We start from the raw sequence: 70,602 nt of genomic DNA, 5'->3' as shown, positions 1-70,602 counted from the left end.
TTGTCAGCAAGGAATTTGCACTGTTACGTTTTTATATAACTTTAATGCACATAAAAAAAACAGCTGCTTGTTTAAGTGAAAATATATTGATGGGTTTTTTGCACTAATAAAGTTGTGGAGTTGTAAAGTATTTTGACTAGTGTCAATTATATCGTCAGTTATATTGTTATCGCAAATTTTCAAATGTATATCGTGATAAATATTTTTGGTCATATCACCCTGCTCTAGCTGCCACAAAGGATTATTTTGATAGTCGACTAGTCACCGATTATTTTTGCAATTAGTCGACTAATCAGATCATGCATTCATTGGACGTAAAACGTACAGCTTATTGCACCAGCATGCATCTGCTCTTATATATCTATCATTAGCTTACAGCTTTAAGTGTTTAAGGTATGTGCTAACTAAAAATAAAGACAAGATGATAGTTTATTAAATTTTAATGAAACTTGCTGATTGTTTCGGTGGAGTTTAATAAACTCAGACATTTGCTCCTTGCTATCTAAAATATAACAGGACACTGGAGTATATTCTCGAGCATCTCACACTTCTGATAATCAGTTGTCTGCTTGACGTTTGTTCAGCTGTGTAAAAACTATAACTTTAATCTCAGCCAAACCGATTTACTCAGGAACAAATAAAATACTGCAAAAAGCTGAACAATAACATTTTTAAGTTATCTAAGTGACTTATTTATCATGTTTAACCTGAGTAGCAAAAGCCGGCGGTGGGTTTGAAAATGATTTCCCCACCGGCTCTAGTGAGCCTTGAACCCCGGCTAGCTATCGAGCTGGTGAGTAACAGATGTCTCCGAAAATGTAGGAGCGCTTTTGAAAATATGTGGTGTCTTGATAAACTGAGCAGATATTTGAAGTTTACACAGTTACATTCTCGCCTGAAAATATGTTAAACATTTATTTTGTGACCCAGAAAGAATAATAAGAGTAATATTAAAACTAACTAGCTGCCACCATTGTTGGAAACTGAGCAGGGACACGCTATGAATTCTGGGATAGGTTGGGCCACGAAGTATACACCCGATCCATCCTTCAAATCTGGGGAAATGAAGGGCGCATTTGTCGGAGTCTTCAAATTTGGACAGTCTTCGTTGTGTTGCTGTAACATAATCGGCCTACAAATGCGGGCACAGGAGAATGTGGTTCCTAAATTTGGACACTGCTTCTTCTTCGGAGTTTAACGGCACCTGGCATCCTCGTACATGCAGTGCTGCCATCTTCTGTTTCAGTTCGTTATTACACTCTTAAATCCTACTACTTATTCCTGCGTCTTTTGGGATCTTACAAAGCTTCAAACGACGCGTCGACTATTAAATTAGTCGTTAACGATTTTTATAGTCGACATAATCGTGACTAGTCGACTAATCGTGGCAGCCCTAACCTGTAGACGAGCTAGCCCTTTCTTGTTTAGACAAGTAAACAGGCTGTTACAGTAGTCGAGTCTTGTAGAGACAAAAGCATGTATTATCATCTCGAGTTCACTTGTTGACACGGTGGATCTAAGTTTTGAAATGTTCCTCAAGTGAAAAAAAGCAGGTTCTTACTATTTGATTTAAATGTCCCTCCAAAGAAAAAGCTTCATCAAAAATAACACCCAGGTTTCTAAGGTTATGTTTCTGTGAGGAACCTAAGTCACCCAGTCGCTGTTAAATATCAGATATTGCACTGTCTGGTGCAATAATCAAAGTTTCTGTTTTGGCTGGGTTTAGCTATAAGCAGTTATTGTTCAACCATTGTTTAATGTTGGTTAAACAGTCAATCAGATCGGAGAGCTTATGAGCTTTAGCAGGCTTAAATGAGCAATATTGTCAGCAAAAAGATGAGATACTTCAGGAAACTGCTGTGTTATCTGGCTAAAAGGAAGAATGTATATTAAAAACAGAATAGGTCTTAGTACAGAGCCCTGAGGAGCTCCACACAACAACTCTGTAGATTCCAACATGATCTGGTTTGCAAACACACTAGATATTGGAAGTTTAAGAAGTTTTAGATCCTTCCATAGGTTCACCTACAGAAGCCTTACTCTGACTTTTACTTCTTCTAGATCAGGCGTCTGCAACCTTCAACATCAAAAGAGCCTTTTTAGCTCCTACCAAATAACAGGAGAAAAAAGAGCAGCACATGTGGGTGATGAGGGGGGCAGACAGACAGGTGATGGTTGTAATTGGGAGATGACAAATTAATATATATAGTATATTTATTAATAGTGTTACGGTTACCCCTAATTTTAACCCCTGACTCACGAACCACAGGTGGGTTGCTGACCTCTGCTATAGCTGCGTCTCTCACACCAAAGGCTCACTTTGCGACATCTTCGTTCGAGCTGAACTAAACTGCGTTTGACTTCTGGCACTGTTGTGCCACAGTTAATCTAAACAAACACATTGCAGAAATGAGTGCATCCAGCTGCAACCTGTTCATGTGTGCCATCCATCCCTGTGGCTTTGCCATCTGCACACACGTGCTGAAGCATTTCAGGGGTTTGTGCTAATCCCCTGAAACCATAACATGACCTCAATTTCCGACATTTGTTCTGATATTTAACCTCAGAACCTCCCCACTGTTACAGTGGAGGGCTTTTGGCACACAAGGTTGGCATCGTTCTGTGGTGTCGACAGGTTTCGGTGCTGTCCCCCACCTCTCTTTCACTCCCCAATAGGCTCACATGTGACTCTGGGGTTTGCCTGGTGTCCCGTTCTGGTGGCATGACTGCACAAATGCTGAGAATGGGCAGTTTGGCCTGTGTGGGCACCAATTTACGCTAACTCTGCGATTTAACTGAATAAATAGGTTTGTTCTGGGCTGGCTGACTGGTACATGAATAGGTTGGCTGTGTGGGGGGTTTTGCGTCCGTGCATGTGTATTTTTAGGCTGTGTTGTCCGGTTTTCATGAGCTTGTTTATGCAAGGTCTTTTTATATTGAGGCATGTGTGACAGCTGTTTCATCATCATCATAGCTTATTATTAGTAGGAATGAACGGATCCATACCTTCCAGTTCAGATGCTATGTCAATACACTGCCTTCAGGTATCTGATGATACAAAGTACTGATCCAAGCCAGTAGAATTTATAAGCCATCTAAAGACCTGTGAAATCAGTCTGTGTAAGGCAACATCAGGTTTGGCCCAACTTTGTAAAATAAAATTAAATATTTTCAAGAATGCAATTTATGTCTATTGAAATGGTACTTATGAATAAAATAATACAATTTTAACATCTGACATTTAACATCTCATTTCACCTCAGTGTGAGATTCTTTACTGCATGCTGTGATCATGAATGGTCACCTGGCGCCTTCTTTTCCTGCTCTTAGCGTCATAGACGTTCTCACACACACACAGAGGTCTCATGTGGAGCAGAGCTGGTGTTAGACAGGTGAAATGAAATAATAGTAGTCGTGTTGCTTTTTAAGGGCAATAAAAGGTTCCCAACAAGTGATACACCGAATGTGACAAGAGTCAGTGAGAAGGGAAAGCGTTCAGCTTTCTTGTTTCTGGTTAAACTAAAACATGTTGTAGACATATAACTAAAAGTTGTTGGTTTCTCAGGGATGGGAAAAAAAGAAAAAGCCTCTAAGTGCAAACGTTGGTTTTTGATTTAATCATGATGTGTCTTTGACCAACCAGAGCCGTCAGCCAGTCCGGCCAAGGATAACTACAGGATGAACCGATACAAGAACAAAGCACTCAATGCAGATGAGATGAGGCGCAGGAGAGAGGAGGAGGGCATCCAGCTCAGGAAACAGAAACGAGAACAACAGGTATGAGACCAAATGTGACAAACTCCCAGTTCATCAGGTTGTTTGTCTCCTGGATGAGATTATGTCACTGTGTAGTCTGTGTTCAGCATGTGAGTGTTTAGGTCTCTTAACAGCTTTTTATAATCCCAGCTTTTCAAACGGAGGAATGTGGACATTCTCAATGAAGAAGAGGTCATGTTAGAGAGCCCACTGGTGGACTCTTACCTCAGCTCTCCAGTAACTGTGAGTAAATGATCATTATTTTTTTAACAAGTCTTGCATAGACAAAAAGATGATCACAGACTAGATGCATTTTTACATCACGTTTGTGTAAAGCAGTTTTTAGCCTGTTGTCCAGCTTGTGGATTGTAAACAAGGGAATCTGTGGTGAGTGGGTGAAGTGTTTAAAGTGCTTGTACATGGCCTCTTGCAGGAAGGAGTTATTACCAGGGACATGGTAGAGATGCTTTTCTCAGAGGACCCAGAGCTTCAGCTTGCTACAACACAGAAGTTCAGAAAATTACTTTCCAAAGGTACCCAGTCATTGTAGTGTACTGAGAGTACTTCTACATAAGAGTGAAACCATTCGTGCTGTTCCCCATAGACCACAAAAAAGCCTACATATAGTTTTGCCTCTTTGTTATTCCAGAGCCTAACCCACCAATTGATGAAGTTATAAACACTCTTGGAGTAGTGGAGAGGTTTGTGGAGTTCCTAAAGAAGAGCAGCAACTGCACACTACAGGTCAGTTATTTATTTATTTGTTAAATATACAGTGTTAAACCTCCAGAACACGCAGAGACTTCTGAATTGAGTGCAAAAAATGTGATTTTTACCATGTCTTTGGTAGCAACCATGCTACTTTGCTTTTTAGGATGCCTTTAACAGAAAATAGTGCTTGTTATGCTTGACCTTACTGCAGAGGTAGCCATTGCAGTGTTCTCCTAAATGATAGGTGTCACCACTCAGACAATATCGCCTCATCAGTGCTGATATAGGAGGAGAAGAAGTCAAAACTTCCTTAGTCTTATCTTTTCAAACTGTGGAAATATTTCCCTCTGTATAATCTGTGAGTCTCTATCATTGGAATGACTGTAAAAACAGACACAATTGTATGCTCATGTCTTCAACCCAGCTGCAGCAGTACAACGTACCCGGTTCAAAATTTTCAAACAATATCAAGAGCAGTTCATCAGTCCTACATGACACTGTGTTAGATTATGTTGATGCAGCCAGCCAGCTGTAAGAAAGTAGAAACTTGAAAAGTGTTTTGAATTGCCATCATTCTTGCACATAGTAAGTGCTGTTATCTACAGTTCATGAGTCTCACTATGCTTGTTTCTCTGCTTTGTCGTGTTGCTGCAGTTTGAAGCCGCCTGGGCGCTGACCAACATTGCGTCAGGAACATCCTTGCAGACAAAGACGGTGATTGAGGCTGGAGCAGTGCCCATCTTCATAGAACTGCTGAACTCTGATTTTGAGGATGTTCAAGAACAAGTAATGCACCGGTTCATAGATTGTTCACTGTAATAAATATCTTTCCATACTCTGCGATACCCAAGATTTTTATGTCTCACTGTTTCTTCAGGCTGTGTGGGCCCTCGGTAATATTGCAGGGGACAGTGCAGTGTGCAGGGACTATGTGCTGAACTGCAACATCCTTCCACCACTATTAATGTAAGTTCTTTTATTTCTGCTTTTGAGTCAAACCTTCCTACAGCTTTTCTCCCTGCGACAAATTTCTAATATGACTTCCTGTAATGGGCTTTTGATTTTCTTTGGTATTTCAGGCTTCTGACAAAGTCCACTAGACTGACTATGACTAGGAATGCAGTATGGGCTCTGTCTAATCTGTGCAGAGGAAAAAACCCACCACCTGCTTTTGACAAGGTACCACTCATCGAGTCAACACAAAGGATGCTTTAGGGTCAAAGTTCTAGGAACCCCTCTGAGTGCCTATAGGGGTTTTCCCAGGAGACTCTCGTGGCCTTAGGGTCATTCATGTCAATATAGTTTCAATTAGCTGCTTTTTCTATGCAGACAAAGCTGAACATTCAAGTACGGATAAAGGCTCTTTGTTATATCAGCCGATCACTCTGTACTATTACGAGTTTTCTGGCTAAACCATAAAAAAACGTATCTACAAGAAGTTAATTTAATACCAGTGAAATGTATATCAGATTAAATCGAATGTTGAGTGGGAAGAGAATTTTCCATTATGCATTGTCTTCCTATGGTCACTATATGAAAGATGCATTTAACTTCTAATAAGTTCAAAAGTTTCAGAGATTTGGACTTCAGAAAAGCAACATTTCTGTTGAATATGACAGGAAGTTGCTGCTAATATTTACTTGTGATAAAAGTTAAACACATTCTAAAGTAAACAGAAGTCTGTAAAAGCCAGCCTGTGTGAGGAACACATGGCTGTGTCCCACAACCAGTCAGGTTGCCTGTATTTACCAATTCAGATCAACACTAGATGCTGGATTGTCCCAGGTCACAGCTGCAGGATGTGAATGGTTTTGCTCTTGAATCCTTCTACAATAACATTTCTCAGGTGGCACCATTGGTTTCTGCAGCTCTGTGTACTAGCTGACATTTTGTGGGAAAATTTTGACATGTTGTCTCTCGGTGATTTATGTTTGATGCTGAATTCACATTGTTTGTCATGATACATATGCATTATGTTTGTGTTGTCTAGGTGTCACCCTGCCTGCCAGTGTTGTCCAGGCTATTATTTAGCAGTGACCCAGACTTGCTGGCAGATGCCTGCTGGGCTCTGTCCTACCTCTCAGATGGCCCCAATGATAAGATCCAAGCCGTCATTGACTCTGGTGTCTGCAGGCGCCTTGTAGAACTACTCATGTAAGATCAGGCTTTACTGTGCGTCATTTCTGAACCTGTAAATTTGACCTGTACATTTATTAAAATATTTCCCAACCCCATCTTTCTGCAGGCACACTGACTATAAGGTGGCTTCACCCGCCTTGAGAGCTGTAGGAAACATTGTCACAGGAGATGATATCCAAACACAGGTGAGACTATAATAGACTGAAGTTGGTTTGATGACTCCAAAGCTTGTTGCATGTTGAAGAGGCGTTTGTGTCATCTTAATATTTCTCTCAGCTTACCAAATGTTTCAAATGCTATTTGCTTTGTTAATAATTGCTGCTACAGCTGCAAAGTGATGCAGTTCAAAGATCTGAGGTATGTTATAAAGAGCGTGTGAAGTTTTACCCTCTGCTTTGCTGTTTTTAGGTGGTGTTGAACTGCTCAGCCCTGCCCTGTCTGCTTCACCTCCTCAGCAGTGCTAAAGAGTCCATTCGCAAAGAGGCATGCTGGACCATCTCAAACATTACAGCAGGAAACAGAGCACAAATACAGGTATCACACCCTGAGTTCATTTCTCAGTTTACCTGAGGAAAACCTCTGTGGAAGCACTTTAGTGTTTGCCAAACTATCTGTGAAGTTTGTATTTTGAAACTTTTTATTTTTTTTTAGACACAAACTACAACTATTAATCCAAATTAAACAAATTAAACAACCTGCAAGAGTCAAAACTGAAACTGATTTTTAAAAAGCACTTGTTTACTGTCAGTAGTTCAGCTAATATTAGTCTACTTAAATCATATAAGTTGGTGTTGTTAGACTCAGACACTGTGATCATGACTGTCACATTATTCTGGTGCAAATTTAGTTCTCCTGCTGCTTGAATGTTGTAGGATTTAATTGTCAGCATTACACAGTGTTGATTAATTTTATGTAATCACAGCTGTAATACAGTGTCAACTGTGTTTTATATATTTAGTGGTTTCTTCTTTTGTGTGGGGCCAGAAAACAAGTGTCTTGTGTGTCACAGCTTTTCAGCTCCGTTTTAATCTGTGTGTTTGGCTGCACTGGGTGGCTGTTTAGTGGAGATGCTGTGCCTTATTTGTAATTCAAACGTATTTTAACTAAACTTGTACTGACTGCAACCTTAGCCAGTAACTGTATTCAAGGTGCAAAGATTGGATTAAATTTAAGAATTATTTTTATGTTGGTCAGTTTCTGTATTTTGGTCATATTGTAACATTCATATTAAAGATTCCTAAAACTCTAACGCCCTGTCAAATAACATTCGTTTTTGTTAGTTTTATCTAGTGTATCAAGTTGATGATTTCAAATCAGTTTTGAATGTCTTTTGCATTTCTCCTGTACTGATCTCTCATCCTCCTCCACAGACGGTAATCGATGCAAACATCTTTCCAGTACTGATTGACATTCTGCAGAAAGCTGAATTCAGGACCAGGAAAGAGGCAGCCTGGGCCATCACCAATGCCACGTCTGGAGGAACACCAGAGCAGATCAGGTTAGCTTCGCAAGATTCATTTAGTTGACAGTCCCTCCATTGTCATTTAATCACATCAGCAGATCAGATGAGTAGCTTAAGTCAATTGCTGGTTTTAATGATAAGACTTTTAGAGATGATTTAAAGTAGGATTTCAGTAGTACTGTATTGATTCAAAACGCATTCTGCAGCAAAATGTTTTCTCAAGGAACAAAAAAGGTTTCAGCTGGTTGAGTCTAATGGAGTTTTCTGTTTGAGGAGAAAATCAATTAACAGCTTGTTAGAAATGAAAATCCCCATGCAGAATTTGGGTGATTGGAAAAATAAGGAGGTATAATTGCATGAAAGTGAGGCGATAATGTGAAAGAGCTGTGAAGAATAACTCGGACTAAATTGTAAAGTAAATAAATGAATCACCTGCATTCATCTGCCTTATCCATGTCTGTTTGCATAAAGATATCTGGTGAACCTGGGCTGTATTAAGCCCCTGTGTGACCTGCTCACTGTGATGGACTCAAAGATTGTTCAGGTTGCTCTTAATGGACTAGAAAACATCTTGAGACTGGGCGAACAGGAAGCCAAACAGGAGAACAACGGCACCGGAGTTAATCCTTACTGCAGCCTCATCGAAGAAGCCTATGGTATGCTGCAGGAAATGCACACAAACATGCATGCTGAAAAAACATTTGATTTGGATTTGATGCAGTTTACATATAATACAGCATTATTGGAACCCTTTCAGTGTCACAGACAGAGATGATCAGTGCTGATAGGCTCGTAGCTTTATCACTTTGGCAGACACTGAGGCCATATTTCCCTAAATGAACCTCATAGGCATAAAAGACATAAAGGCATAAAACTAATGATTGAGGCCATAAAGTTAACAGGAAAGTTTCTTGAGGTCACAAAGTACGAAAGCTACCAGTCTTTTTGACGCCATACTAGTTGCCCTCTGCTGGCCATTTGAAAGAATGCATGTTTAAGGCCTGGATTAGCTGCAGCCACGGACGCTACATCTGTCTTCTGTATATGATCTGTAGCTGGTAGTAGTACTCATTCTTTTGTTCTGGAGATCGCCTGTGAGCTGGAGGGCAACAAACCACACAACCTGAAATTGGTTCACATGCAAGACCGAGTACTGATTACTGTGGTGAGCTGCAGTCCAGCCCAGAGTTTGATTTTTACCACAGGATTAGACTCTCTGGAGAGGCAGCTACTTAAATTCCTCCATTAGGGCAAATAAAATGTCAAGCTTCTGCTTTTTTCTAAGGCTGCCATACATACTACACCACCAGAGGCAGAACGTAGGACAGCTGAATTTAAAAAAATCAGTTTGGGTTTTTTTGTTTGTTTGTTTGTTTGTTTGTTTTTTAGTTTAACAGCCATTCTGATATTCCATTCCTTGTTTCTCCAGGTCTTGACAAAATAGAGTTCCTCCAGAGTCACGACAACCAGGAGATCTACCAGAAGGCCTTTGACCTAATTGAGCACTACTTTGGTGTGGAGGACGAGGACAGCAGTCTTGCCCCTCAGGTGGACCAGGCCAACCAGCAGTTTCTCTTCCCTCAGCAGGAGGCCCCCATGGAAGGTTTTCAGCTATAAGTCAGCCACCCTTTCCTCTTCATACCTCCTCTCATAGATGGCTCCTTTTTACCACCGTGCCATCCTCCCTGAACCTCCACTAAATCACCATGAGGCCACGCCCCCTACCCTTTGGAGGAATGCTAAAATTGTTCCGCTCTCCAGCCTGAAAATGCCTCGCCCCCTTTCATCGTTTCCAACCAGTGTACTGACCTCCTGCAGGGCAGACTCTCATGTTTCCTGGCTGAGGGGAGGGTGCCACACAAACTCCCATTACAGCTAGAAGAGGAAGTAATCACCAGTAATCATCAAAACGCACACCCAGACATCTTCCTGTCATTTGACAGCGCTTAGATTCTCTCATTGGCAGCAGTAGTGATTTGTTAGTGTCTTTAATATACACTTTCATTTCTTTTCCAAACGGAAATCTTTTGTTTTCAGGATTATCCATACAGAGCGTGCAAACTGGGGTGCATGAGCAGAATCTGCCCAACTCTTCGTGTCACTATGACTCAGTGCAATTCAAAAAATACTTAACATGATCCCCTTTTTTTTTTTTTTTTTTTTTTTTCCTCCTCACCCTTTATCTGCCCCCGCCCCTTTTTATTTTTAAATTATTTAATTTTTTTGTTTTATTTTTAGTGCTTGTGATATTTTCTTTTGCTTTGCCTGCTCCCAGTCAGTAGGCTTAGGCCTGCTCTCTGCATATCTACTCAAGGTGAGAAGAAAAAATAGTCTTTATGGGGTTTAGAGCCACAGATGTCAACCCCAAAGTTTGTCGCCCTGAGTTGGATGCCCAAGCTAGGAAGCATGATTTGTTTTGGGGGGTTTTTTGTTTGTTTTTTTAAGCGGGTGGCAAGAAGGGTGAAACTTTATCAAACAGAAGGGCTGTGAATGTTTTTTTTTGTTTTGTTTTGTTTTCGAAAAGGTTATGTTAAAACGTCTAGAAAAAATATCCAGGTTTTGAGGGTTAAATAGTTAGAGACCCAATGTTCGTAGTGTGCCGTGTTATTAATAACATTTGAATTATGAAGTGATCTAACTATTAAAAAAGGCATAGTTGGGGATTTAGGAGGAGAAGAGCTGTTGGCAGCAAAAGCAGCAAGAATTAAGAGCCTGGGGACGATGTCTTGAAACCCATTGTTAACTGGTTGCTGCTGGCCTGCAAGCCCCCTCCACTTCCCCTGGTGTATGTGGTAGGGTTTTTGCATGGTGTTATATTACCCTGCCTACAGCCCTGAGCATCCCTGGCCAAACACTACGAGGAGTCGTTGCTTCTTTGTAAACAGCATTTGGAGTCGAAAGCAGGAACCGGGCCGGATTCGGTGATGTTAACAGTGATTGTGTATTGACGGTGGTGGTGTCGTGTATAGTGGTAGAGTTTATCTATAATATATGGCATTCTATATCACTATATATTTTTGAGGAATGGCAGTGACATAATGATTTTGCATGGGTTCATTGTAATATGTGTCGATGTAAATTGCCTGTTCTCTGCCTGGCAGGGACGGTCTGCACCGCTTCCTCGTGTGTCTAACGACAAATGGTGTTTAGCCGGGGATGGAGCTCAGAGAAATAACAAGCCTAACTGCAACAGAAATTCAAGTATAAGTGTATATTTGAATTTTGGTGTATTTTCATTATATAAATATATATATATAAATATATTTGCGCACACTTCATGCACACTTGCATACACCAGCAGACACACTGTACACACACCTCACACAGATGAGTGGCTAGTAGTAACTAAAAAGGTTTCCATAATCTTTGGATTTAAAAAGAACTAAATTTAAAAGGGTTTGTTTTGAATTCTCCTCAATGTGAACATATTGGATGTTTTTTGTTTTTTACTTATTATTTTATATTTAAAAAAATCCTGCTTTCTGGAGCAGATGGATTATTTCCCAAAATCCTAAGGATTGCTTTGAAACTGTTTTAGTTGTTTCTAGCCTCGTGACTTTTGATGGTTAAAGTGAGTCCTGTAAACTCTGACCTGAGGGCAGTTTGACCTCTAACAGAAGCTGTTCTCAGGTCAGCGCTCAGGTTTTGTGGATGGAGCTGAACTGTGGTTGTGTGATGTTCGACTTACGGGGGCACTCTGTGAGGGAGGGATCGATTGACTCAGTGACTAGGTCCTAATCAGAGTCTGGGAGCCCTCTGTTCTGTGGATTACTGAAGCATCTCCAACTTAAGACCATGAACCTCTACATTAAGTCTTTATCACCGAGATTAGGAATGGATCAGTCTGCTTAATAGCAAATATTTTTTGACAAAGGCAGTTCTTTCTTATTTGGTAAAAAACACTAAATTCACAGGCATATTTTTCCATTTTGACGTGCGTGTTAATCTTCTGTCTCAGTGGATGACACCGTCATGGGAGACTTCTATTGGTTCATAGCTTGGGATGGGGTGTTAGGCACTGTTGGGTGTTGTGAAGTGCAGTGAGAGTTAAAACCTGTCCTCCTATGAGACAGACATTTGCAGTCGGTCATTACTTTTAGGGGAATTAATCCTTGTTGGAAAATTTTTGTTGCAGGCTGACGAGCTGTAATCGACTCCACCTGCACTGTTATCTTTCTTGCTACTGTGCTACATTTTGTACTCCAGACCTTCACCCTCACGCACGACTACAGACTGAACTCTGGTAACAGAGAAAATCATGAGAGAGTTTTTCAAGGCAAAAAATGCCACACACACAAAAAATTCTTCATGACTTATCATGATTGGATTCTGAACAAATAAAATCTGTTGTTGTGATGCACAACCTTTCACCAGACCAGCACATTTTAACTGGGTGTTGCTGCAGAGGTAGATCGGCGATTTCACGTTCAGGATTGTTCCACTCTTACTTCCAGCGTAGATCAGCAGTAGAGCACGTGATGGTGACAAGATTTTTGTGTTTTCACGTTGGGTTTGCGATGTTGTCCACTGAACGCGTGTCCTCCCAGTAGATGTAAAAGGCTGAATCAAGAGTTATATGAGGATCAAGAACTTGCCTCTACACTCCTCATGTGTAGGGGCAGCATTTATGACTGAAGTCTCTGATTTGATGGCCAAGTCTGTGCTTGGCCAACAGATGATAACAGAATTTGCAGTTTTTAAAAATATTCATAAATAAATCAGTGAATCAACCAGGGGGGGAATAAAGTGTAAAATAAAAATGCACTCCTATTCACAAAAGTGCCAATCCGACCAACAAAGACTTGAGGTTCTTATGTATCTGTCTTTGACTTAAAGATTTGTTTTTCTTTATATCTTTTATTTACTTGAATGTTGCACACGTTTTTTTTGTGCAAAAACATTGCTGCTCTATTTTTCTTATCTTTAAAGTTACACGATTTGCCATGGTTTCTGTGGATAAGTGGCATTCTTTACTGTGGGCGCCTATAAAAAGGGAGGGGGAAAAAGGAATTTAATTAAAGAAAGCCAATTGTCCTGTGTCGGGCGGGGGGGCGTAAAGGACTCAACAAACGAATCAAACTGGTCTTTTCCAGCTGCTGTCCATTGGTGTGATGGTCCCCTCTGTAACAGTCTTCTAATAGTTTTCACTGTGCATAGATGAGCAGTGGGTTCATGTTCATGATGTCACGACCTGCAGCCAACCCTCTGCAAAAAAACAACAAAAAAAAAAAACGTCTGCACTGATACAAACTTTGTAATGATGTGGCACATAATGCAAATAATGGAAACCTAAGCAGCTGTCAGGGCAGACAGATGCAGGTACTGACCTAACTGTCCACGTTAGTTTACCAAAGTTTTGTCCTCTTGAAGGCTGAAAAATTTCCTTGATGGTTAGTTTGTATGACTTTTATGTGATTGGCTTGTGTCGACCCGGTCAGAATGACTGACAGATCCCTTCAGGCTGTTTAAACCTTGCTTCTCTTCATTAGAAGCCGCACTAGATGGCACGCTCACTCCTGAGTTTTCTTTTCTCTTAAATTCAGGCGCTGTTTAAGGAGTTGGAAAAATGTGCAGATGAATCCAGAAGACTGCAATAAAACATTGTCCAAAAGAAAGAAATAAAATCAGCCACACCCCGAGAGGCAAAGGCCCACCTACAGGAAGAGCAGCTCTCACAGGTGACACTCCTTCCACTGGGTGGAGCGAACACAGGCTACTACTTGACATTTTTCTAAGATAAAAACAAAAGAAGTTTAAATAAATCTGGGATTCAGAAATAGTACAATGATTTACATTAAAAGTATTATAATTTAAACTATATGTATGTTCTGATACATTGACAGGGATTCAGATGTAATTCTAATCACTTCTAAGAAGTGGAGAAAAAGCCTCATTAGAACATGTCACACGAAAAAAAACAAAAAAAAAATAGGTGGTGAGGATGCAAGCTTCTCTTTTTTGTTTTTGCTTTTCTTGATCTTTTTCCTGATCAGGATATTCTGGGCTATATTTTTGGATAAATGTGTTTAAAGTTTCTCGTCAGGCTGCATGATCAGGAATCTTGTAATCTATCGGGGATTGAACAGAAATCACTAAAAATCACAAATCCGACGTGTCTTCCGTCCTAGGAGCTATTGGTGTCTTTATCCAAATCTAAAGTAACGTCTACGCAACAAATGTTTACAATGCTACGTGTTTGTAAAAATACTTTTCATATGCCATCACTGACCAGTCGTGACGTATCTTCTGCTCTGGTCCTCTCATTTCTTTTACACGTATTTATTTTCTCTATTCTTGTTTATGGTTTTTCATTTGCTCCAAACGACCCATCTTTAAACTGTGACTCGACTTGACTTTTACCGACGGTATGAATGAGCGATGAAAAACTAGTACACTTCAAAACTGAACATGACACACAAACATGAACATGAAGAAAAAGATGCATACAGGAAACGGCAACAATATAAGTGTAAAGAAAGCATATTGAGATTTAAGAAAAAAACTGTTCAGTGGAAATATTGTGCAAATCAAATAAAGTTATGTTGCAACCCCTTTAATGAGTTTTTCTTCCTCAATGTTCTTTCATGTTGGGGTGTTGATGGTGATATTTAATGTGAAAGAAGACAACAAACAGTACTGTTTAAAAGTCTTGAGCCAACATCATTTGTTTAGATTTATAACGATTTATTGAAATGTGGAAACATTAATGTAAATATGTTGTAGAAGGCAAAAACAGTTGGTATAATTCTTACAAGCCTGATATTCAGTATTTGGTATGACCAGTTTTATTAAACACAGTCTGAACTCTCGTAGGCAAACTTTCTTTTAATGTCTCTAAGGAAATTTTTTTTTTTTTTTAAGTTCTCCAGACTTACTGATGGACATTCAAAGCTATTGTTCTATTACCTGTAAAGCTGATCGCACAATGACAGGCCAGTCATGACTGTTCGTGTTCAAAGTGTTTTGACTCTTTTCCTCTCTGCTATGCTCGTATGCCTTTACTGCATTGGTGGTGTGTTTGGCATTATTCTCATGCTGAGAAATAAAGCTGTTGCCAGTCAGACACTTTCCAGATGGAGACTGCACGGTGGATAAATCATATTTTCGGCATTTAGAATTTCACTAGTTTTTCCTCCTCAACCATGTTTTATAAATGGCTGTAGGCACTTACTGTTGTGCTCTCTTAATATGACATAAATTAAAATTTGGATTAATCGCACCAGCACACCTGTTGCCACTGACTTTACAGTCTAGTTCTTGTGTAATTTGGCATATCTCAGCCTCCTTAAGACTGGCCTTTTGGAAGCCATCCAGCAGATGGATTCCTCCGATCCTGTGTAAGGTATACATGACTTTCAGACACTCTTCACTTATTGTAGGTGGTTTTTTTTAGGCCTTAAGATGCTACAACCCATGGGTTGACAGTTTATCAAATACTAAATATTTTAAGTCTTCAGGAAAGACTCACTCCGAGGCTGTTCTTTATTAACATTTGGTCCATTTTCATCATCCCTTTCCTGCCGTTACATTTGTCTGCCCATCAGGGACTCTCAACCATTAAATGTGCTGTTTATATTGCTCTGTTAACCATGGCAGTGGGACTAGAGCTCTGTAGTAGCCACCAGGTAGTCCAGCTTTCATGCAAACATTGCAGCTGTTTAGTTTTTCATCTAAAGTGAAAGCAGAGCTGTATGTTTTAGGTTTTTAGAAATCCTAAAGTCAGAGCATGGTACAACATCTTTAGATGGAAAGTAGCGAGCTAACTTCAAACTCTGTTGAACTCGGTTTGGACACAAAAGTGGCTAACAAGATCATATACTAAGGATCCAAATATGAATTTTTATTTATAGATATATATATATGTGTGTATATGTGTATGTGTATATATGAATATGTATATATGTGTATATATGTGAATATGTGTATATATGTGAATATGTATGAGAGAGAGAGATCTCTAGATAGATCTCTAGATATGCGCATGCAGTCTTTTTATTTGAATAAAAAAATATTTGGAATCCTGTAGATCCCAACAACTCATGAAGTAGGAATTTCAGGAAGAAGCTACTGTATCAACGCCACACATGCTGATGGAGGAAGGAGAAAAGAGAATGAAAATGAACAAGATTGATAGGGCAGTGTAACAGAAAGCAGCAGAAATGGAAACAGATCAAACGCATCATTAGCATTAAAAGGATTTGAACACAGCATGGGCATTAACATACTTTTACCGCAGTTATATATCACCTTTGGGCTTTTGGAGCCTTGACCTTCAAGTGGGGAAAAAAAGCACTATGCTTCTTAAAAAACAAAAATAGATATTTGCAAAATTCTGCCTAAATATGTATTTTACCTGGTTAATGCGTGCGGCGGGGCGTGGTCTGCAGCGCCGCTGCAGGGGAGGCGGACGCACCTGAGCGGCACCCGCAATCACGCCTCGCGGCCTTAACGTCTGTGCTGTCTATGGCTGTATCCCAATTCAGGGTCTGCAGCCTTAAAGTACGCAGCCTCAACGATCCTCAAGGGCCGCGTACTCAAAGACCGCTAAGGCCGGAAGTGCGAGGCTTGTGTAATGGGACGGTCTAGCCTCCGTTGCGCTGATACTGTTGTTTGTCAATAAAGTTTAAAAAATAAAAAGCCTCCGTTGCACTGCCCAGGTTGCCTAGCAACCATGATACTAACCACTGGACAGGTGTCATACAGCTTTGTTTGATAGAAATGAAGGAGAAAATCTTTTGTTCATTTGTTTGTTTGTTTCTACATGAGCTTTGATCATTCTCTGTAAGATTAAGCTCAGCTATTGAACGGCGTATATTTTAAAGTAAAGGCTTTAAAACCAAGTTAGTACAAACGTCACTAATGTCACATAACTTTGCCGACATGTGGCCAACAGGAATGTTTAACGTTCTTCGTTATTAAACATTTGCACATAAATACGTGACATAATATTCAGTACTTACTTTTCACAGTTTACTCTTCGGCCGCTCCGCTTCTGCCGTCTGCGGCAGAATTCTCCACACCGACTGCCGCGCTATGAATTGTGGGATATATGGGACCACGAAGTCTACACTGCCACCGCCTTAAAATTCAGGATAATGAAGGACGCATTTCAGGGCCGCATTTCGAGCAGCCTTTGAATTGGGACAGCCTTCGGCGCGCCGCTGTGACGTAATCGGCCTTGAAATGCGTACTTTAAGGCTGCAGACCCTGAATTGGGATACAGCCTATGCTGTTGTTGGTATGTGTCGGGCTGTGAGCTGAAAAGCTACAGCCAACTGTATGCATACAGCAACTGTGTGTAAAAAGTGGTCAATAAAGAGATGCTAAAAAGCAGTGGGTCTGCCATGGTATGTTTACAATGGGACTTCTGCTCCTGAACCTCAGCGCACAGCGTCTGCAAATCGGGGTTGTACGAAGTCACTTTCATCTTTAGGCAGGACTGTAAGCTGTCATCTGTGAGCAGTGGCGGCCCTAGCCTGTTTGGCGCCCTGGGCGAACACTCCCTCTGGCAAACATCGGTGCAAATTATAAGTCTGTATTATAATGTCTGGTGTTTTCGTGTTTGTTGGTTTGTTTTTATTTTGTTTTATTTTGCGAGTTGGTTTTTAGATGCCGCTCCAGCCGGTCAGAGAATCCCCCGCCGCCCCGCCCTCTCCTCTCTGCGCCGCAAGCAGCAGGCGCACCTCGCAAACGAAGGGCACCCTTACTCCCAGCAAATGGGCGATAGAAAACCGATCGGTGCCTATGCCATTCCCAATATGCGCTGGCTGACGTCGGGGCAGCATGAGTACGAGCATTTTATTTTATTTATTTTTGCCGATGCCCATGATGCCGCCCACCACCACGATGCTGCCCCGGGCAACCGCCCGTGTCGCCCGTATCTAAAACCGCTACTGGCTGTGAGGCGTGAGCGGTGTTTGTTTTTAACATAGTTCACGATGGAGCTGCTGACATAATGTGGATCCGAATGCACAGCGTTGTAACAGCAGTCTGGCGAGGAAGGAGCGGCTAGCCGGTCCAGCGGGCATGTGGTGTGGAGGTTAGCCGGATAACACGGAGCCAGTCAGTTAAATTAAACAACAGACCTTTATTCCTTGTCAGCAACATAAGACCATACAAGCCAGGTCTCCACGGCTCTATACTGTCCGTACATACATGTGCGGGGATCGGTAGTCGCCGGTGCCAGGCCGTTACAACGGTGAGGTCTATCCTGAGAACAGAACACGAGCAGCATGTAATGGCTGCCACGCTATACTCACACACCCCCTAGGAGACTCCCCCCCTAGTGGTGCTATAACCCAAAAGGTTTGTTACAGCGTTCGGCGGGTACACCAGCTTCCGCGAGTGTGATGCTTATTTTGAGCGATGACAAAAATAATAGAATATAATTTTATTTTTATATTTCAATATCACAATAATCTTCCAATTTAGAACTACAAGTTAAAAAAGAACTAACATAAATAAAATACACTTCAGCTAAATACTTATAATTTATTTTCCCAAACCACGCAGAGCCGCACTATACGGACTAAAGAGCCGCGTGCGCTCCGGAGCCGCAGGTTGCCGACCCCAGCTGCTGGGGTTTTATTATAAAAACTGGGTGGGAAATGATTAAACAAATCTATTAATATATGGTGAATTTTGATCTAAGTTCAGTCTGTCTGTTACTCACAAATAGTACACAGTGGTGTTTGATCCCCAAGCAACTTTCAATAAAGTTGGTTTACAATGATATGCTGGCTTATGACATCAAGTCATTTTGAGCCCGATAGGACATTCCTATTGGCAGGTAGAAGCTGCAATTAGTTTTTGGCAAAGTTACATTATTGTGATATTTTGATACCATGGTAGCATTTACAGGATATTGTTTTGTAGTGATATTATACAGAAAAGAGTTACTCAATAAGGCCCATTTACTAGTTGTTTTTCTCTTTCTCTCTGACCCAAGAATTGATGTGTAAGAATCACAGGCTGGTACCCCAAGGTCGAAAATACCACAGAGACGAGACCACTTCCTTACTCCCATCCTCCCTTCCTTATCTTTTAGAAAAGAGCTTGTTAAAAGCCAGGTGGTTTGTTTCAGAATTCACTAATGAAAGAACTCTGTATTCTATGCCTAGGAGTGTATTTTGCTGGGATGATCATAAATTGTAGCTGAACTGATAAACTACACAAAGGATACTTCTTTGCTCAGAAGGCAGGAAGACGTTTCCTTATTTGGTCTGTACCGGTTTTGAACTGAGAACCTGCTGACACACGAACCTTTTTTTCCTCTATATAAGCTGTTTTGTACTGAATAAACCTTTGAGTTGGTTTGGGAAGGCAACCTGAAGCAGTCTGTGTTTCCTTGTTCTCCCAAGCTACTCCCGGCGCTGTAACTAACCCAGCTGAACGGCATACTTGAGCGTTACTTTGAATAATTAGGAATCTTATAAGGAAAGGACAAAACTCTGCTTATCGGTGCTCACGCCTTGGAGGGAAACCGGGACGGAGATTTTCTCTTCATACATTAAAATGTATTTTCCAAAGAGAGTGGCAAACACTGGGACCAAAAAAGTCTGGATTGGTTATAATGAATTTAAAGATACTTTTAAAACAGTTCATTTCTTTATTTTATATATAAAACTACTATTTAGTGTGTAGTGTTTACTATTTAGTTTTTCCGCAATAAAGAGATGCTACTGTAACCAATCTTTCAGTATGACTCTTTGGGCTTAAATTATAACAGGTAAATGTATAAAATTACAAAAACATCAGTTGTAGCTCAGATGGTCCAGAAAGTTGGTAATTCACAGAATATTTCCTTTTTTGTGGACCCTTTGTAAAAAAAAAAAAAAAAATTCTATAGTCAATAGTGAGAACAACAACGAACTTTTCTGTTATGTAATTGTTTACCTGTTTTTTTAACTCATTTGCTGTAGTTGGAATAGCCATGGGGAAGATCTTTATCAGTAAGTAAAGCTGCGAAACATCTTAATTTATATTTATAAGTCCAAAAATTCACGTCTTTTGTCACATTTTCCAAATGCACCCAGTGGGTCTTTGTCTGGCTAATCCTGCACCTTATGTTTGACACCCCTGACGTGCACGTTTTAAAATAGGGAAACATAAAACAGGCAAGAGTTACAACTGTGGATAGGAGAAAACAATAAGTAATAGGAAGAAATAACTCAATTTATTGAAAAGCTCAAAAAGATACAATTAAAAAGTTATCAGTAAGTGTTTTATCACGCCACATATAAAGCATTAATTTCAGCATTAGTTAATTTGACTGACGGGCTGCTTTGTAACGTTGTAATCCACCTCCCGATCAGCGTGTGGCGGTAAAGCACCAACCAGTTGTTTGCCAAGCGTCAATAAACCTCAAAGAAGAAGAAGACCCCAAAGTTATTACCGGAAGTGAGTTTTTTTTTTCTGTCTCACGCTGTTAAGGAAACCTACAGACACATTAGCAATTTCCTCCTTGACTCTAAAGGTAAACAGTTGTATACTACCTACAAACAACATGTATCATTTATAAGCAGGTAGCCGTGTAGTGTGTCTTTTTGTTTCAGTAGTTTGAGCCTGATATATACGAGCTCACAGCGGCTACCTGGCAGTTGTGTAAGCTAGTTTAGCTGCTTCTGGCGGCTTGTGCTAGCTAACGCAAAGTGAAAGCTAATGGGGACAGGGCACGGTAGAAAAGAAAGCAGCTAGAAAAAGTTACTCTTTAATGTTTGGAGGATAGAAATGTATATGAATTTCCAGGCTAAAGTTCAGGTTTCACCAAACCAATCGTGCGGAGCCTGTCTTAAAACCAAAACTTAAAAACAAGTTCATCAGGAAACGTTACTGCACTGCGAAGGAGCATAGCTTAGCAGGAGTAACTATAGGTTTATTTCGCTTGTGGTTCAGCTGCTGCCACTTTGTTTGTGTCCCCATACAGCCGAGGCTTTATTAGGCTAGAAAAGAGAAACTTTATTACGTTTAATGTTCTGTGACTCATTTGCGCTGACGGTTAAGTGTTGCTCAATAAATAAGTCTACTTGCTGTTATTATTTCCATCCCTCTGAGCTAACCATGGCAGGTTTTTCTCCTTGTAACAGGTAACGAGAGATGAAAAAACAAGATACCGAAGAGTCCACCACTCAGGCTGCGGAGAATGCTCCACCCGCAGCAGCAGCAGCAGGGACAGAGTCACCTGCAGCTGCAAAGGACAGCTTGGAAAGCAACAGCCCCAAAGAGTCTGAACCACAGACACCACAGACGGATACACCTCCACAGGGCGAGGAGGGGGCGGGGGGAGGTAAACTGTGAATTCATGTCAATCCCAGCTGTACTAGATTATATAGTAGGCTAAAACCTTCCTATCATCAGTCATTGTGACTCAAGTTTATCATCTTGTTTCCCAGTTGTGCATGCGTATGTATACCAAGCAACCAAGATGTAGGAGTAGAGCTTTTTTCTCTATATCATTGATTAACCTACATGCAACCCGAAGGGTGCATGTACCTGTTTATTCCCTGTGAAAGGAGGAGGCAGGAGGACACATTTTTTTCAGTTGTCCGGTATAGTTTATAAATTCCTGCGCTAAAATCTTTCTTTTTTTGCAAATTACTCATCTGCTGTCTACCTAATTGGCCTGGCAGTTGGTCGTGATGGTTCTTATTCTGATTTGAAGCAAGGAAGCTTGCTAATAGCAACATGTGATCCAGTGCTTTAGTTAGTGTGTCCTTCCCACTACAACCTGTGGGGGGGGGGTTGTACTCTACAGCCTGCTGTAGACTTCTGTGGGGAAACTTTGTAGAGCCCAAGATGTAACCTATGTAAGTGCATTTATGCTGGTGCTGATGCAATATTTGTTAATTAACATAGGGCAGGGATAGCTCAGTAGGTAGAGTGGTGGCCCCATGATCGGAAGGTCGGGGGTTCAACTCCATTGAACGGCTACCTTGAGGTACCCCTGAGCAAGGTACCGTCCCTACACACTGCCCCCCGGGCGCTGCATTGGTGGCTGCCCACTGCTTCACTGGGTGAATGGGTTAAATGCAGAGGAACTATTTCCCTATGGGGACTAACACATACACATTATTATTATTATTATTATTAGGGCCTTGTACCAGTGTTTCACATGCAGTGCCTCCTGGGTCCTCGCTTGTTGCTGTGGTCAATTTTTTTTCAGGGAAGTTTTCCCTCTTCTTTGTACATTCCTTCATGTCCATTCCAATAGTTTCAGCAGTCTTATATTGTCCTTACATTGATGCTAGGATAATTATTTTTTATACTGAGAGAAAGTTATCCCCTCACTGATAAATTAAAATACTGCTGCGAAAAACAACAACATTCAGCATTTAACAGCAGTATGATAAAGTATACAATCAAAAAGCTCAGTGCCTCTTTCATTTTCTGCATCTCAGTTGTCAAACTCCAGCTATGAAGTGTCTGCATCAGTTTCAGTGCCATGCAAGCATCATAAGCAGTGTTAGGAGAATTTACTAATAGCAGGTTCCAGCTCCATATTATAATGCTGGCACCACTAATGTTTGACTCTACACTGCTTAGAATAGTTTGCTCTCTGTTGTTGTTTCATTTTTCTTATTCTTAAGCCTTTAATTTGCTAAGTGAGATCCAGCACGGCCAAAGTGACAGTTAGGAAGTAGAAATGCTGACCATGTGATCATCTGTGATGATGATAACGCCAGTCACAGGCCTTCAGATGTGCATCATGGTTGAGGACGGTGCCTAAAAGCATCTCAAAGTCACAAATCAATTAAAGATTCTCATTTATTTTCAAGATATTGTAAATAAAACTTCTAAACTGTTGCTGATCTGATAATCTGGGTGTTTTTTTTTTTTTTTTTTTTTAAGGAGTATCATTTCCAACACGGTCTTGTAGCAAGTGAGCTTCATATTTCTCTCACTGTAACTGTTTAATTCTACATTGTATTATTTATTTGTTTTTTTAATTATTATGAACTGAAAACCCAAAATGCAACATATTTGACTTCAGAAGAAGAAAAGCAGCTAGTCATTTTTTCCCCTCCATTCTGTGTAATTGCAGAGGCTCCGTTGTCTCAGTGTGACATGGCAGAGGAGCTGAGCCGGCAGCTGGAGGACATCCTTAGCACCTACTGTCGGGAAAGCATTTCAGACGATGCCAGCGACTTAGCTAACGGCCAGTCACACAGCCCAGAGCTCAATGGCCTGACCAATGAGAGGGAAGATGACAAGCCAGAGGAAAGCAAAGTCAACGGTGGTGACAGCGGTGTGGGAAAGCAGCAGAAGAAAACTCACGAGAAGAAAAAAGTGAAGGGTCTAGGTAAGAGGGGGAAGTGTGTTCAGTGTTTTGGCCAGATTTATAGGAATAAGTGGGAGAAATTAGTGTGAGCGCGCTGCACAAGTGGAAAGATTGTGAGTAATCTACTGAAAATGCAAATTTATGACTGCACACAAAACCATTTTGTTTCGGTAATCACCAGCACAGTCCAGAAATGCAAATCAGGCGATATAAAACGAGTAGATTTTGTGTATCTTTTCAATAACGGCATAGCATTTCAGGTCAAAGAGAAGCAGACTCAACATGATCTGAAATACAGCCTGTAACAGATGTTACAGGCTGAGGCAGCTGTTCTCTGAGAGCGCTAATGGAGTGCAGCAGTATTCATCCAGAGAAGGGCTGCTGTTGTCTGCTCGACAAACCTGAAGTTTGTATATGGCAGCTCATGTGATATGTTTAGAAGGAGGACACAAAACATTAGATACCATATTGTTAATGTCTTGTTGGACTTAATGTAATGTTTGTGTAAACTTGTGCATGACTCTTGTTTTTCCTGCATTTGTGTCTGCAGGTGTTTATTAAAGATAAAAGAAAATAATGTGACTCTCAGACAGCTGCGAGTAGCAGAATCTCGAGTTGCACTTAGTAGTACCTGAACGACATAACGTGGGAGTCAGACATTCTTGTTTGTCACGTTTGCGTCAGGTCTGTCTGAGTCACATTAAAAGATTAATTTTTAAAGATGCTTCAGTGTGTTAAGTGAAAGATTCTATATCTAAGGAAAGTTAGAAAAATAAGTGGATTTGTGGCACAGAGCTCTGTGTGTGTTCACTGCTGAGCTTGTGCTCTCTGCAGTTTTTTGAAATGTGACTAAAACCATGAAACACCGCAAACTGCTCGGCTCACTGTAAAAGTGCTGCCTGTAATACATCTGTGGCCTACTTGTCTACTCTTTTAAAATAGCAGTGCTGCAGACTAGGGCTGGGCGATATGTTTTAGTACAACTTTGGTAAGCCGCACTGCTTGATGGATTGTCAGAGCATTACGGCTGCCGTAGTGAGGAGCTTCGCGGAGTAATCTGGGTCCAAAACTCCGTCCGCTTCAGGTCCCAAAGTCAAACGAACACTAAGAGTTAAAAACGGTCTAAATTCTTTCATCTTTAATTAAATCATCAACGTTGCTGCTTTATCGGGTGTAACAATTAAGTTTTACATCCATGAAAACAGAATTTATTAAATTTAACAGAGTTATAAGCTAACAGGAAGTTAGCTCGCTAGTTTCCACCTAAACATTTCATACCAAGTTCTGACCGAGAGATTTAAACTAATTAAAACGTACAGCTCTGCTACCACTTCCAACATAAATGAAGACAGAAAACTAAACAGCAGTGGCGTTTGCAGGGTTATTACTGGACTACCTGGTATATAATGTTGTGCTATGTGATTGCTAGCGACACAGCTATGTTAGCATAACATTAGCACAGTGAAGCTGGAGGATGAACACCAACTTTTTTTTTCCACTCGATAAAAGTTAACGTGAGGGATTCTGGTGGTCAGGGACAAATGCAATCGCATAGCAGGATGCTATACACGGGCCAAACTTCAGTCAGGAGAACAACTGAGATCATTCATCCACAATACAAGGTTAGTTATTAATATACTGCAACAACATGGGACTAGAACAGCTGCGAGAGAATTCAACATTAATGAATCATTGTTACGGAAGTGGAGGAAGCGCAGTTTTTGGATTTCCCCATATTTCAAAAGTGCTTCATCTCTTTGCTATGACTGTCGTCCGGCATAATTTGCAGATGATAATGGTTTTAGCCGCTGCGATGCTTTCGACCAAAACAGTCGCAGCTTGATGACATCATCAACATGCGCTATCACGATAGAGCGGTATAGTCAAAATCTCTGTCGTTGGCCAAATTTATATCGTTTCTATCGTATATCGTTTATCGCCCACCCCTACTGCAGACCAAACGTATGCAGGATTTGCTGCTGCTTCTTCATTCATGCATGTGTGCACATGTGCATTCCGCCTCACTACTGCTACCTCTACAAATAAGTATCTTACACTGCCTTCTGTAAATTGGCCTATCTCTTAAAAATGTCCATCCAAAATCCATCAGTTTGTAGTAGTTTAAAAAGCTGCTAACATTTGTGTGAGGTGGGCGAGGTTCCATCCTGATGTTTTTATTTGCCTTTGTTGTGAGCAGGGAAGGAGATCACACTTCTCATGCAGACTCTAAACACACTGAGCACCCCCGAGGAGAAGCTCGCAGGCCTCTGTAAGAAGTATGCTGAACTGGTGAGTAGTTCTTCTGAAGTTTGTAGCTTTGGCTGTAAACGTCTTTGTTATTATGTTAACGATCACAAATACTTCAAAACATATTAACAGCAACATTTTAACTGCTGTAAAATTTCCAGTCTGCCTCTAAGGACAAAAAAAAACAACCCAAGCATCATATTGTTTGCGTGCACTATTCTTACATTTGAAAGTGTGTAAGGCAAGTTTGTCCTGTCGTGTCTTATAGGAAAGCAAGGCAGCGTCCTGCATAAAAAGATATAAATGTTAGTTTGGCGGTGTCACACCTGAAAGAGCATGTGTGTGTTTTACAGTTGGAAGAGCACCGAAACACCCAGAAGCAGATGAGGGCGCTGCAGAAGAAGCAGAACCAGCTGGTCCAGGAGAAAGACAACCTGAGGAACGAACACAGCAAGGCCATCCTGGCTCGCAGCAAGCTGGAGAGTCTGTGCAGGGAACTGCAGAGACACAACCGCACACTCAAGGTACAAAAACAGACCCTGTCCTCTATCTGTTACATGTATACACAACGCACATGCACAGAGACTCCTGAAATTTAGTCTTATTTTACTGATGAAGCGAAAACAGTTTGGAGGGTAAAGCTGACGATCACATAAAAAAAGCACTCGTTGTCATTATCATCATCGTGTCTCCGCAGGACGAAGGAATGCAAAGAACCCGGCTGGAGGAGGAGAAAAGGAAGGAGGTGACTTCTCATTTCCAGGTGACGCTGAACGACATCCAGGCTCAGATGCAGCAGCACGACGAGAGGAACGCCAGCCTTCGACAGGAGAACGCAGAGCTCGCCGAGAAGCTGAAGAAACTGTATGAACAGTACAAACTCCGCGAAGAAGTGAGTAGGCAGTGTTTTCCTTCACCCGCTTGGTTAAAGCGCCACCAGTGAGTCCTCAGTTATTTGAAACTCTCGCCTGTCTGACTTTGTAATCCCAAAAGCACATAGAGAAAGTGGTGAAGCACAAAGACCTGCAGCAGCAGCTGGTGGATGCAAAACTGCACCAGGCCCAGGAGCTGCTCAAGGAGTCTGAGGACCGCCACGACAGAGAGAAAGACTTTGTAATTATCCTTTTCTTTTTAAAATAAATACACAGTCCAAGCACAAGACTGAATCTACACATGCAACAATCAATCTCTAACGGCTTTGTTTTCTCCCTCCACAGCTGTTAAAAGAAGCAGTAGAATCCCAGAGGATGTGTGAGCTCATGAAGCAGCAGGAAGTTCACCTCAAGCAGCAGGTTTCCCATCAGCCTTTCAGATTTTCCAGCTGAACTCGGGAATGACTTTAACATTTAAATAATGTTGTTGTTGTTTTCCCTCACTAGTTATCACTGTACACGGAGAAGTTTGAAGAGTTTCAGACCACCTTGTCCAAGAGCAATGAGGTCTTCACCACTTTCAAGCAGGAGATGGAGAAGGTGAGGCGACTCCACTAACTTGAAGGTGTAAGAATGAAACGTCTCCGTGGTTATTGGCTGTGGTGACAGTCTTGTTCGCTTTGTGCTTACAGATGACTAAAAAGATCAAAAAGCTCGAGAAGGAGACGGCCATGTATCGCTCCAGGTGGGAGAGCAGCAACAAGGCCTTGCTGGAGATGGCTGAGGAGGTAAAGCTGGTTTGAGCTTATTGTGTCCACGTCTGCTGTTAAGAAGCTGTAAGATCTGTGTTTGAATAGTGTAGCTCATAGGTGTCAAACTCTGGCCCGCGGGCCAGATTTGGCCCGCAGCCTAATTACATTTGGCCCGCGAAGCCATACCAAATTATTATTAGAGCTGGCCTACTGTTATTATACAGCTAATATATATATTGTTTAGTATTAAGCTTTGCTTGTTCCATATTCAGTTTTTCAGCAAAACTTCTTTGAGTTCATAAGAAGAGATTCATTCTTAAATCTGGAGGAAGATTTTTTTTTTTTTTTTTCCAATAAATATTAATGTTAGCCCGCGACTTTGTTCCAGTTTTGAATTTTGGCCCACTGTGTATTTGAGTTTGACACCCCTGGTGTAGCTATTTAAAAATCTGTATATCTTTTCAGCTGTCTTAGAGAACTAGTATACTAGTGGACAACATCCTTGCTTTTATTTTGAAGGGGCAGTCGCTGCTAACTGTCTAACAAGATGAAGGGCAATCCCCAAATTAACCTGCAGCTAGTTTATTTTAGGATGCCACATAAATAGTGGCGTATGTGCCACTATTTTGAGCTGCAGAGCAGAACAAGGATTATTGGCCCTTCTATGCTCAACCTGTTTACCCTTGTGAACAGAGGCGTGTGCTAAAAGTGATGCTACAATAGCTGAGCTGAGCTTTGTTGTCGATTTACCTCCTTTATTTGTATTCTAGTCGGGTTTTTTTATACTTTATGATAAGACTGCAGTGAAATTGGCATGAAGCTGCAGTATAAATGGTTACAGGCTTCGTTGACATCACATTTGGTTCACAGACTATCACATTTGTAACCTAACCTTAAAATTTCAAGCCACGGTTCTAGACAGTAGAATCTTACGTAGACAGTTTATTATGGCTGCAGTGTTTATATTCATTTGTGATTCTATTCATTTTTTTTTTTAAGCAAGTGTGGGTGTAGGAAGTGGATGCATCAAATCTCCAGTCAAACCAAAAGTTTGGTGACTTTGCACATGAACAGTAGAATAACCTGCAAGTCTTGTTTTGCAGCAAGGTTATGACATCACAGGTGACTCAGTCCAGAGTCCTAACGATGTCACTGCCTTTGGGTCTCTCTTAGGGTTTTAAACAGATCCATGCTTACTCGTTTTATGGATACAAGAAGCCAAAAACCTCACTAATGGGAATCTTTTCTGTGACAACATGACAATGTTTCAGCTTCCTTACAGCTGAAAGTGGAATCTTCTGTTTTTCAATGCACAGATGGCTAAAAAGCTGACAGCACAGTTGCTGTAATTGTGTGTGTGTGTGTGTGTGTGTGTGTGTGTGTGTGTGTGTGTGTGTGTGTTTATTCACAGAAAGCCGTTCGGGATCGTGAGTTTGAGGCACTTCAGGGAAAAGTCCAGCGGCTGGAGAAGCTCCGGCGGGCGCTCAAAGTCGAACGGAATGAGCTGAACAAGAAGGTCCAGAGCCTCAGCGGCGGCACAGAGGGAGCCCCCACCTCCAACCCAGGGACTGACTCCCCCTCTCCACCACCTACAGACTCTCTGCTGGAGCCTGGCACCTGCCCTGCCCCTGACACCACCACCGCCTCCACCTCTTCTTGCTCCCACTCCTGCCCCTGTGAGCCGCAGCTGGACACAGACACCCTGCTGGAAGAGGCAAACACTCAGCCTGTCCAGGCACAGGAATGAAGCAGCACTGCTCACACGTTCTTCAAACCACCCACAGATAAGCCACCAGCCTGCAACCCACTACTCCTCTGCTGGATGGAGCCCATGTTAAACACTGGGACCGAAGCAAACTGCAAAGTCACACCTTTATGTACGAGGCCAGAATACCAGATCAGCGTTTGACAGAAGGGTTTAGTTGTAATCTCCCAGAATCTTCTGCAAAACAGTCTGCTGGTGTAATTACATGCACACTATCACACAGTTACCGTGAATGTATAATGCAATTTTCTGCAATAATTTGGTTTTCATGGTTTTTATTAGCATCTATCGAGTGTGTTCATCTACAGGAAGCAACTAATCAGCCACGCAAGTTAATATTATTACAATACTTTCAGAAATAACTATAGTGAAAGGATAGTGATCATATTTACAAGTTATTATCTACATATTAATGTCAACATGTGTAAAAATGATCAAAGAACAGAAACCAAGGATGACATAAAGGACCACCATAACAACATAAACTATGCCATGTAGTCATATTAACACATCTAAATTTGTGTATATACAAATTATCAAAGCATTTTTAGCAAAGTAAAAGTATATATAAAGCTCGTATGAATAAATTTACATTAACTACATCACTTTGTTCATTCTATTTACTAAGATCCAGAGCAAGTGTTTATTATTCTGACTCTTCATTTCTAACTCTCGAGTTTGTTCCCCTTGTTTTGAAGTTTGCCATATTCTTCCTTTCCGTTTCTGAACTCACATGTACTCCTGTACTCAATACTCTGAGTAAATTTATTTCCTGCTTTAAATCACACCATGAGAGTTCCAGAAACATCTCTTTTAAAAGCATTATCCATATTTAACATATTGATTATAATAACGTATTTGAAATAACCTCCAGGGCCCTAATATTGCTCTTAGACTGTATGTAAACGGTGGCCACAGTGGCATCACCCTTTGGTTTCTAAGTCACATTTAAAAGCCTCAAATTTAGTGTTTTTGCCACGACTGTGTTGGATTTTCAAAGTCAGAAGTGACTTTTCATCTTTGTACAAGCATGTGGAAATATTAAATTAACAGCTAATGCTAATTAGCTTGGTTGCATTCATAAATTGTAGGGGTGCGAACCGAAGGCACACATGCCTGCAACAGAATAAAATAGTAGAATTTCAAGCTAGATTACAAACTAATTTCATTTAATAAAATCTTCCAGAAGGTCCCAGCAGCACAGACATAGTGGAGCTGTCCAGCTCAGAATTAGCTGACCTAGCAAACAGCAATTAACTACTCTAGCTCCCTGTGTCGGTCAGGGCAGGCATTGATTCACATGGATAACAGGTTATCATGGTGGTGTTATGAAGGGATTTGTTTTCCCAGGCTGGAAACGTTTTTATTAAAGTTTAAGGCTTTGGGGATGGACTTTTGAAGCAGGCCTCAAGTGGCCACTGGAGGAATTGCAGTTTCTGGCACTTTGTGTGTTCACATTTTTCAGGCCCAGAGGTTTTTGTCGCATCATCTTCAGATCTCATCATGTTTTTTTGACAATTAATAAATATTATTTTATTAGCTGACAATCCCAAAATATATGTCCGTATTAACCTCATTACTAGTGTGCATGTAATTCCACCGACCGCCTCTGTGTTGTGCTGTTTTCCTACACCTCCGGTCCAATCGGCCCGGCAACAACAGCAACACTGCTGTAAGGTGAAGCCAACCTGCTTTATGGTGTAAAGAGTCAGAGGGTGTGTGTGTGTGTGTGTGTGTGTGTGTGTGTGTGTGTGTGTGTGTGTGTGTGTGTGTGTGTGTGTGTGTGTGTGTGTGTGTGTGTGTGTGTGTGTGTCTGTCCAGTTAGTCTGCTTCAGTTTGCCCGCTGATTGTCAGTGTTTATCCTAAAACTCACATTATGTGTTTCTTTCAAGTGAAGTCTTAACAGCAGCATCAGGCACAATATTTTTAGCAGGTTCAATTCATAAAAACAGAAAATCATTTTTAGGCCTGTCCTGAAATTTGAGTCCCACTTATTAAAGCGTCGTACTGATGTTTAAAATGACAATTTTATGGCACTTAAGCATGTTATTTTTGAAAATTAAGGCAGCACATTACTGATGTGACATCAGATAAATATCGACCAATCATTTTACTTGTCAATATTCCGATATCTTGCATTCCTGAACTTTTGGTCCGTCTGCATTGTTGGAAGATGAATCTGTCATTGAAATGTGGAAATCTGGCAGAGCACGCTATACTCTCCATTAATTTAGAGCATTGCTAAAGAGTTTTAGTTTTATGACGTCAGTTGCTTTTTGCTAATTTTGTTCGGGTTTGTCACTCTGCAGTAATGACCTCTTTAAACTCCATGGTTGTCTGGTGTGTGTATGGTGAGTGTGTGTGATAGAAGTACTTTCAGTTTTTCCCACTTGAATGTTCAAAGACCTCTATGCAACGCTCGTGTCTTGGTTTTATTCTATGGCAGTCTGATCTGACAAGCACTCAGCTGAGAATGTATTTTTATTATATCCACTGTCCTGCATGGATGTGCTGTACCACACATGACATCTCACAGAGGAACACACACACATATAGATTTGTTTTTCCTTTTGGCCCACACTTGAGCTACACCGGATTGTTTCGATGTTGAGTGTAATGTTGTGAATCTCTTGAAAGATGCACCGACTGAGCCGATGTGAATACAGATGGAAAAGTTAGACCGCCTCTTAATGGACCATTGAACACGTGTCTTCTGACATTCTTGTGTACTACATAATATGTAGCACTGGGAACAGAGTGACGACTCATTTTCATCTGATATCGCAATGACAAACCTAATCTCTTCCATTGTCCCGTAGGACAGATTCATTCCTGTCCCACAGTGGACTGAGAGGTTCACTCACCATAAGAAGGAACCAAAGATCTTTCTGTTTTTGTTGTTTTTTTGGTCTTTTGCAGTACTTTTCTCTGGCTCTGTATATTTTGTTTCTTGTTAAATAAAAGAACTGACTTAGCTTTGACCTTCTAGACTCAAGCTTTTATCTGATGCTTCTATAAATATTTGGTCAGTGATGCTTGTGTTTTGAGTATGTGTGTAATTTTGCCTCAGTTACAGCACCACGGTGGATTTTAAGTCGAGGTGGTTTTCCAAAAATGCCGCATTAACTGTTCAGGAATTCCAGACATTTTTCGATACTGTGCCGAATTTTAGAGTGTCAGAAGTCCCTGGACTTTCAGACCTTTAAGATCAGGGATGTCAAAGATGTTTTATGTCATTGACCATGTATGGCCCAATTTGAGCTTTAAGGGGCCAGCCCAGTAAAGCTCCCCATACTATAAGCGGGAAAAGAGGTTGAATTAAATGTTTAATCCCAGAGTTATCTAATTATAAGGAAATGATGTGCAATTTAAATAGTACATCTCAGGTCTTGCATGGTAGACAAATGTTACTGTAGTAAAGTAATCTGTCAACAAAACTCTTTGGGTTTAAACTGTAAGAAATGAAAGCGCTGCAGAAAAAAACGTTCTGTTAGCTCATTGCTGAGACTGACCTGTATTATAAAACAGGAGATTTTTATATTATTTTCAGAAAATTGCTGAGTTTTTTGCTGCAAAGTTAAAAAACAATAACATGAATTTCTATAGTAGATACTACAAAAAAATAACACACCTACACTTTTTTGCTAAGTCCCTGATAGGTTTATTAATTAATTAATTTATTTATTTTTCACCTAATGATCATTTCCCCCGCCTGCATCTACAAATTATTGGACTTGGTATTGAATTATTATTCAAGATTCTTTATTTGTCACATGCATGGTTATACAGGTATAACACGCAGTGAAATGTGACCTGATACATATATATGATACTGGTTTTATGTGTTTTTACATTCAAATAAATGTAAAATTGAGGAAAAGGCAAAGGGAAAATTATACATGTGGAAATAAGTTAAAATGATATACTGTTATAAATTACAATTATCTGTAGCAATATATACGCTGTTTATAGTATGGGTGAAAATATGTCTGTGAAGGTTCTCAGTCATCCAGGTCATCGTAGCTTCTCGGATGAGAGGTGAAACGTCTTCAAGCAACTTAAAGAAGTCCAGACGCTTTTCTTTGCAAGCTCCTTTGACTATTGGTGAAAACGAATTTAATCAGACTGGAGCCTCAACAAATATGTTGGAATAAATGGGTTCAAAAAAGATAAAAAGACTAGAGATTTTGGGGATTTTCTTTTTAACTACTATAGTAACTATTAAGCCTTACTCTACTCTCCTAATCAGAAGGTGGCGGTAATGCGCTCGAATGCGATTTCCCCATCTGCCAAGAGAAGAAGAACATTTCCTCTTCCGCCGCGGCTCCGGTGCATGAAACACGAGTGTTCATCATTTCTCTTTCAACGGGCGGAACGGCGACAATACTGGACTTGCTGCCGACACTTAGCTGACAAAAATGGTTAGTGTGCTCCTTGGTAAATGGTTCCTGATGCTAATATTTGTTTTCGAATGAAGCGGTTTGTTGATACCAGGATCGCCTCCAGCTTAGCTAGCGTAACTGCTGGTGCTACCGTTAGCTTAGCTCGAAAATTAGCCAGCGACAGCTTATATTTGAGCTAGTGTTAGCTGGGTGTAGCTAAAAGAGGTTTCGCCGGCCTGTGGTGGTTGCTACAAGTGGAAAGCTGCTTTCCCGTTTTCTTCTTTGCCATTTTCTCTCGTTCGCTGTTTTGCTAAGCATTTCAACGTTAATAGTTGTTTCGTCATCGTAGAGCCCTGCGCATTGTTTCCCCTTTGAAACAGGGCGACCTGCTGATCTAAAATCAATGTTTGTGTTGTTCACAGAAACCGATCCTGCTCCAGGGCCACGAGAGGTCCATCACTCAGATCAAGTACAACAGAGAAGGAGACTTGTTGTTCTCTGTAGCTAAAGACACGGTGGGTTCATAATAGCCAAGCTCACTCATCCATTGTTTGTTAGTTTGTTTGCAGCTGGCCAACTCGTTGATCATCTCTCTCTACAGGTAACTAACGTATGGTACTCGGTCAATGGCGAGAGGCTTGGTACCTACAACGGACACACAGGAGCTGTGTGGTGTGTGGACTGTGACTGTATCCTTATTTTTCTGGAAAAAATGCTTGGAAAAGTTTTTTTTTTTTGTAGCAAACGGATGTAGTTTGAGATTGTAATGTATCGATCGTGCATGCTCGATCATCCAGGTAAGGAAATTCAACTAAAGTAATTATGTTCATCGTAAAAACATGAGCTGAGGTGGTCTTAGATATGTGACATCGAGATGAACAGAGCAAACTTTCTGGGATGAGTTTGTAATCCTGTGATAGTGTCTGTGCTGAGGATACGCATGTTTGGATCCTTAACTTGTCTTCTCTCAGGGGACACTAAAAATGTGCTAACAGGATCAGCAGATAACAGCTGTCGGTTGTGGGACTGTGAGACCGGTAGGTTGAAAACAAGTTAATCATTTTTCTTTCACTAGCTTTGCATGATTTCAAACTAATCTTCATGTGTGGTATACTGGGCTTTGCTCTGCTCCCTCAGTTGATCTTCTCTCTCAGTCTGGCTGTTTTAGCTCCTTTCATGTTAAGTGTAACTATATTCTGATTGGCTGATTGGTGGGTGGGGCTTCTGTGCTCACAGCCTAAGTTTTCAATGACATATAGAGCCATGGGTAGAAAAAAAAACTGAGGATTTTGTGGGGATTACTTGTCATTTTAAATTTTGTCTGAGGTTAATAAAAGCATCGACCATTTTAACGGTGTATAAGAGAAAAGGGAAAAACATAATGTATCCACTTTAATGCCATATTTGCAGCATCGTCTGAACCACTCAGGTATGAGACAATCTCTAACCGGAAGTAGCTTCTTCTACAGTGTCATAAAGCCCACAGTGTGTCGTCCACAGGTAAACAGCTGGCTCTGCTCAACACCAACTCTGCTGTTCGAACGTGCGGCTTCGACTTCAGCGGCAACATCATCATGTTTTCCACAGATAAGCAGATGGGTTACCAGTGTTTCCTGAACTTCTTTGACCTGCGGGATCCACAGCAGATAGGTGCATATACACAGTGTTAGCAGTCATGTTGATCTTTAAAGAAAAAGGGCTACAAGACTAAAGAGTCACACATCAGAGGTGCTTTGAAGCCACCATTGGGCACATTGTCCTCCATAGACCAGTGTGAAGTAACTCATCTTTGTCTCAGTTTTATATGTATTTAGAGTAGAGCTGGGCGATAGAACGATAACGATATATATTGCGAACTAACTTTTTCTCAATAGAAAAAACTATTGCGATAGGCCTCACCACTCTTGTCCTCTTAAAAAAAAAAAAAAAAAAAAAAAAAAGAACAGCCAATCCAAATTAAGTAGCGCAGAGCCGAACCAATCACAGTCGCAGCGTCACGTCACGTGACTTGTTACGTACAGCACAAGTGCCAAGCCGCACATGTGTATTTGTTTGGGAAGCAGCCAGCCGCCGTGCCGCCCGGGTAATGGAGAAAATGAGTGTGCTGACTACAGAAAAATCAACTGAGAGCGTGACCGAAGGTTACCGAAGAGAAAACAGATGACCGTTCCAATGCCGGAGAGATTGTTGAATGGAAGAGCCATAGAAGTTCCGTAGTGTGAAGGTATTTCTGCTATTTCAACTCTGACAAAAAACAGAGTAGCGCGCACTGTAAATTGTGCCAAAAGCAAGTCTGGAAATGAAGCGGTGCATGCTCAATCTCTGACTGGAAGCGCTAATTCGTCATTCGGCTTTTGTCAGACTAAAGTAACTGTTAAAACTGTTTGAAAAGCTAAGCTATACAACAAGGAGCGATTGAGAATTTCCTTTTAGTTCTCAGTTTATTTGATATTGACAAAAGTTAGTCAATTTTTTCTGTTCTTCTGTAAAACAAACCATTTATTTTTAGAATTAATATTTTGTTTCTAAGTGGAATTGACGATTTAGTCTGTTTCGTTTGTTCTATTTTGAAACTTAAACGCTTTAGCGGCTGCCTTTTGTGTAGTTTGCAATATTTGCCTTATATTTTATTTTGCAATATTTTATTTATTATGGGAAATAAATATTTAAATCAAAACAAGCTGCTGATTATTTCACATTTTACTTGTGAGCAACGGCACATTTAAATCTTACAAATATAGTTATTTGGCTTATATCGTGATATATATCGTTATCGCCTGAAATGAAAAAAAAAACATATCGTGATATGAAAAAATCTTATATCTCTAATTTAGAGATTTTTACTGTATTGGTGGAATTATTGCCGTATATGCGGATTATGGCTCATGTCAGTGGTATAAAGTTGTAATTTCTCTCTCTCTTCTCTCTGCAGAGGACAACCAGCCCTACCTGACCGTACCATGCAGTGACCACAAGATCACCAGTGCTGTGTGGGGACCTCTGGGAGAATTTGTCATTGCCGGCCATGAGAACGGAGAGATCAACCAGTTTAGTGCCAAGGTTTGTCACACACACTGGGAACATGTGGGAATGTATTAAACAGGCAACATAGAAAGCAACGTGCGATCTACACACAGCCCACAGTGCTACGAAAATGGAGCCTCTTCACCTTTCCCTTGATTTCTGTATATGCTGTTACCATGGTGATTGCTCATATTAAACATGACCAGAATTTCATATGACACCACAGTATGTACAAGGAGTCATTGTAAGCCAGACTGCTCAAAACAGTTTCACACCATCTTTTTTTTTTCCCTACCCTGTGTGATGTCAGAGAGGGTGTCCTTGTATGGTTATCTCAGACATGCAAGAGGCAGCTTATCAGGACAGAAATGGCTTAAAGGGAGCAGAGCCAAAACGGCTTGTTTCAGACAGGATGAACTGATGAGGTCCACTGTAACATGAAATGAACAAGGCTTATTTTGAATTGTTGAGTGCCTGAATAAAAATGCGGAGCTTGAAACAAGAAAAAAATGAATCCCGCTTCAAAGCGTCATGTTGAAACATGCTTCATGTTTTGGACAGTCTGGAGAGATCCTGAAGAAGGCCAAGGAGCACACCAAGCAGATCAATGACATCCAGACATCTGTGGATCTGACGATGTTCATCTCTGCCTCCAAGGACAACACTGCTAAGGTAAGCCTTTAAACACAACCTCTGAGATCAGGTCACTGATGTACGTTCGCTTTAAACGTCACATGCAGATGTCTCTGATGCTGTTACTGAGTGTTGGTCATGTTCCTCATGTTCTTGTAGTTGTTTGACTCGACTTCTCTGGATCACATCAAGACATTTAAGACAGAGAGACCTGTTAACTCTGCTGCCATCTCCCCGATAATGGACCATGTAAGAGAAGCCCCTCACAGGTGCTGCATGTCCTTTGCACAGAGGATCAGTCTGACATTTAATATTTACTCAATGCTGTGTCACTCAGGTGGTGATGGGAGGTGGACAGGAGGCCATGGAGGTCACTACGACCTCCACCAGGATCGGGAAGTTTGAGGCCAGGTAAGCTAACGTGACAGATGTGGATTCCCCTTTTAATGCTTGATTTTAGTCCTTTCAGGAACCTGTTGTGGTGGTAACCACCTTCTTTGCTGTACTCAGGTTCTTCCATGCTGCCTATGAAGAGGAGTTTGGCAGGGTCAAAGGTCACTTCGGCCCAATCAACTGTGTGGCATTCCACCCTGACGGCAAGAGGTAAAAGACGACCGTCTTCCTGACCATCATCTTCAAATATGCAGACAGCGTGGTTGAAGCAGTTGTTAACACTTTTCTCCTGCTGTTGTCGTTTTGTGCAGTTACAGCAGTGGAGGAGAAGACGGATACGTAAGGATTCATTACTTTGACCCACAGTACTTTGACTTTGAATTGGAGGCGTAAACTGCCAGCCCGCCTGACCCCACAGCTTCAGCTGACATCAGACTCAGTCCAGTCAGGAAAGAGGAATAACGGACAGTCGGCACTTTGTCTCCTCCCCTTCATCTGAACTGATCTGGAGTCAGGGTACAACAAAGGTCTACGCTGTACACTTCTCCCAGATTACTTCACAATAAAGGAATAGCGCCGACGAGAGTGTGGTGTTTATTGTAAGGCTTTTTATCTAACATCACTTTTGACACTCCTGTGGCATCAGGGGCGTCTGGATCTCTACATATTTTGTGACTGGACTTTAACCCATTCTCCTGAAGTGTATTTAATTTGACAAGAATTTGACTTATCAATCATTTTTCTGTTGTGAAGCCATTCTGCCAAAAATCGCTATAAAATACCTTAAAAAGTTGTTCCAGTTTGTCATCTCTCATTTTGATAGCACTTGATAGTAAAAATAAGCCTGAACAGTGTGGAGTGATACAAGTTTATAGTGGTGATTGTGTTTCTTATACTCTCATGTGGGACATACAGTGGGGCAAAAAAGTATTTAGTCAGCCACCGATTGTGCAAGTTCCCCCACTTAAAATGATGACAGAGGTCAGTAATTTGCACCAGAGGTACACTTCAACTGTGAGAGACAGAATGTGAAAAAAAAATCCATGAATCCACATGGTAGGATTTGTAAAGAATTTATTCGTAAATCAGGGTGGAAAATAAGTATTTGGTCACCTCAAACAAGGAAAATCTCTGGCTCTCACAGACCTGTAACGTCTTCTGTAAGAAGCTTTTCTGTCCCCCACTCGTTACCTGTATGAATGGCACCTGTTTGAACTCATCATCTGTATAAAAGACACCTGTCCACAGCCTCAAACAGTCAGACTCCAAACTCCGCCATGGCCAAGACCAAAGAGCTTTCGAAGGACACCAGGAAAAGTATTGTAGACCTGCACCAGACTGGGAAGAGTGAATCTACAATAGGCAAGCAGCTTGGTGTGAAAAAATCAACTGTGGGAGCAATCATCAGAAAATGGAAGACATACAAGACCACTGATAATCTCCCTCGATCTGGGGCTCCACGCAAGATCTCATCCCGTGGGGTCAAAATGATCATGAGAACGGTGAGCAAAGATCCCAGAACCACACGGGGGGACCTGGTGAATGACCTGCAGAGAGCTGGGACCAAAGTAACAAAGGTCACCATCAGTAACACACTACAACGGCAGGGAATCAAATCCCGCAGTGCCAGACGTGTTCCGCTGCTGAAGCCAGTGCATGTCCAGGCCCGTCTGAAGTTTGCCAGAGAGCACATGGATGATACAGCAGAGGATTGGGAGAATGTCATGTGGTCAGATGAAACCAAAGTAGAACTTTTTGGTATAAACTCAACTCGTCGTGTTTGGAGGAAGAAGAATACTGAGTTGCATCCCAAGAACACCATACCTACTGTGAAGCATGGGGGTGGAAACATCATGCTATGGGGCTGTTTTTCTGCCAAGGGGACAGGACGACTGATCCGTGTTAAGGACAGAATGAATGGGGCCATGTATCGTGAGATTTTGAGCCAAAACCTCCTTCCATCAGTGAGAACTTTGAAGATGAAACGAGGCTGGGTCTTCCAACATGACAATGATCCAAAACACACCGCCCGGGCAACAAAGGAGTGGCTCCGTAAGAAGCATTTGAAAGTCCCGGAGTGGCCTAGCCAGTCTCCAGACCTCAACCCCATAGAAAATCTGTGGCGGGAGTTGAAAGTCCGTGTTGCTCGGCGACAGCCCCAAAACATCACTGCTCTCGAGAAGATCTGCATGGAGGAATGGGCCAAAATACCAGCTACTGTGTGCAAACCTGGTAAAGACCTATAGTAAACGTTTGACCTCTGTTATTGCTAACAAAGGTTATGTTACAAAGTATTGAGTTGTATTTTTGTTATTGACCAAATACTTATTTTCCACCCTGATTTACGAATAAATTCTTTACAAATCCTACCATGTGGATTCATGGATTTTTTTTCCACATTCTGTCTCTCACAGTTGAAGTGTTCCTCTGGTGCAAATTACTGACCTCTGTCATCATTTTAGGTGGGGGAACTTGCACAATCGGTGGCTGACTAAATACTTTTTTGCCCCACTGTACCTCTTCCATTCTCTCTACTAAGCTCAGTGATCTGCTAACGAATCGATCGCTCTTTGTAAAACCTTAAACAGTTTTTTACCAAGTCAGACATGGTTTGCAGCTCTGACACTTGATCCAAGGAGGAGAGCAGGGTGAGAAAACGTTTACACATCGAAGTACAGTGTGTTGGTATTGGTACCTTTATTGTCCCTAACGGGAAATTGATTTGCAGTATGTCCGTACAGACAACCAACACATCACATACACACTCCAAAATAATCTAATATAAGCCTGACAAAACAACCTAGATTTTTCATCAAAAAAGTACAATGTGCAATGGCAACAACACTTATGGTTTAGTGTTATTAACTTTAATAATAGCAGCAGGTACAAAAAACAATCTATGTCTCTTTGTCTTCACTGCAGGCACTTTATAATGGTGACCTGATGGAAGCAGTTGAAAATCATTAAAGAGAAGATGATCTGAACACAACAGGACAGAGGTGGCCTTCCTCAGCACCTGCCTGTTATAAAAGTCCACAAGCTGGACCTGAGACCTCCCTAAAATCTTACCAGCCACTTTAACCAGGTTGCTAAGTCTGGTCTTATTATTCAGGGACATATTACCGTACAGCAATGATACAGAAAGTTAAAACAGATTCAATAAAACTTTTATAAAAAAAGTCATTTCAGATGAAACATTGAAACCTCTCAACCTCCTTAAAATGTACAGTCTTTGTTGAACCTTTTTCACTGTAGCAGCAAGATGTTACTCAAAGGACAGAGTCTTATCAAGAACAACCCCCAAATACTTGTAACTGTCCACCAGTTCAATGGCTGCACCATTTACCACTGTTAGCGCAGGATGGGGGGATGTCTTCCTGAAGTCAATAACCATGTCCTTGGTTTTCAAGGTGTTAATCATTAAGGAGGACTGATCACACCACGAAACAAACTCATCCACAACAGGCCCATGGGAATCCTCTTCACCATGAAGGAGGCTTACAATGACTGTGTCATCTGCATATTTAATGAAATGCCTGTTGGCCTGTGTACTCAGTGTTTTTGCATTAATGCTTGATTCACATATTGGGTGAGAAAAAATGGGAACTTTTATTAGTTAGTTGCAGTTTTTAGTTTGAAAGATTTATTTTTGTACAATTGCACGATATCCACGAGGTGTGAAATTTTCAAGTGGTTACAAGCAGTTGACCAATACTGTAGGACGGGGATGTCAAACTTTGATCTTAAGTGGGCTGGACCAGAAAAAGTTGATAGTTCAGACCGTCCTGTGATTATACAATAGAAAACCTCATCTCACGCTCTGCAAGAAGCTGGCTGACACCAAACAACTCCCTACTCTGAGCCCTTAACCTCCACAGGCACCAAGACTGTCTGGGTGTGGTAAGGAAATTGTCTCTAATAACGTCATCAGAACCGAATGTACTTGTAGCCATTTTTTTCTCTGAGCATTCAAAGCCACGTGCACGGACAATTTGGGGTTCAGTACACTGCATGTGGAAGTGTGATCGAGCAAACTTGGGGAGCTGGGTCTTCTTAAAACACTCTTGATCAGCGGTCCCCAACCCCCGGGCCTCGGACCGGTACCGGGCCGCGAGAGTTGAGGCTCAGGTGTGAAATGTATAGTTTTCAGGGTTTTTATCGGTTTCCAGCGTTATTTTGTTATCGTTTTTATCGTTAACTCTGTTTTCCTGGGTCTTTTCACGTGTGTTATGAATAAATCTTCTTTTTTACAGTACCAGTACTAGTTTTATTTTGTTGTATTTATCCGCGACACCTTAAAGGCCGGTCCGTGAAAATATTGTCGGGCATAAACCGGTCCGTGGCGCAAAAAAGGTTGGAGACCGCTGCTCTTGATGACAAGTTAGGTGGCACTGTACTGTAAATTCTGGCTTGCCTTTGTATCTTTAATTTACAGTGTCAGTACGAATAACAAGTCAGGACAATATAAGATTCTGTTTTATCTTTTATTTATTTTTTTATAACAAAGTTCTGATAATGCACATTTCACAAGGATAGAACTCCAAACAAGCACGTGTAGAGGCTCACTCCACCTTCATGTATAATGGTACAAAATATCTAAAATAAGTCACTCATACCCCAACAGTAACCCCAGAAGAGGTTCACACTCATACTTACATAAACACACAATGGAGGAAGAAAATAAAAAAACAGAGCAGATATTCATAGGAAAATGGGCTGAGGGGACTGTACTCGTGATTTTAAATAAGTTACTGAGCAGAGATCGGGGACTGTTTGGGCAAAGGCAGTAATACGTACATGCTAAAGGCGAGACCAATCTAAACATGCATTCACTAGTGAAGCAACACAGAGGCAAACAGTGCCTCATGCTGGTTATTCAGTATCACAGTATCATAAATAGATGTCTGAAAACTAACGAAGCCTTTTTGCATGTGAGCACTTGGAAATCATCTACATCTCTGCAGGGACTTCCGAGTGAAATACCAGGATAGGAACAGTAACACTCTGGGTGGCTTTCAAATATTATTAGAGCAAACCTGGTTTACACACCAGCTCACAGGGATTGATTTTATTCTACATGGAGCACCAGGCGGGTGCGGTTTATACCGGCGCATTACTGGGCTTGTAAACAGGTGACAGTGTAAATCAGGCTTGCCTCTAAGAGCACATAATAAAAACAGGAATAGAAAAAGGCCCTATCACTGGAGCGGGAGAATACAGGAATCAAGAGGGGCTTGAGGATAACAATAAAACCATCCATTCCTCTGTGTGCCGGTCTTCAGGTCGTCTTCACCTCTTCTTTTGGTCTGAAACAGGTTAGAAGTTGCTACAGTTACTACACTGAGTTTACTCAGAAAACATCATCTAAACAGCTAACACAAAGACAAAGAGGGTTCCCTTTCTTTTAGCAGTTTCAGTAACTTATCTGCTGTTACCAGCCCTTTTCTCAAACACTAACTATGAACGTCATGTAGTGAAGCACCATATTACACCCACACTGTACTCCTGTATCTCTTTATCAAAACAACTGTCCAATCAGATGAAGCTTTGGTCATATCACTAATTAACTGATTAGCCAGCAGTGTGCCAGGACACACCAATAACCTCGTGCTTTTACTAACCATAGCAAGTTACCAACAGCACTGAATAATCATTAGTACTTTCATACAGCAACATTACCAGCTGCAGAACAGATTAGGGAGGTGATGGACGGTGATCATTTGCTTGTTCATGCCTCACACCTCTTTCTATAAATGAATGTGTGTGGTACGCAGCTCCTCTGATTGGAGCTTAATACACCTGTCTGTATGCACGAAGCCATTTTTTTAAACACTTAAAAACCGACTGAACGACTTCAACTACAAGTCTAAAGAACAACTAAAAAGTAGGTCAAATCATGCAATGCAACTCCACTATATGCCTCTTGTTGTCTCATTAGCTGCTTTGTTGTTGTGTGTGAGCCACACAGTATGCAGAGAGGTAGACAGCATTGCCTTACTACACACACGGCCTTAACTGAAAACCCTAAATGATAAATGCAAGAAACCACTACACCAACCAGTTACAAACCACAATGTCATGAATCTGAAATTGCTTCAAGCTGGGAACCTGGTGTCAAAATTCTCTACTCCATATCCAGTGAACAACCGAGACAAGTAAAAGTGAACCACTCTGTCCCAGTCTGAATGTTTCTTACCCTGATGTGTCCATTTTCTCCTCCTCCTTCTCTTCCTCTTTGACTTCTAGGAAGCAAAGACACATGGGTAAATACTGTTCCTGTTATCTTTAATCATGTTCTACGATAGGTTTGTCTCACTAGCCTCACCTTTCTTTTCCTCTCCTCCCTTCTCATCCTCCTTCTTCACTCGTTTAGCCTTCTTGTGGTTAGCTGCGTTCCGGCGTCCCCCGCCTTGCCCCTCCGCCTCATCTTCAGAATCAGAAAACTCCTCCTCGCAGGCTATCCTCTTGTCGTGGGCTCGGACTGAAAAACAGAACACACACAAAAAGGCATCAGTACAAATCCTCATGCCACTGTTTCTTTAATCCTAAAAAAAATAATTCCTCCTGAAGTCTCTTACTAGAGATGCGTTTGTCTGGGTCTTCCTCCTCCTCGTCTCCGCTGTCTGGGTGAGGGGCATCCTCTGGGATCGCTTGCATCTGGACACCGGGGGCGTGAGGCAGCATACGCAGGTTCTCAAACAGGCGCTGTTTGATCTTCTCCAGGTACTCGTTGGTGTTCTGGTTGGTCATGTTGGAGGGGCTGATGTGCAGCTTAAAATCAGGCCCAAAATACTCAAAGTAATCATTGTACGGCAGCTCATTGGGGATGGAGCAGTCCAAGGCGACAGCGGTTTCGTAGGTCCAGCAACGGGCCACATTGCGGATGGTGTAGCCTCCGCCGCCCAGCATCAGCAGAGGAAGGTTGAAAGTTTTGATGTACTCGACACACTTGGCGTGACCTGTAGGAGTCAGCACATATTGGCGTGAAATTCCTGATGGTACAAAGGCAGATCTGAGCATTATCTTTTGGACTGTGTGGTTATACCTTTGATGGTGAGGTTAAAGCAGCCCAGTCTGTCTCCAGACAGAGAATCAGCTCCACACTGCAGCACCACAGCACTGGGCTGGTACATCTCCATGACTTTAGCCATGACCTAACACATACACAGTAATAATAAAGTCAGAACATGAACAGTGAACATGCTCTCTGCTGGCTACAGAAACATTATCAAAGAAAACTTACAGGCTTGAAGATGGCTTCATAGGACTCATCATCAATACCATCTCTGAGGGGGTAGTTCACTGCATAGTACTTGCCCTTTCCTGCTCCAATGTCCTGCACACATTGGGAATATTGTTGAATTCATGGTCACACATGTTCAAGTTGCACTGGTCACGTGTCAGACGTAAGAGTAAGAAAACTAACCCTCAGGTCTCCAGTGCCAGGAAAGTATTCCCCATACTTGTGGAAAGACACGGTCATGACCCTGTCTGTGGTGTAGAAGGCCTCCTCTACTCCATCACCGTGGTGGATGTCAATGTCAATGTATAACACCCTCTGATGGTATCTGAAACATGGCATAGAACTCAGTTAATAAACTTATACAGTTCTACTACTGTATAATAACATAAACAAAACAAAAAACACTCCAAAAGTGCACCCAGTGTGTGTTTCTACTTAAAAGCAAATAAATGCTGATGAAAATCAACCACTCAGAAAGACACAGGACAAAGACAGGGAGCCTAACAGAGCATTTCTGAATGCTTTCATAAATGCGCTCTGCAGACTGAAGGACAGCTTCATCCATCAGGCTGTCAGGAAGCTTAACTCCCTCCCGATTCTGCCCCCTCTCCCCTCTCTCCTCCACGGTCTCACTGAACTCTGTCACACACACACACTCTGACTCACTCAATGGCCTGCACCAGTTACCAGTCACTTTGTGGAGCATTGGACTGCCATTACCTCATAAGACTTTGTTGTTACACTATCTCTTACCGTACATTACTAAATCTCCATTTGCACTATTTGCCTATTTGCACTACTCTGCCTGGTTTACACCCAATGTCATTTACCCATTATATTGTATATTGTATAGCTTTCTTGTTATATGTAAAATTGTATTGTATTTATTTATTTAAATTTTTACTTTTTAATTATTTTACCTGCATTTTTTTAATCACTCTTATATTTAAATGTTCATTTGCTTTTTTATCTAGGGATTGAGAGTAACGTAGTTTCTATTCTCTGTATGTCCTGTACATGTGGCAGAATTGACAATAAAGTTGACTTTGACTTTGACAGAGGACAAGGATATACAGTCATGTAAAAACAGAGCACAGCTGTGCTGCTTACTTAAGCAGCTCCAGGATCGCCAGCACGATGTCATTGACATAGCAGAAACCAGAGGCCTCTGACTTCTTGGCGTGATGGAGCCCACCGGCCCAGTTGATGGCGATGTCTGTCTGCTGCTTGTTCAGCTTCACTGCTCCAGCTACAGGAATGAAAAAGAATAATCAACATTAAACAATCTGATGGAGCTTTTAAGGGGAGTTTTAACTGTATTTTGATTCTTGTAAGTTTGCATTTGAACAGTCAAAATATTCCTCATGTATGTTATTCTGGGCCTCTCAGTTCACCCTGTCTGAAACAAGTCATTTTAGCATCCACCTTCCTTTTTAAATTTCTTCTGATTAGCTGCTCTTTGTAAACAAAAGGACTGAGATTATGTGAAGTGTGTTTGGAAAACATACCCACAGAGCCACCTGTTGAGAGCTGACAAAACTCGAAGAGACCATCAAAGACTGGACAGTCCTCTCCAACATTGACTGTAAGAAAGAGAAAACCAGTTTTTACACGCCTGAACAGAAGGAAAAGCCGAGGATTAATGAGAAGAAAACAGCGCACTCACATCTCTGCATTTGTTTGCTGTACTCAGACATGTTGTCCGGTCGGATGGACCTCAGGAACTTAATGTAATCATCACTGTGGTACTTTGTCATCTCTTCACCACTGGCTTTGTGTGGTCTCTGAAATAACACACATTGTCAATAATTGTTAGTTGTAACTAACATTTCGTGCAGTTTGGTACAAGTGTGTGAATACAGACAGGGCTAACCCATCATTCAAGCCCTATTTACCTGTCTTATATAACTGACAGTCCTATGTAACGCAGCTTGAGATATATTTCAAAAATCATTTTTATTTAATTTTCTGAGATAAAACAAATATGGAAACCTTCCATAGTCAAACTATCCATTTATCTATCAATCGTCTATCACTTATTGACGTCAAAGTCACATGACCAGTCTAGAAGGGATATTGAGGGATTCGGCAACAGAGAGCCACGATCTTTCCAGCATGTTCCGAGTCCCCTCTGGGTTCACCATACCTCAAATATGTCATCTAAGTTGCACCCAAGAGGCATCCCAGTAAGACACCTGTACCACCTCAACTGGCTCGTTTTGATGCTGAGGAGTAGCAGCTCTGCTCTGAGCTCTACTGAATGTATCAAAGACCATATTCTTTACATAATTTCCTTAGGGATTATTAAAGGATTCTGGTCACTACTCCAAGTTTGTGGCCTTAAATCAGATTAGGAACAAAAACAAACAACCTTACGACTTCACGCTCACAAACAAGAACCTGATGAGTCTGAACTTCCAGCTAAAACCCATTTGACAGCCCAGTTCCCCCAGTTTGAGCCAGACACTATCACTCAATTAAAACCAGTAGAGGTAGGGGGCAGAAAAAAAAAGATTCAGCACAGCGTCATGATATTTTGGGTGGTGATACACAGGGACACCAAATACTCTGGGAATACTGCAAACAAGAAGGTTCGTCTCACCTGATAGGTGTTTCCCTCTGGACCACATCATTGGCAAAAAGCAAAGATGTGAAGCTGAGCTCACCAAACCTAGAGATTTTAACCTGCTGCCTACAAATTCTGTCCATAAAAGTTAGAAAGGGACTCAGTAACAAAGGGGATCCCTGGATAAGTCCAATGCCAATTTGGAATGAGTTTAACTTACTGCTGGAGACCAAACCCTCACTGTGGCTGCACAGGAACAAGTCACAGACTCATAAACCACAATTACAGCTGCATGAAGCTCTATAAATGTTACTCAACATGGACATCGTTCAAAGCTTAACACAGTTAAAACAGCAACCGATGACCATTATTTTAAATTTTTTTTTATAAAACTTCATCGCAGTTCTGCAGTAAACAGCAAATAACTACCCATTTTTATGTGTGTAAAAAAGCGCTATACAAATACAGGCCATTTACCATTTAAAAACTGTTGCAAGGTACAGTTGCATTAACAGTTTGCCTCTGAGTACTATCAGTCCTGGCAGAAACCCTGTGTGTGTGTCTCTGTCTGATGTGTCTGGTGGTATGACTCACATAGATCTCCATTTTTCTGTACAGTCCATAGTTGAGGAGGAGGTTGTGCGTCATACGGATCCTGTGTGGTTTCATGGGATGGCCCTGGCCATAGTAGTAATTCCCCACATCACCTGTGGGCAAAAACATCATCCAGACAAGTTTATTTTAGATATTGCAAAAAAAAAAGAAAGAAAGAAAGAAAAGCCACATTGCCTTAGGCATTTTAGTTCTTCTAAAAATGCCAAATTCAAGCTCAGCTCAACCCAAAACCTGCTCATCTGCATTTCAAATACACCTTTAAGTTAAAAAGCCTACGAGGCTTCGTGTAAGGATGACTTTTTTGTGAACTTGGCCAACTCTAAACCTCTTTTTTTTTTAATTAAAACTTGTAACACATTCACGAAACGACTACTGCAGAATACACCGTGGGCGTCTTGGGCTGACTTGTGGGAGTTTTTATCGGAATTATTTTGCCAGACAAACATTTTAAAAAGCACACAAGAAGGCTTGAGAGAAGGACCACGCTCAATACACCCGTTAATGTAGCCAAATCATTCGGCTGGGAATGTATAAGTTCAGTGTTATAGAAGTTTCTTATGTATGCGATTCTGCACATTTTTTTTTTTTAATGGAGTCAAACGCATTCTAACTTCTATGAAACCACTGGGCTAGATAGCGCCAATCTAGAGGAAGCCGGTACATCGTTCACACTTCTCGGAAGTTGTTAGCAATTCCCGAGTAACACTGATGTGATTAGCGTCGGATCGCTTCACGACTCCTTCACGCTGCAGGGAAGACCTTATTAGCCACACGCATCTAAAACCCACTAAAATGCTTTAACAATTTCACGAAACTGGTCTCTTTACTAAAGCACTTGAAAGTTCGATGAAGATCCCCCAGTGTGCTGCGTGCAGGCTTAAGCTAACAGCCAACTAGGCTTTCCGTGTGGCTAAAGCAGGCTAGTTAGTCAAGCTAACATTAGCTCACCACACCGGCTAGCTAGCCTGATGGTATAACAACCTTTTTCGATTCTTTATGAAATACATGTAATATTTCCTACTCTTCCAATGCCACTTCGATATCAAGGCAAACCAAGATGCATACGTTCGATATTTACCGTCATAGTAATAGCAAACTTTCTTCTTTGTTCCTTGAGACAGCGCCATTTTACCCCCCTGTTCCGTGCTCACCGGTTCCTCTGTGGCTCCAGGGAGCACTCGTTGAGGTCCTGTCAACCAATCACAGAGGCTGAACCGCCCTACAGGGAGGCGCCGGTATTACAAACCGAAGAGCGCCCTAGTGCGCTCCGTAGGCCGTTTGCCTTCGGGGCTTTCTATGGCAAAGATTTCTTTTCGTTTTCAGTTGCACTTGGTATTTGGGTTCAAGCTGCAAGAAGCAATGAAGGCAAGTTTCTGCACGTACAGTAGCCCGTGTCAGTTCTACAATGTGAGGGTGGTCACTGGTCACTGTAATCTCCAGCAACAACCAGTCCGTGAGCTGATAAAATAAGAATGAGCTTTTCTTCTTCCCCTGTGTCGAGAATCCTTTTACTTCAAGGTTTTGCCCAAGGAAAAACAGCTTTACTGTAGATTCGAGAAGGGATTGAAATGAACCCCCGATATTTAAAATCCACGGACTCCCCCCAATCCCCCTAGCCTGCCAAAATGAGGTCACCAGAACAAACAGGAAAAAAATATACTGAAGGCAGATGAGTAAACATGTAAGAGTGTTGATACACAGGGAACGATATTAAATGGTTTCAGTTGAGAATAATTATTTGAAAAGCCAAAAACGGAAAATGCCAAATGCATGGGAACCTCACTGCATTGATTTGTGTACTTTTCTATGCATAAATAATTGAAACAGAAAGCTACAAATAGTTACATAAAAATCTACGTGAAGGCAGGAAATGAGGTGATGCCTAAAATTTCCTAGGAGATGATGGCTCTCCTCTGATATTCACGGAAGAAATACCTGAATAGGAACGGTAGTGTCTGTGCTCAGCTCTCACTTTCCACAGTATGATCCACCCTTTAACATAAACACACCAGTTACACCAACATTTTATTGATCTCTTTAAATAATCTCTTTTATCTTATTGCAAGGTTGTTGCAAGGTTCTGTTTAATACTTTTTGTAATACATTAAATGTGTATTACAGAGGTCCATGACCATAAACCAAGCTGTCTTCAAAATAATTGGCAATAATCATAAAATTGGCCTGCATCATTTTCCTTTCCTTCCTGTGAGTCAGGGGGAAAGAGAAGAAAGACAAAAGACAAACTCAACAACATCAATTTGTCATCACCCACTTCTTTCAGGGTGAAACCATAGACTGTATAAAATGAAGTACATGGACCCCATTGCTTTTTGAAGTCCAATCTTGAAGCCTTGAGCTGGGTGTTTTGGCCATTGCCATCTTGGTGTTGTGAAACCAGATGTGACAAGTGAGGCGTGGAAATCTGCGAAACAATAGCTAGGTAGGCCAACAATAAAAACAACTCTCCTTTTCCATCCTTTTTGGCTCTAATCGGTGACTGTAGTCAAACTGAACACAATGTTGGAATCAATATGACTTGAAACCAGGAAAAATGGAAAATACATCAATAAAGTCATCAAGAATGTGTTTACTGAGGTCATAGGTGAAGGGAGCAGTGGGAATCATTTTCCCATTTACTTCTAAATCCCTGGACTCCTTTTAACATTTATATGGCGCCAATCCACAACTGTTGCTTTATGTTGTATGGTCAGGACCCTCCAATAATACAGAGAATATACTCAATTTGACAGAGATTATTGATGTTTGTCTATGTTTTAAACGCAGTAACAAACCGTTCCTGCTACTGCATAGATTTGCTTATAACAATCCTTATTCCCAAGGGATCACATGAGAAACTGGGAGTGTTGTGGACGACCATATATAAAACGGCTCTCTACAACATTCCCGCTTTCTCACATCTTTACGACATGCTGATATCAGCTTCAAAATTTAGACACAGTTTAATTGTATGGAAGGTTGGGTCTTGATTGTTGTCTCAACTTGAAATTTGAGTTCGGCCATTGAAAGAACCTGGTGGTCGGTTTGCTTTGTTTGTTCTCATTGAAAAATAAAAGTGTTTCAATGCACCAGAGGTAAATGTTCTTCTACTAAATATACTTTAACAAATGCACGTAAAGTGAAGTACATAAAGAACCCATTTTCCTTTTACAGTTTTTTCTGATGGTTTGAGCACATTTTTTGTAACTATTGGCTATTTTTGCAAAACTCTACACACAAATAAGAAAACTCTTCACCCAATCAGCAAAACATTGTAGTTTTCTTGTAAAAGTGAATAACCCTTGCTTATCTCTCCACACCTTTGTAAAAATGGTATTTTCGTATCCAACAGTTAACACAAGCCATCATATTACAGTTTTTTCTGAATGCTTAAACCCTAACTGTGATTCCTGTAGCACAATCTCTAAAACTATTCAGACTTATAGCAAAACCACTCACTGAGTTTGCAAAACTACAGTTTTTTACAGTCGCTAACAAGCGTTTGTCCAAACAGTTGTCACATTTGCAAAACTCTAAACACAATTAGCACAGGATCAGTCTGTTGTGGCCATACCATTCACACATTTCATGTCGTGTTCACCCAATATGCAGTCAGTGAACACATTTCCACAATGCTTACATTTTCTTAACAGACAAGTTATACCTCCCAACAAAACTATGGACTGTTCTTGTAGTATCTACGAATGTTAACACACAACATCCCACAATAGCAAAAACAATATTCCAAACCGTAGATACAGTATAAAAACCTCTGCCCCTGCAATGATATCAGTACAAAAACAATATCAATATCAAAAATATATCTCAGCTGTAAACAAACAAACAATTGAATAATTGACACACAGCTGATTTATGTTGGGTAAATTGGGCCAACCACACCTTCTTCCATTCTGGCTTAGACTCAGTGGGGTTCATAAGGCAAGACCTTGAGGAGTGATGTTTTTGGAAACAAAAAAAAGACAAACACTGTAATGTCTGGTCGAGGAGGAGTAAGAGCAAGGGGCCCAGAGAGAAGAGCAGGCCCAAGGAGAGGGCAAGGTATAGGTGTAAGAATGCGTGGTGGTGGCATTCCAAGGGCTGCAAGAACAGTAGTCAGTGATGAAATCCGTGCCACTATCATTGACCATGTAATCAACCATGGTCTTTCACTAAGAGAGGCTGGTGAAAGAGTGCAGCCCAATTTGAGGCGGTCAACGGTTGCCTCCATTATACGCACCTTTCAACAAACCAACAGGTAAGTATTGCATTTTACATGGATTGTTCCTATTCTCACTTGACATGTCAATATGGTCATACAGTAATGCATATGTTGAATTGTCTGTCTTTCTAAAGAATGCAACGTCTTCCACCCTCTAGGGGAAGAGGAAAGCTCCTCAGTAATGATCAGAAGCTTGCCATTGTGGAAATGGTTACTGCAAATAATGCAATAAAACTGCGTGAAATACAAACCAGAATTGTGGCGGACCATGAGATATTCGACAATATCGATAGAATCAGCCTCACAACCATTTCGCGGACATTGTCCAAACATAGAGTGCGGATGAAGCAGCTCTACACTGTTCCCTTTGAGAGGAACAGTGAGAGGGTCAAGGAGCTACGACGACAATATGTCCAGGTACAATGTATATTCAATCCAATGTCCAGTTCTATAAGCTTTGCACTTTGCAAGTAGGTAACCTACACAATACTAGGTTACAGTACAGTATGGTATACAGTACTAACATGACTTACATAAACTTTGTTTCAGAGAGTTATGGAATTGGAGGCCAACCAGGCCCCTCATGAATTCATATACATCGATGAGGCAGGATTCAATCTGGCCAAAAGGCGTCGACGTGGACGAAATGTAATTGGAAAAAGGGCCACAGTTGATGTGCCAGGACAGAGAGGGGCAAACATTACCATGTGTGCAGCAATTGCAAATGCAGGATTACTCCTTCACAAATGTCAGGTTGGACCCTATAATACAGAGCGCTTGCTTGCCTTTCTCAATGATCTCCACCAGCGCCTGGTTCCAGAGCAGGGTCAGGAGGGTGAAAACATGAGGACCTTTGTAATTACCTGGGACAATGTGGCTTTCCATCACTCGCAAGCAATAACAACATGGTTTGAAGTCCACCCAAGACTGGTGAGTCTCTTCCTTCCACCCTATTCACCTTTCCTCAACCCCATAGAGGAGTTCTTTTCTGCATGGCGGTGGAAGGTTTATGACCATCAGCCACATGACCAGATGTCCCTCCTTGAAGCCATGGATGCTGGCTCCAGGGACATCACAGTTGACGATTGCCAAGGGTGGATCCGACATACCAGGCGGTTTTATCCCAGGTGCATCGACTTGGCTGACATCAGATGTGATGTTGATGAAAACATGTGGCCTAACCCTGAAGATCGCAGAGATTAGATGCAACTTTTTTGCCTTTTTTTAGCCCCCCTCCCCCCCTTTTTATCTTGGCTTTTTGCTGTTGTTTTTTTGTTCAGAATGCTCTTGTGTGTTTCATGGATATTTTGTTCACTGTAAGCAATACTGTAAAACTTTCTCTGTCCTATCATACCGTGTTTCTACTGTACCTCCTGTGGTAAACAGTAAAGAAACAAAAACTTGTTTGCTTTTTACTGGAATGCTTTTGAATGTGAACATTACTGTACATGTGGACATACAGTTACCAACCAAGACATTTCTGGTGTCAATATGGTGGATTGCATGTTTCGCATGCAAATACCTGTGACACTGAAACATAAAAGTCTATGCAGTTTTTGTAATGTCAATAATAGCCAGTATTTTGAAACCTGGTGTACTTTGATTGACTGCATGTACCTTGTGAAGTGAAAACAAGTGTTATTCTTTGACAGACTAATTTCATTTTGAGTCAGATTTATAGTGTTTTTGTACAGTTAGTGTGTGCAGAGAAAGATGTGTTCTAATTTTGAAATGAGGAGTTAGTATATATTTAACAAAGTGTATTTTTGGGAAGGATATTATCCATTTGGCCAATTGTGTTTTGTAGGTGTGGGTCTGTGTTAAGAGTTTAGAAAAAGTATCTGAAGTATGGGTAGGCGCTTGTTAGCGACTGTAAAAAACTGTAAAAGCACAAAAACTGCTTTGCACTCAGTTTGCAATTTTGTAACACACACTTTGCAAAACTGTAGGCACAATTCACTGCACAACACTCAATTACCAAATTTCGAACACACTCCTAGCAAAAGTATACACATGTATGGCTATCATTAACACTAATTTGCCAACTGTCTGGCACACTTTCACATGTGAAAACTTTTTTAGATAATTAGTTCACTTTGCAATCAGCCTAAGCACTATAATACAGGTAAGCTGTGTGTGCGGAGTACAATGGAGGGAGCAGAAAGAGTGAGAAGTAGAGGAGGCCGAGGAAGAGGACGTGGAGGTGAAGAAGTAGGACGAAGAGGACGACAAGGACAAGGAGGAGCAAGAGGAAGACGAGGAGGAGCAAGAGGAAGATGAGGAGGGGGGAGAGGAAGGGTAGGAAGAGTAAGAAATAGAATTGCTGATGACATCAGAGCTACAATAGTGGACCATGTAATCAACCGTGGAATGACCCTGAGGGTAGCTGGCCAACGGGTCCAGCCTAACTCGAGCCACTACACTGTAGCAAGCATCATAAGGACATTTTGAGAATCAGTGAGTACAGTCACTTCGCACAAAGATTTGTAGCACTGCCATATGCCAATGAGAAACACACCAATACCATTGATGTAAAAATACTGAAATTGTTACTTTACAGAATTGCTAGATGACCAGATGCTGGGGGCAGAGGAAGCATGTTCACTGCAGACCAAGTAACCCATATAGTCATTATGGCGATTGCAAATAATCCTATACTTGGAAATAAACACTTGTGTTTGTTTTGATGTGTTTGAATAAACACCAGTACTTGAAGTTTGGATCCCTCTATGCTTATGGATCTATGACAGAAGTATGAGCTCAAACTGACATAGCCTACCTTGTGCACAGAGAAAGCAAAAGCCAGATGTGTTTTGTATTCATACCATCAGTGTGCAGTTGGTGCATTGTGTGCTTAGTAGATGATGGCTTGTGTGTACTGTTTGATACGGAAACACCATTTTTACGAAGGTGTGAAGGGTTAATCTAGCTGTGTTCGCTTTTGCAAGAGAGCTACAATGTTTTGATGATTGGGTGACAGGTTTTCTTATTTGTGTGAAGAGTTTTGCAAAATTAGCCAATAGTTACAAAAAATGTGCTTAAGCAATCAGAAAAAACTGTAATAAGCACACAATGCACCAACTACACACTGATGGTATGAATAAAAAAAAACACATCTGGCTTTTGCTTTCTCTGTGCACAAGGTAGGCTATGTCAGTTTGAGCTCATACTTTTGTCATAGGTCTGTAAACATGGAGGGATCCAAACTTCAAGTACTGGTGTTTATTTACACACATCAAAACAAACACAAGTGTTCATTTCCAAGTATAGGATTATTTGCAATCGCCATATTGACTATATGGGTTTCTTGGTCTGCAGTGAACATGCTTCCTCTGCCCCAGCATCTGGTCGTCTAGCTAGCAATTCTGTAAAGTAACAATTTCAGTATTTTTACATCAATGGTATTGTTGTGTTTCTCATTGGCATATGGCAGTGCTACAAATCTTAGTGCAAAGTGACTGTACTAACCGATTCTCAAAATGTCCTTATGATGCTTGCTACAGTGTAGTGGCTCGAGTTAGGCTGGACCCGTTGGCCAGCTTCCCTCAGGGTCATTCCACAGTTGATTACATGGTCCACTATTGTAGCTCTGATGTCATCAGCAATTCTATTTCTTACTCTTCTTACCCTTCCTATCCCCCCTCCTCATCTTCCTCTCCCCCCTCCTCGTCCTCCTCTTGCTCCTCCTTGTCCTTGTCGTCCTCTTCATCCTACTTCTTCACGTCCTCTTCCTCAGCCTCCTCTACTTCTCACTCTTTCCTGCTCCCTCCATTGTACTCCACACACAGAGCTTACCTGTATTATAGTGCTTGGGCTGATTGCAAAGTGAACTAATTATCTAAAAAAGTTTTCACATGTGACAGTGTGCCAGACAGTTGGCAAAATAGTGTAAATAATGGCCGTAAATGTGTATAGTTTTGCTAGGAATGCGTTGATCATTTGGAAATTGAGTGTAAAGCAGTGAGTTGTGTTTACAGTTCTGCAAAAAGAGTGCTGTGCAGTGGATTGTAGCTACAGGTTTGCAAAGTGTGTATTACAAAATGGCAAACTGAGTGCAAAGCAGTGTTTGTGCTTTTAGTTTTTCAAACTCAGTGAGTGGTTTTGCTATAAGTATTAATGGTTTTAGAAATTGTGCTATAAGAATCACAGTTAGGGTTTACAGTTTTTTCTGATTGCTTAAACCCTAACTGTGATTCCTGTAGCACAATCTCTAAAACTATTCAGACTTATAGCAAAACCACTCACTGAGTTTGCAAAACTAAAAGCACAAAAACTGCTTTGCACTCAGTTTGCAATTTTGTAACACACACTTTGCAAAACTGTAGGCACAATTCACTGCACAACACTCAATTACCAAATTTCCAACACACTCCTAGCAAAAGTATACACATGTATGGCTATCATTAACACTAATTTGCCAACTGTCTGGCACACTTTCACATGTGAAAACTTTTTTAGATAATTAGTTCACTTTGCAATCAGCCTAAGCACTATAATACAGGTAAGCTGTGTGTGCGGAGTACAATGGAGGGAGCAGAAAGAGTGAGAAGTAGAGGAGGCCGAGGAAGAGGACGTGGAGGTGAAGAAGTAGGATGAAGAGGACGACAAGGACAAGGAGGAGCAAGAGGAAGACGAGGAGGGGGGAGAGGAAGGGTAGGAAGAGTAAGAAATAGAATTGCTGATGACATCAGAGCTACAATAGTGGACCATGTAATCAACCGTGGAATGACCCTGAGGGTAGCTGGCCAACGGGTCCAGCCTAACTCGAGCCACTACACTGTAGCAAGCACCATAAGGACATTTTGAAATGAGAATCAGTGAGTACAGTCACTTCGCACTAAGATCTGTAGCACTGCCATATGCCAATGAGAAACACACCAATACCATTGATGTAAAAATACTGAAATTGTACTTTACAGAATTGCTAGATGACCAGATGCTGGGGGCAGAGGAAGCATGTTCACTGCAGACCAAGTAACCCATAGAGTCATTATGGCGGTTGCAAATAATCCTATACTTGGAAATAAACACTTGTGGTTGTTTTGATGTGTTTGAATAAACAGTAGTACTTGAAGTTTGGATCCCTCTATGCTTATGGATCTATGACAGAAGTATGAGCTCAAACTGACATAGCCTACCTTGTGCACAGAGAAAGCAAAAGCCAGATGTGTTTTGTATTCATACCATCAGTGTGCAGTTGGCGCATTGTGTGCTTAGTAGATGATGGCTTGTGTGTACTGTTTGATACGGAAACACCATTTTTACGAAGGTGTGAAGAGTTAATCTAGCTGTGTTTGCTTTTGCAAGAGAACTACAATGTTTTGATGATTGGGTGACAGGTTTTCTTATTTGTGTGAAGAGTTTTGCAAAATTAGCCAATAGTTACAAAAAATGTGCTTAAGCAATCAGAAAAAACTGTAAGCATTCAGAAAAAACTGTAATAACAAACTCAATGACGAAACCTGAAGCAGATTAGGATTTGAGACTGGCCACCAGATGGCGGTGTGCGCTCATTTGTGTTTGGCTTGAACTTCCCAAATCTCTGCATAGCCTGTCAGTGCTGAATGAAAAATGCAGCAGCTTTGAAGTGATCAGTCACAGTATCTCACCTACATCACGCAGTGCAAACAGAACAACGATGTACAGAACAAACCAAACAATGGAGAGGTGAACTCCGTGTGGAGCAGTCATCAATAATTTGTAGCTCACTGTATCTTCCGTGCCCGTGCACAGTGTAGGTAGATGTGGATGGTTTACACAATTAAGTGCGCTTCTTCTGCCATTATTTTATGCACACTTCTGTCTATTAGTAAGAAAATGTCTGCTGTCGAAGTTTAATAATTGAAATCTACAAGACGCACGGCGCCTCGTCAGCTGGGAGTTTCGGCTTTTTTTCAATAACTCAGAATTGTTTGAAGGCTGGAACCAAATGTAGCTCAGATCTCAACTCATCAAATCAGCATGTGAACTAGGTCAGATCACCCAGAGCAGGGCTGATGTGCTCAGCTTGCCATGTTCAGGAGGGTGGTTGCCTTGTTGCCTTCCTTCTAATGGAAGGAACACTGTGAATGTGAAGGGGACGGGGGGGACGGGGGGGACGGGGGGGACGGGGGGGGTGGATGTAGCTGTAGTGATCTCAGGGCCACGGGACTAATTGAGGAGCCAGGGGTCAGCGGACTCCCACTAGAATGTCAAGAGTGCTCAATTATCTTAGAACCTTGGGCCATGTGGGATTTCCTTATCAATGAGAATAGAAATAGTGGGCTTTGGTTTTTTAATGAGCTGTGGACCATCATACTATGATGAGACACATGTGTTTTGGGTTTTTTTCTTTGTTTTTTTAACCCACTGAGATGTCTCCAGTCGTTTTCCATTAGTGGAAAACACAAAGTCAATACAGCCTCGGGCTGCAAGTTATATGTAACCAGACATTGTTAAAATTTATATTACATTTTACATTTTTAGCTATTTATAAATAATTTGGCATGACAGTTGGATGTATTAAGCCAAATATAATGCAAGTAAACCAGTCCTGTTTTATATGTTTTTTTTTTTTAATATTACAGGTGTCCTACGATACAGAGTGGGCCATTTATATGGATACACCGGAATAAAATGGGAATGGTTGGTGATATTAAAGTCCTGTTTGTGGCACATTAGTAAATGTGAGGGGGCAAACTCCTCCACATGGATGGTGACCATGGTGGCCATTTAGAAGTCGGCCATCTTGGATCCAACTTTTGTTTTTTCAATAGGAAGAGGTCCATGTGACACATCAAACTTATTGGTAATGTCACAAGAAAAACAATGGTGTGCTTGGTTTCAACGTAACTTTATTCTTTCATGAGTTATTTACAAGTTTCTCTTTGTTCACACCCATTGACATGTCGAAGAGGTTAACACGTGAGGAGCGGATCGAAATTGTGTTGATATCTGATGAACGCATTGCAGCAGATTTTAATGCAAGACATCCTACGAGACCACCCATCTCCCATGCTACAATTAGCAAACTGCTTGCTAAGGTTCGTGAAACTGCTTCAGTGTTGGATTTGCCAAAATGTGGACGCAAGAAAACTGTCACTAATGAAGAAACATCAGTGTCTGTCTTAGCTTCATTCAGCAAGAGCCCACACTAGCACTCACCGCATGTCACTGGAGAGTGGAACATCCCTTCGGTGGATATTAGCTACTCACAAATGGCACCCTTACAAACTCCAGCTACTGCAGCATCTCAACAAGGATGACCCAGATCGGCGCACAGAATTTGCAGAATGGGCAAAACAAAAATTGGAACAGGACCCTCAGTTCACGCAGAAGATTTTGTTCAGTGATGAGGCAAACTTTTATGTGAATGGTGAAGTTAACAAACAAAACCACCGCTATTGGTCTGATGCTAACCCACATTGGATGGATCCCTCCAAGACTGTTGGAACAACAAAAGTGATGGTTTGGTGTGGTATATGGGGTACAACGATAGTGGGTCCATTCTTCATCAATGGAAACCTCAAGGCCAATGGATATTTGAAATTGCTACATGATGATGTGATTCCCTCTTTATGTACTGAAGCCAGCACGTTCCCTGAGTTTTTCCAGCAAGATGGTGCACCACCACATTATGGGTGCCAGGTCCGAGCATTCCTAGATGAATAGTTTCCTGGAAAGTGGATTGGTCGTCGTGGGCCAGTTGAATGGCCCCCAAGGTCTCCCGATCTGACCCCCTTAGACTTTTATCTTTGGGGTCATCTGAAGGCAATCCTCTATGGTGTGAAGATACGAGATGTGCAGCACCTGAAACTACGGAAAGTTAATGCCTGTGCTGGCATTTCTCCTGCGGTGTTGCTATCAGTGTGTGAAGAGTGGGAGAAGAGGGTTGCATTTACAATCCAACACAATGGGCAGCACATTGAACACATTTTATATGTGGTCAGAAACTTGTAAATAACTCATGAAAGAATAAAGTTACGTTGAAACCAAGCACACCATTGTTTTTCTTGTGACATTACCAATAAGTTTGATGTGTCGCATGGCCCTCTTCCTATTGAAAAAACAAAAGTTGGATCCAAGATGGCTGACCACCCATCTTGAGAAGTTTGCCCCCTCACATATACTAATGTGCCACAAACAGGACTTTAATATCACCAACCATTCCCATTTTATTCCGGTGTATCAATATAAATGGCCCATCCTGTAGTTCATACTTGTGTATTAATTCAATTTAATTCAGTTTTATTTATACAACAACAAATCACAACAACAGTTGCCTTAAGGTGCTTTATATTGTAAGGTAATATTTCTCTCTACAATATCTGATAGAAAACCCCAACAATCAGATGACCTTCTATGAGCAACCACTTGGCGACAGTGGGAAGGAAAAACTCCCTTTTGATCATTATTACTTAATTATGTATTAGTAGAATAAATCTTTACCTGTTCAGATTTACTGGGTTGTATCTGATTACAAGTATACATCTAGAAAAAAAAAACATTCCCAATGGAATAACAACAGCAAAGTTCTCCCTGGAAAGCCATCTTGTAATGCCTCCTAGCACTTTTGAAATGTTAACCTTTGTTCAGATGGTTGTCTTGATATAAACAGGGGTGCACATAGGTGGTCAAAATAAAAGACGCGCACCAGTTAAGAAGTTGGAATGCGCGTTTGTGCACATAAGATGTTCTGGAGAAGGACAGACATTTGTTCAGAACTCTTAAAGATGTCGAAGAAGCAAGCTCCGTAAGCAATTACTTTGGTGTTCCTCCACCGCAAAAGAAGCGCGTATTCCAGGAGGAATATAAACACAATGCACACACAGTGTCAGCGTATAAATGTTATTATAAAAATTAACAGAAAGTTTGCAGACTTTACCCTGTAAGAAAGCTTTTAAAGGCTTAGTTTTACCTTTTTAACATCTTAAATTTTGTGAAATTTCATGGAAATCTGGAATTCTGCAAAAGCAAGAGTTCTTCCATAGATTTAGATGAGAAGGCCGAATCTATAAATAGCATGAAGTCCTTCATGTGGTCAGAGTAGTACCAAAATAGTCAATTTTGCTCTACAAGGGCCTGATATCCACTTATGAGAACATTATAATGCTACTGTTCTATCAAAATTTTAAATGAATATCTTCATATATGGCTCTCATTTTTCTTAGAAACAAAAATTAGGTAAAATAAAAAAATCTGGTAATTCTTTGTTTTTACATTCATCAGGTCCCAATCAGCCCAAATATCAAAGAGAAATTAAAAATGCATGCTGTGGATGAGTTTGGGTCTTAGGAGGTTAAATCTGTCACTAGAGCCACCTGACGTTAACCCATTAATTACTTTGTATTTATACAAACACACAAAACAAGTATAAAATGCTGACTAAAGCTCGATTCAGACTTCTGCAGGAAATCTACATCCTTACTTACAACATAACTGGAAACCCCTCTTAACCCTGCCATGCCACTGAAGTCGTTGCGGGCTGCATCGACGTGATCTTTAGTTACATTTAACATTACAGGAGGTGCACTTTAGGTTATGTCAAAGGTTACAGTGTAGCGTTAAAAGCTATTTCCAGTTACAAAGTAAGTCCCATTCAAGCATAATTCACGCATAAGAGATAATGTTACAGTGGTGACTAATGAAAGTGGTTATACCAAACCACAGACCGTGTAGTAACACTGCTCTACGTGTGGAAGAGTGGGTACATTATTTCTAGATTCTAAAACTTGAGATACTATCACTTTAATAAATTTTGAGGTCAAACCTGGAGGGAACAGCACAGCGGCTGCATTTATTTATTCTTGGTGCTTTCGTAGAGAAATTTGGTACTCGAAGAACTCTGAACGAAATCTTTGCAACAAAGTTACAGTTTTCTATACATTACTGACCAAAGAAGATTTGTAATAACTTTCCTTCGGGATTAATAAAGTATTCTGATTCTGATTAACTGCCCAGAGATTACGTCCAAGTGGAAAGGTTTGCTTCTTTAAGGACTTATTTGTGTAATGGCGTTTATGTGTGTTGCTCGAATTCCTGTTGCTTGACTACTGCGAGTGGACGCCTGTTTACTCGTTAAAAATGTGATAATGTGGTAGACACGCTCAAGAGATTCTAAGTCAACTGTACCGTGGCAAGAGCAGTGCATGATGGAAATAAGCATGAAGACACATAAACAGGCAGGTAACCAACATTTATTTACCATTATCAACTTTACAATAAAACCAGTAACATCTGTCAACATTAGCAAAATAAAGAACAGAAATCAATCCAATTTATTTACAGAGACAAAGCAGATTCAGGCTCACACAAGACAGATAAACAACTCTGCTTCATATCAAACTGCAACAGTGAACATAGCAAGCTTAAGTGTTCTTTTTTTTTTTCATAGTAAGGTAAAAATCAAAGTCGTCTATCTTTTTTTTTTCTTTGAACAAACAAGACATAGCTTCTCTGAATCTTTAAGATGGTTCTCTATAATACACCACAAAATACTTCAAATTTGGGTTAAAATATAGGAATGTAAAAAGTTGGCAAGTCTTTTCTGATTTCTTTTTCTTCTATTTAACAGTCATTTCAAGTGGTTGTGGTGTCCTAGTATCTTATCTAGCGTCGTTCCTTCGGCAGGAGGCATCTTGAGCTGTGGATTTTTAAGGGAAAAGATGCTTCGACCTCCAATCATCATCCATCGTTACTTCATGGTGTCATTTGCCGGCCAGCTAGCCATTAAAAATCCCCCCAACCCCCCCCCCCCCCTCCCCACGCACAGCGACCAAACCCGCAGCCTAAAACTCAGTCCAGGTTCAGATGTCGAGCAGTAACCAGGAAAGTGATCTAGTGAATCTAGTCTGTCGTCTTGTTATCATGACGAAAAAAGTGGCACGTCGAAGGAGTCTCTCACATACATGTGTATATATTTACATATACATATATCCATATACATATGTATACATATACACATATATATAAATATATATATATATATATACTCTTAATTTTCTCTCTCTCTCTTGAAAAACAGTTCACCCAGTTCATTGTGAGCTAAACGTACAATCACTCTTTCTTTTCAGACGGAGCGGGGGTCGAGCTGCTCTCCTCTGTCGGTTTCGTGGCCTCGGGGGCAGGAGCAGCTGCCTCTTTGGCCTCCTCCTTGGGGACCTCCTCCTTAGCTGGCCCCTCCTCCACCTTCGGAGCCTCAGCGGCAGAGGCGGCGTCGGCGTCAGCAGCCTCCTCCTTCACCTCCTCTTTCTTCTCCTCGGCAGGAGCAGCGGCTCCATTCTCAGCAGGCTTCTCCTCAGAGGGGGCAGCGGCAGCCGCTTCCTCTTTCACAGCCTCGCTCTTCTTGCTCTTCTTGATGTTCAGTTTGAAGTTGAAGGGCTTCTTCAAGGAGAACTTCTTCTTCTTCTTCTCTTTGGTGCTTTCTTTGGCCGCAGCCTCGCCCTCCGGTTTTGCAGCCTCTCCGTCTGCAGCAGGCGCCGGTTCGATAGTGTCACCTCCCGCACTGGCTTCAGGCTCCTTGGCGGCCTCCGCGGAGCCGTTGGTAGCTGCAGCATCCCCATCGGGCTTTGTAGAGACATCGCCATTGGTCTTCACGTGACCGTTCTCCTGTAAAAAGGGTTACAAAAAAAAGAAGAAAAAAAAGACACAAAATAAGTCAGCTTTCTATCAAGTCTTGTGTTTTTTAATTAAAAAACAAACATAAAATACAAACAAGAACAACTGCTGTTGGGGAGGTCTCGTATCTTTGCCGAGCATCGTTGCGCTCATCAATTAACCACCATGTCGTCTGGCTCAAGAGGCGACGCCTTGCAGTACCCTAATCAGGCGATAGGCGGCGGCAGCGTCTCACAGACCGCCCGGGTTGCCAGACAGACGGGCTCAACAAAGACGAGGCTGAAGCTCATCGATGGACGAATGAAAACACCTTCATTTGTTATTTTTTGTTTACCAAAGAAAAATGTGATAATTTTCAAGGGGAAAAACATTTAAAACTCCGAAGAATTTTTTTTATTCATGAACCCCCCCCCCCCCCCCCCCCAAAGACTATTTGGTAAGAGTGACGGAAAATCGTTGTTTTGAATATTAGTGACATTTGACATCTCATTAATGACTAATTTTACTTACATTACGTTTTGGAAAGTACCAATTTGCAAGATTTGCGGTGAGACGGCAACAGGGCTCTTTTCAGGGAGGAGTAGTAGACTGCCTACGTGCGAGCAAGCCGCCCCCTCCCCCTTTTGTGACTGGCACTGTCAAAAAGCGTTCTCGGTTCGACCTCAGTGACAAATAAACACATACTTACTTGAAACTGGGAAAACCGTGACAAATAACAGCCCCCCTCCCCGCGGACTGATATGTTTTTGGGGGGAGCTCTGTGAACACCCGTCTGAGCACAAGATGCTACAAAGCCCCACCTGACTTACCCCAAAATGTCCTCACATTCAAGTTTAATCGATTCATCGTTAGCCAAATCCGCTATATGCGAGGTTTTCGTGTGAGAAACTCAACTTTTATCAATTTATTATGCCATCCTTCTGTGATAAAGTAGTCATACGGAGCAACTAGATGGTATATTTACCTGTCCGTTGGTTTTGGCAGCTGCAGCATCAGCGGCAGCAGCGTTTGCCTCCGCGGCCACCTCTCCCTTGGATGCCTGGGATCCCATTGTCTTCGGTGAGTAGCGGTCTTCTAAAGCAAATTAAAAAGAAAAACTAAAAAAGGCGCGTTTTAAGTTAATCCAACTCCAGAGCGAGTTACGTATCCAGCGGTGAAACCGTGAAAAGTGTGTGTGTTTTTAATTTTTTTTCTTCAAACAGCAGCTACTCCCCTTCGGTTGTTCCCGTTGTCTGACTTGCCACCCCGATAGAGAGAGACCCTCTAAACTCGAAGCTCGCTGAACGCAACGCTTCAACATACAGCAGGTTCAGGGCACCACCCGTGGGCGGATCCTGTTCATGAACGGCCAATCATCGTCTGCTCCAGCCCGACTTTGTCCAATCACCTCTGACTCCCTAATTGTCCCCGCCCCTCTAGTGGACCCCCAGCAATGAAATCAATTCAGCCTTACTAAATGCAGTGTTTTATAGGCATGAAACTAAAAAAACAATGCTGACATAGCATAAAGATAAGAGAAAAGTCTCCCACACAAAAGTAGTTTCCTTCCTTGTAGTGAGTATTACTGTATGAGTGTGTTTGCTTACCTCAATTCACATGATGGCTGATAATTCAGAGGGAAGATATGGAGCACATAGCTTCATAGAACATCTAGGTGATTACCAGATGAGAGTGAGGTATATTTATAGTAAACATTAAACCACTTATTTGGATGTGTGTGCGGGCTTTAATAGCATTGCACCTGATACACTCAGTCATAGCATAAATTGAACCTAAAGTTGCTTTGATCAAGAAATCAGCAGTGAGAAATAATGAACACGGTATAACAACTCTATTCACTGTAGCAGTTTATTTACACAGGATGCACAAGCACCCTTAGGGCTGCAACTAGTTCTTTTGAGTTATTAATTGACTGTTAGATCCTTTCCTCAAAGTGCCAAAAAAAAGAAGAAGTGAAAACTGCTCTAAAAAGTAGAAAGACAACCCTTTTTACCTAGATTTATTTTCCTTTCACCTCCAATTCCCACTGTCTCATTTCATGGCATTTAGTAATGCACTGCACCATTATTGTTTCACTTTTGCTTCCTGGCGTAAGTGGGGGAATTCTGACTGGACATCTTTTGGTTTCAGTCTCAGTACAGATGGTAGACAAAAACATATCTCAAATTACAGTCTGATTCAGCAATTAGTCAGACTGTCAGTAAAATCCAACACGTTTCCAGAAGTCAACTTATGGTATGAAAAAGCCTCCATATAGAGTAAATCACAGGCACAGTCTCCCCTGGGCAGTCAAATTACTCGAGAAAATAGTAGTTCCATCAGGTAGATGTATTATGCTTTACTAGCACAACACAGCTCATGAAATACAGTTTAAGAGGAGAAGAAGTAATTCTTGCAACACTATAGCCATCTTAAAATTCCTCTATTTTTGAAGTACGGCTAAATTAGCCTTAATTTCAGAGGTCACTTGACTATTGATTTTGCATGTATGGAAGAACAAGTCAAACCATATAAATGACTATGCCCTAAATAAAGCCTTTAAACAGCTTTTCTTTTTGCTCTAAAAAGTTATACTTCTACCACAATCTGTACTGTTGTGGAAATCTAGTAATTTTGGATTGTCATGGGTTTGATTCACTGCATCCCACTAATTGACAGAGCAGTTATCTGAAAAAGGCACACTGGAAGAGCAATTAGATCAAAATCTTGGTTACACAGAAATAAACGCAACCTAAATGGGCATTCAGGGAGCGCATGCTCCGCCAAGGCCAGCGTGCTCTTTTGCAGTTAAAAAAAAACAGTAACCCACTCGTTTCCCCATGGATCACCTCTCCGCTGTCTTGGAGTTCAGCACTTTTTAATGTTGCTTTTACCGTATGTCCATTAAGTCCCTCACTGTGATGGAAGAAATTTTATGACAGTTTTCATTTATACAGAGGACTTAACTGTGACAAAATCAACAGGTGGAAACTAAAACAGAAAAAGACTGGGAATGGGAATGTTTTTACCTCCAGGTACACTATTTCCCATCTAGATCTGTTCCCACCAGGAGGAGCAGCTGAATGGTAAAGTGGATTCACTTCTGTCATTCAATACAAATGAACGAAAACAACTGAATGAGAGTTTACTCTATTGTTCGATGTAGATTTAGAGGACACATTTCTGGCCATCAGATTGGAGAACAGGATTCTTGTTGAGGCTAGTAGCATGTCACGCTGTCTCCTCATGTCTACGTGACTAGAAATGTTGTTCACTTCTGCTTGTCAACAACATACCAGTGCTTAAATATGCCAACGGGATGATCATGCACATTCCCCCTGATCGTTCGCCTCCACAAACATTCTTCACAACAGCTGCTGATGTTAAAAACCTCAGTTACGCAAGCCAAAGACTCCAGTGTTCAGTGGCGCAAATTGTTCTTTACTGCAACCAATCTGTCTAATTGATTTTGTAAGACTCGGGACCAGTGAAATGTGTGTCCTATTAGAAACCCACCTGCTCATCTCTTTGCAGGTACAGATCAGCGATGAACAGAAATGAGTTTGAGATACTGGCTGAACTGTGTAATCATTAATGCATTTACAATGGGCTCAAAGCACAGTTTTGCATTGTCCATGCAAACATTTCATCAATGTGGTTAATACAAAGTTATTCATGTGACTGTATCAGCTGAAGACTTTCACTGTAGAATGCAGAGTGCTCCTTACTGATGTTGCTCACATGAATTCAGGTCTTCCAGTCACTTTCATGACCACGGGTGTATGAAATCAAGTACTTAGACATGCAGACTGCATGCAGACCTCAACAAAAAGTGCAGTTGTGAAATTTTCTCACTCGTAAATTGTCCATAGTCAGCTGTTAGTGGCATTGTAACAATGTGTGTGTCATTGTGGGGGAATTGCTGTCATGCCAGCAAATGCTGAATCGTGGAGTGCGCAGAGTCAATTGATACATACTCTCAAATTTCATGTGGCCGTCAGATTAGCTCAAGAACATTGTGCAGAGAGCTTCAAGGAATTGGTTTCCATGGCTGAGCAGCTGCATCCAAGCCTTACATCACCAAACACAATGCAAAGAGTCGGATGTAGTGGCGTAAAGGACGCCGCCATTGGAGTCTAGAGCAGTGGAGATGTGCTGGAGTGACGATTCACCCGTCTTCATCTTGCAATCCAATCAACATGTCTGGGTTTTGCTGTATAAAGTTTGTTGGAGGTGTAGGTTGCATTTTAGGAGTTGGGCTAAGCCCCTCAGTTGCCCTCAGTTCCAGTGAAAGGAACTTTTAATGTTTCAGCATACCAAGACATTTTGGACAATTTAACTTTGTGGGAACAGTTTGGGTATAGCCCCATCCTCTTCCAGCGTGACTGCGCACCGGTGCATAAAGCAAGGTCCATAAAGACATGGATGAGCAGGTTTGGTGTGGAAGAACTTGACTGGCCTGACCTCAACCTGACAGACGACCTTTGGAATAAATTAAAGCAGAGACTGCGAGCCAGTCCAACATCAGCGTCTGACCTCACAAATGTGGGTCTGGAAGAATGGTCATAAATTCCCATAAACAAACTCCTAAACCATGTGGAAAGCCTTACACAAAAAGTTGAAGCTGTTATAGCTGCAAAAAATGGGCTGACTTCATATTAAACCTTGTGGATTACGAAGAATGGGATGCTACTCACATTCGTTTGTGTGAAGGAAGGCAAGCAAATATTTCTGACGATATAGTGTAAGTAATTGCTAATATAATGACATTAAATAAGTAATCTTTAGTTAATTAAATTCTTGCTAAGAGATAAAGGAGAACCAAGACTAATAGTTGTTCACAGCTGGGATCTACTGAGTTGATCTTATAGCATGAGGGCTTGAAGGAGGATGGAAACACTATACATTGTTGCTCGTATGTTCATCAGTTAGTTTTATCGATACTTTTCACACACATGAGAGCAACTTGTTACTCCCTGAGTTTTGTTTTTGTTTTTGTTTTTAGAAGAAAGTAACCAAAGCACACAAGAATTACAAAAAAATCTCACTTTTTTTTGCAACACATTAATTAATAAGTAGCAACAGGCTGCACAGTGCACCAAAGTAGACATTACGTGAGATAACACTCTCTTTAATAGATAGTAAACAAAGAGAGCCGTCACCTAGCTCTTGCTTTTAAAATATGGTCAAATTAAAGTATATTTAGTGGCCATATAGTGCCATAAAATCCAAGCTAGATTATACTTATACATATTATGCACATCTTAGTCTTTATAATAGATAGAAAAAACACTGAGCTCACAGGGCAAAACATTTGATCAGCCTTTGTTTAATGTACTTTATTACAGGCTCACTAGAAGAAGAAGAAGAAGAAGGGCCTCTTAGCCTGAGTGTTGTTTAGGCTCCTGTGGAGTTTGCAGGCCTTACTTCCTCAACAATCTGCTTCCCGCAAAGGTTAAGAGTCTAAGTTGTGTCGCTGTCTGACATCAGTAGCCTAGCATAACAAAACCATGTGAAATAAAGGTTACATTTATTGGGAGATATTAACTATAAAAAAACAGTGTTATCATTCTTATGTGATCAGGGAAGAAGGCTATAATGCATGACCAAATTACCATGGTGGTCAGAAAAGATGGATCATTTAATTAGTAATGAAACCAAGAAATTATTACCAGCAAACAATATAGATGCATCAAATAAAAGTAGACAGAACAGATTCAGAGAAACAGAAAAGGCAAATGAGATCAGTAGGAGGTAACAGGACAAGAAAAACATGAACAAAATCAAAATGATGCTTGCTGATTAGCATTGTGGTTTTATGGTGTTATTGTGTGGTATTTCCTGGACAGGTGCAGTGACCTCCATGTGCTGGTTGCCTGGCAAACTCACTAAGGACAAGACTCCAGGAAGTCACCGCCAAGTGCTTTTAGGAAAATATATTTACCTTTTCATGCAAGCTCTTCCTGCTTGCATGTGCAGGTCTTTCTGCTAAGTTAGGCTAACTGTCTCCTGTTTGTATCCTCATCAAGCGTCAACCTCCTGAGCGAAAGAAAATTCCTGTAATGGCCATTGAGGCTGTCTCCAAGAGTCAGCCACCATAGAGTCCCATGTTAAAATAGTCAGCTTTACAGGATTAAAAAACATGTTTACAGCTAAAAAACAAACAAACAAAAAAACGTGTTTAGCAACTACTGATAGCTTCCTTATGGTGGATGAATTGTATTTATAAGTCATCTATCTAGATAGTATCAAAGGGCATGGGCTTCTTTGATAGAACAGAGTGAAATTCTAGTTTATTACAAGCTTGTTGCTTAGCAATGATGAGTAGATGTCTTATAAATTTAGCTTGCTAACCAGGCTTGCAAGCAATAACTGAAAACGTAACTCTCAAACCTCTCATTTAAATATAATCACATTACACACATAACCTCTCAACACTGATGGTCACTGGTTTCAATATAATTACATCCATCTTTCATATATTTAAATATATCTTCTTATAGTGACAGTCTACACTTCTAACATCTCAGTCCACAACAAACTTAACAAAAGACATTTGTCTTAGTCTCATTTATGGACTCGAGGCATGAACGCATTGTCCTGTTAAAACAGGAAAGGGCCTTCTCCAAAATGTTGCCACAAAGTTGGAAGCACATTATTCTCTGAAATAGCATTGTATGGTGAAGCAACGAGACTTCCCCTGAATTGGAACAAATGGCTCCAGCCCAAACCAAAGAAAACAGCCCCAAACCAGAGGAATGCAAGAGAATCCCGAATGGGGTTTACTTTTGGCCATGTTGTTGTTACCTTTGTCTCATTTACGGAATTGCCTTCGTATTCTCAATGTCAATATCAAAGCAAAGAAGCATCTTTATGGGTGGCTGTTTGGAAAACAGAAAATGTTATACTGGCAGGACAAAAAAACAAGTTATTCAAAAAGTCTATGAGTCTACCTTTGTAAATGGATTTGTAAAT

The 70,602-nt window shown here is 41.2% G+C and overlaps 5 protein-coding genes across 5 annotated transcripts in view; 3 read left to right on the top strand and 2 right to left on the bottom strand.

The window, feature by feature from the left end:
* Positions 1-14,625, top strand: part of kpna6 (karyopherin alpha 6 (importin alpha 7)) — a 17,395-nt gene extending 2,770 nt beyond the window's left edge. Inside the window, exons 2-14 of the mRNA XM_080863955.1 lie at positions 3,644-3,777; positions 3,907-3,999; positions 4,190-4,289; positions 4,406-4,500; positions 5,122-5,253; positions 5,345-5,433; positions 5,547-5,646; positions 6,458-6,621; positions 6,713-6,791; positions 7,015-7,140; positions 7,977-8,104; positions 8,540-8,724; positions 9,498-14,625. Coding sequence (XP_080720081.1) covers positions 3,644-3,777; positions 3,907-3,999; positions 4,190-4,289; positions 4,406-4,500; positions 5,122-5,253; positions 5,345-5,433; positions 5,547-5,646; positions 6,458-6,621; positions 6,713-6,791; positions 7,015-7,140; positions 7,977-8,104; positions 8,540-8,724; positions 9,498-9,685 — 1,613 coding nt within the window. The 3' untranslated portion in view covers positions 9,686-14,625. The remainder of the gene's footprint in view (positions 1-3,643; positions 3,778-3,906; positions 4,000-4,189; positions 4,290-4,405; positions 4,501-5,121; positions 5,254-5,344; positions 5,434-5,546; positions 5,647-6,457; positions 6,622-6,712; positions 6,792-7,014; positions 7,141-7,976; positions 8,105-8,539; positions 8,725-9,497) is intronic.
* A 5,809-nt stretch (positions 14,626-20,434) lies between these two features.
* Positions 20,435-31,963, top strand: txlna (taxilin alpha). The gene is made up of 11 exons (XM_080862796.1): positions 20,435-20,543; positions 21,154-21,353; positions 23,109-23,366; positions 25,543-25,634; positions 25,946-26,116; positions 26,290-26,484; positions 26,586-26,705; positions 26,810-26,884; positions 26,972-27,064; positions 27,157-27,252; positions 28,628-31,963. The coding sequence occupies exons 2-11, from the start codon at positions 21,164-21,166 to the stop codon at positions 28,961-28,963; spliced, it is 1,626 nt and encodes a 541-aa protein (XP_080718922.1). The 5' UTR covers positions 20,435-20,543; positions 21,154-21,163; the 3' UTR covers positions 28,964-31,963.
* Positions 31,964-33,268: 1,305 nt separating this feature from the next.
* eif3i (eukaryotic translation initiation factor 3, subunit I) lies at positions 33,269-38,206 on the top strand. The gene is made up of 11 exons (XM_080862369.1): positions 33,269-33,402; positions 33,786-33,878; positions 33,965-34,052; positions 34,335-34,400; positions 34,864-35,013; positions 36,296-36,423; positions 36,949-37,059; positions 37,180-37,269; positions 37,358-37,431; positions 37,531-37,623; positions 37,725-38,206. The coding sequence occupies exons 1-11, from the start codon at positions 33,400-33,402 to the stop codon at positions 37,804-37,806; spliced, it is 978 nt and encodes a 325-aa protein (XP_080718495.1). The 5' UTR covers positions 33,269-33,399; the 3' UTR covers positions 37,807-38,206.
* Positions 38,207-41,883: 3,677 nt separating this feature from the next.
* LOC308384054 (putative histone deacetylase 1-B) lies at positions 41,884-49,065 on the bottom strand. The gene is made up of 12 exons (XM_080862368.1): positions 48,916-49,065; positions 47,817-47,929; positions 46,323-46,440; positions 46,165-46,239; positions 45,767-45,905; positions 44,840-44,981; positions 44,657-44,749; positions 44,459-44,567; positions 43,992-44,372; positions 43,739-43,894; positions 43,610-43,655; positions 41,884-42,719 (listed from the first exon to the last, which is right to left on the bottom strand). Exons 1-12 carry the CDS (start codon positions 48,962-48,964, stop codon positions 42,692-42,694), a joined length of 1,449 nt encoding a protein of 482 aa, XP_080718494.1. The 5' UTR covers positions 48,965-49,065; the 3' UTR covers positions 41,884-42,691.
* A 13,341-nt stretch (positions 49,066-62,406) lies between these two features.
* On the bottom strand, positions 62,407-64,924 carry marcksl1b (MARCKS-like 1b). Its single transcript, XM_080863883.1, has 2 exons — positions 64,613-64,924; positions 62,407-63,639 (listed from the first exon to the last, which is right to left on the bottom strand). Exons 1-2 carry the CDS (start codon positions 64,697-64,699, stop codon positions 63,088-63,090), a joined length of 639 nt encoding a protein of 212 aa, XP_080720009.1. The 5' UTR covers positions 64,700-64,924; the 3' UTR covers positions 62,407-63,087.
* Between the last annotated feature and the right edge of the window lie 5,678 nt (positions 64,925-70,602).

The sequence above is a fragment of the Rhamphochromis sp. 'chilingali' genome (genome assembly GCF_963969265.1).
Source record: "Rhamphochromis sp. 'chilingali' genome assembly, chromosome: 17".
In the NCBI taxonomy this organism is placed as follows: domain Eukaryota; kingdom Metazoa; phylum Chordata; class Actinopteri; order Cichliformes; family Cichlidae; genus Rhamphochromis; species Rhamphochromis sp. 'chilingali'.
This window is presented reverse-complemented; position numbering and strand designations above follow the sequence as displayed.

Bases quoted from the DNA above. Each gene is read 5' to 3' on its own strand.
- LOC308384054 (XM_080862368.1), bottom strand. From the start codon at position 48,964: ATGGCGCTGTCTCAAGGAACAAAGAAGAAAGTTTGCTATTACTATGAC. The intron at 46,441-47,816 runs GTGAGTCATACC...GTGTTATTTCAG, and splicing joins ACAGAAAAATGGAGATCTAT to AGACCACACAAAGCCAGTGG. The intron at 44,750-44,839 runs GTTAGTTTTCTT...CAATGTGTGCAG, and splicing joins CTGGCACTGGAGACCTGAGG to GACATTGGAGCAGGAAAGGG.
- marcksl1b (XM_080863883.1), bottom strand. From the start codon at position 64,699: ATGGGATCCCAGGCATCCAAGGGAGAGGTGGCCGCGGAGGCAAACGCT. The intron at 63,640-64,612 runs GTAAATATACCA...CCCTTTTTACAG, and splicing joins CTGCCAAAACCAACGGACAG to GAGAACGGTCACGTGAAGAC.
- eif3i (XM_080862369.1), top strand. The intron at 35,014-36,295 runs GTGCATATACAC...TTCTCTCTGCAG, and splicing joins GCGGGATCCACAGCAGATAG to AGGACAACCAGCCCTACCTG. The intron at 37,060-37,179 runs GTAAGCCTTTAA...ATGTTCTTGTAG, and splicing joins CCAAGGACAACACTGCTAAG to TTGTTTGACTCGACTTCTCT.
- txlna (XM_080862796.1), top strand. From the start codon at position 21,164: ATGAAAAAACAAGATACCGAAGAGTCCACCACTCAGGCTGCGGAGAAT. The intron at 23,367-25,542 runs GTAAGAGGGGGA...TGTTGTGAGCAG, and splicing joins GAAAAAAGTGAAGGGTCTAG to GGAAGGAGATCACACTTCTC. The intron at 26,885-26,971 runs GTTTCCCATCAG...TTCCCTCACTAG, and splicing joins AAGTTCACCTCAAGCAGCAG to TTATCACTGTACACGGAGAA.